This window comes from Cajanus cajan, chromosome 7 (assembly GCF_000230855.2).
Source record: "Cajanus cajan strain Asha chromosome 7, NIPB_CcT2T_4, whole genome shotgun sequence".
NCBI lineage: Eukaryota > Viridiplantae > Streptophyta > Magnoliopsida > Fabales > Fabaceae > Cajanus > Cajanus cajan.
This window is the reverse complement of record NC_138523.1, coordinates 47,054,059-47,115,006: the sequence shown is the minus strand read 5'-3', so window position 1 is coordinate 47,115,006 and position 60,948 is coordinate 47,054,059. Positions and strand designations below refer to the sequence as shown.

At 36.6% G+C, this 60,948-nt stretch overlaps 3 protein-coding genes across 3 annotated transcripts; all 3 read right to left on the bottom strand.

Annotated features, from left to right (window-relative positions):
• Window positions 1-5,478: 5,478 nt before the first annotated feature.
• On the bottom strand, window positions 5,479-5,865 carry LOC145950050 (uncharacterized). Its single transcript, XM_083060973.1, has one exon. The coding sequence runs from the start codon at window positions 5,863-5,865 to the stop codon at window positions 5,479-5,481; it is 387 nt and encodes a 128-aa protein (XP_082917099.1).
• A 255-nt stretch (window positions 5,866-6,120) lies between these two features.
• LOC145950049 (uncharacterized) lies at window positions 6,121-7,335 on the bottom strand. Its single transcript, XM_083060972.1, has 2 exons — window positions 6,985-7,335; window positions 6,121-6,903 (listed from the first exon to the last, which is right to left on the bottom strand). The coding sequence occupies exons 1-2, from the start codon at window positions 7,333-7,335 to the stop codon at window positions 6,121-6,123; spliced, it is 1,134 nt and encodes a 377-aa protein (XP_082917098.1).
• An 18,952-nt stretch (window positions 7,336-26,287) lies between these two features.
• On the bottom strand, window positions 26,288-33,868 carry LOC109815688 (protein NRT1/ PTR FAMILY 5.2). The gene is made up of 4 exons (XM_020380476.3): window positions 33,641-33,868; window positions 30,925-31,142; window positions 27,650-28,215; window positions 26,288-27,556 (listed from the first exon to the last, which is right to left on the bottom strand). The coding sequence occupies exons 1-4, from the start codon at window positions 33,753-33,755 to the stop codon at window positions 26,680-26,682; spliced, it is 1,776 nt and encodes a 591-aa protein (XP_020236065.1). The 5' UTR covers window positions 33,756-33,868; the 3' UTR covers window positions 26,288-26,679.
• Window positions 33,869-60,948: the final 27,080 nt, after the last annotated feature.

Sequence of the window (60,948 nt, the reverse complement as noted above, 5' to 3'; positions counted from 1 at the left end):
TTAGTCATTTTTCCGCTTTAAAACATTGTATATGAAGTATGTTTGTAGAAAAAAAAAATCAAATAAGATTATATTAGAGGATAATTAGAATTAATGTTTCCTAACTTACTCACTTTATATCTATATGATTTATCTATATTTTATATTTTTGTTATTTTTTTTACAAAGATTAATCTCTGTCAACATTGGGACAGATTCGAGTCTATAAATACGAATTTACTTGTCATCCCTAATCTTATTCATGTACAATAATTGTACCGACTCAAAAATATTTTATAAACAACAAAGATGAAACACATTTTCTGTTGCACTTAAATTTTATACTGTATATATTGAATTTTCTGTTGCACTTAGATTTTATACTATATATATTGAATTGTAGGCGCTTATTATTGGCATAATTGCCTTTGGTGCCTCTTAAATAACATAGTAATTACATTTGATGTTACTCTTTGAATTCTCATTTATTGTGTATTCAAATGGTGATTCATTAAAATAATAGTTGGTACTTGATATAGGGACGGATCGATACAACTATCAAATAGGTCAAATTTTTTTAATGTTGTTCCTGTGTTAGGACACACTCAAATTATCCTAGCTGAGTTGGGTCGGGTCTCGGTCTTCTCGTTCTGATCCGAGTAGTCTGAAGTGATGTGGGGGTGCCTGCAAAGACACTCCGACGCTCAAGTTAGTGCTCGGCGTAATAAATGCGGTAGTTGAAAGTTGGTTACATACCTCGTTGGAGCTCTATTTATAGATGTTCGTATTGGGCCGTGATTAAGGATTGGGCCCCAGAAAATTAGGGGGCTAATCCGATGCGTTATGATAATTAATCTCTCCGTAATCAACCTGGCAGAGGCGCTGAGCTTGGCCGACCACACCGACGCGTTTCACCCACCTGAGTGTGGTCGGTGGAGTCGGGTATTCAGACTAATTATATTACGGTTCGGGTATTCGGCATAGTCGGCTACCGTACGGGGTACGGGTTGTTCGGCCTAGTCAGCCACCATACGGTATACAACCCCCGCAGCGTCAAGGATAGGAAAGACGAAGACGGTATAAAGTGCATAGCCATGTGTTGTATGACGTTTGGGGCGCGCCCTTGACCATGTAAAATCATGCCGAGACCTTTGGTGGGGGACGGCTAAGTAATGATCTAAATATAAAGGCATACCGAGGCCTCGCATGCGTGATGCTTAGACCGAGGGCTCGGACGTAAGAAGCTGCGTCGAGGCCTCAAGCAATTGGAAATTATACCGAGGCCTTGGCAGAGTCAGGTCGAATCCTTGATGGATGGCGTCTAGGACGTAACCTAGGCCACGTGAAATCACGCCGAGGACTTTGAAGGAGTACGACTGGACCGAGGGCTCGGACGTAAGAAGCTGCGTCGAGGCCTCAAGCAATTGGAATTTACACCGAGGCCTTGGCAGAGTCAGGTCGAATCCTTGATGGATGGCGTCTAGGATGTGACCTAGGCCACGTGAAATCGCGCCGAGGACTTTGAAGGAGTACAACTAAGTCGTGACCCGTGAAGTATGAAGATGTGTCGAGGCCTCGCATGTGTGATGCTTGGACCGAGGGCTCGGACGTAAGAAGCTGCGTCAAGGCCTCAAGCAATTGGAATTTACACCGAGGCCTTGGCAGAGTCAGGTCGAATCCTTGATGGATGGCGTCTAGGATGTGACCTAGGCCACGTGAAATCGCGCCGAGGACTTTGAAGGAGTACAACTAAGTCGTGACCCGTGAAGTATGAAGATGTGCCGAGGCCTCGCATGTGTGATGCTTGGACCGAGGGCTCAGACGTAAGAAGCTGCGTCGAGGCCTCAAGCAATTGGAATTTACACCGAGGCCTTGGCAGGTGTGGCTTGCCACGTTGGCGCTGGCGGTTACATGCCCAACGGTTTCTAGATCTGGACCGTTGGATGGCCCAGATCGAAACGTCAGGGCCTCGAGACGTCTTTTCACCTTCCCCGTTTACCTCACCTATAAATAGGAGGAGGGTGCATGGGAATTTACTTGCTGTAAATTTCCCGAGCTCTCTCACAATCAGACTCAACCGAGTAAACCGAGTAAGATAAATTTTGTATTCGTTATTTTTTTAATAATAAATGGATAGGGGTTATTCCTCGGCTAGGAGTTGGACGTCCTCGGAGGCGTCGGACACTGATTCAGGTAGAGAGGGGTCGGGCTCGAGTGAGATATCTAGGTTGCCGTCGTTGCAGTGCGAAGTGGTATTCCCTTCCGACCATCCCGAGCCGGACGATAGCGGGGATGAAGTGGTCGAGGTATCGCCACCAATGAACTTGGGTGTGGCTTTAGCATGGGCTATTGAGGTCGATGACAGGGGTTTAAGCTTGGTCGGCCAGCCTGCCCGACATGTGGAAACCGTTCACGCCGAAGCCAGTGGGGATGACCTAGAAGTGGGCGGTGATGGTCGAGGCAAAGGGATAGTCGGTCCGAGTGCTCGACCAAGGGTAAAGATAGACTATGGTTTCGTGGAGATGTCAGGGTACGAGTGGGTCGACGGAGAGGTCGGCATATACTTTTCAAAGTTATTCGACCAAGGAATGTTGGATACGTTGTCTCCTTGGAGAAGTGTTTTGGGAGTGGGGAGGACGAATTTCCTTTGCTTGCCGAATCATGTGAAGATGATGGACCGAACACCGATTTCGTGTTCCTAGGGTCGAAGGCGGATGAAGATGACTACTTCTATGCCTATATATGTTGGTTCAAAGATCTCGACGTACAACTGTCGTTCGATGATTTTCCAGATGGGGGTGCTCCGAGTCCTAAACGTGGCATCGACCCAGCTGCACCCGAACACTTGGGCGGCTATGCAAGCATTTCGAAACCTCTGTCTATGCTTGGGCCTTACGCCTCGACCGTTGGCTTTCCTTTATTATTATACCTGTCGTCCGAGCAGACCGGTGAAGTGGGTGTCATTGGCTCAGGTACCAAAGCGTGGATTCCTTCGGGCTTTTACCTCCTCTTATAAAGGGTTTAAGAGTGGATTCTTTAAGGTCTGTTGGGGGCCGAACATGAGAAATTGTTTCTATGACCGAGAAGACTCGCCCCTATTCCCTTTCTACTGGACGAGGCGTCCGACACGTTACGAGGCGATGCCCAAATCAAAACTCCCTGCCGAGGACATAGAGATTGTGGAGATTCTCGACAAGTTGCCAAAGGGTTTGCCTGTCCGAAGCCTCCTGGACATTTTTGAGACGTCTCACTTTGAGATGGTCTTGCTAGGTATGTGTTTTAGGCCTCGGTAGTGTAGTAGTGTTTTGAATTGATGTTAAGATTTGTTTTGTTGCAGGTTTGATGGCCGGAGGCAAGCTTGACGTAACTGCTATGCTCGCCCAAAGGGCGAAAGAGGCGAAGGCTAGCGGGAAGGTACCGCCGGCAAGGTCGGCCTTGAAAGTGCAACGGGATAGGCCCGCCAACGTGGTCATTCCTTTGGCCGATGCCAAGAAAAAGGGGAGTACTTCTCGGGTAAGGGCGGCCGAGCAGAATATAGAGCCGGAGCGTCCGAGTTCCTCTACCAAGCGCCCTAAGCAACTATCACTAGAGCAGTCGGGCTGCGGGGCCTTCGCCATTCCAGCCGTTGTTGCCGGCTCAAATTTTCTTGCTCCAGGTGTTCAGACCGAGAACCTGGTCGGTCTGGACCTTGCTACCGGGGGCGGTCTACAGTATTTGGAGGGCATGTCTGCCGAGGCTGCCTACAAGCTGTTTTGTGAGCTTGACACTCGGACTTCTTTGGTTGCCAAGCACGTCATGAATCGACACGCTATTTCTGAGGAGAGGCTCCATGGTCAACTTAAAGAGGCCGAGACCACAGTGAAGGATGCGTTGGCTGCAAATGCCAAGTTGACGGAGTCGGCCGAAGAATTGAAGAAGACCGTCGATGCCTACCGAAGGGAGGCTGACGACCTCAAGCTGGCCCTTCAAAGGATGAAGACCGACGCCTCTGCCTCCGTCAGCGAGATTGCTCGGTTAAAGGAAGTTGCCGCTAAGTTCGAGGCCGAGGCCATCGAGCAGATCCTCAGCCAACATGATGCCGGATTCCAGCATGCTGTAAGACAAGCCTACCATTTCTGTGAGGTCCCGATTGACTTTCAGTTCGATGTCAACCGAGACTTCTTGGGAGGCAAGTTCATGAGCTATGTCGAGTTCCCCCAAGGGGCCCAGCACGACGAAGAGGCTCCTCGGCGAGGTATTTCTACTCGGGTGCCGACACCGCCCACCAGAGAGGAGGATCCAATCATCGACGTGGTTGGAGATGGCAATCCTGAGGATTCAGCAGCAGTGTAGGGAGTCGGCTTTGCCGGAAGTAGGGTAGGCTCGATTGATTTTTTTGTAACCGGATCGTTAGTGCCTTTTGTAACTTTGGTTATTGGTGCCGGAAGACAAATTATTTTGTTAGTAGCCACTCTGGTCGGCAATACTTTTATAATGAAGATTTTTTGCATGTTTAAAATAGCCTAGTACTATAGATATAACCGACTAAATGTATGATAGAAGGGGTGAATTTCAGGAATTTCGTTGATGATTGACCCGCGTTGTGTTCGTTTATACAAGTGTACGTTTTCGTGGGTGTTTGGTTTGAACGTTTTTGGCCTATATGCGCGAGTGGTCAGCATGCCCGTGTACGGCCTGAGCGTGTTCGACCTATATGCGTGAGTGGTCGGCGCGCTCGTGTTCGGCCTGAACTCGTGAGTGGGCGACTGGGACTTGGGTTATGCGTTTCAGCACCATGAGTGACGGGTTACTTACGAGTGATATGGATTGCTAGGCTTCGGCTTGCGTGCGTATCAGGCTTGCATGAACTGTTAAGAGATTGGCCAAGGATTGTTCGGCGTCTGTCCGCGCGTGCAAAGCGCTCGGCCTAGGTACGTCATTATCCGAGGAGGTTACTCAGAGTGATCGACCGAGAACAGCTCGACTTACGTGCGCATTGTGCATGGTACTCGGCCTAGGTGCATCCTTAGCCGAGGAGGGTACTCAGGAGGGAAACCTGAAGGGCTCGAGTACACGTCGGAGTGATCGACCGAGAACAGCTCAGCTTACGTGCGCGTTGTGCATGGTACTCGGCCTAGGTGCATCCTTAGCCGAGGAGTGTACTCGGGAGGGAAACCTGAAGGGCTCGAGTACACGTCGGAGTGATTGACCGAGAACAGCTCGGCTTACGTGCGCGTTGTGCATGGTACTCGGCCTAGGTGCATCCTTAGCCGAGGAGGGTACTCGGGAGGGAAACCTGAAGGGCTCGAGTACACGTTGGAGTGATCGATCGAGAACAGCTCGGCTTACGTGCGCGTTATCGTTCAACACTCAGTTTATGCGTGACCTAAACATTACAAAATAGCAAACAACATGAAGAAATTTGTTTTTATTAATGAAGTGCCTCGTTAAAAACCTTACCGACCCAAAACCCTCCTTAGGGAAAAAAGAGTCGGTCAAGGAAAAAAGTGCACTGATACATCAACTGTAGTACATCTTCAACTGTGACGAGTTCCAAGTCCTCGGAATCGGTTCTCCTGACAAGTACTCCAACTTGTATGCTCCGTTATTTAGATTATGTCCGACACGGTATGGTCCGTCCCAATTTGGGGCGAGCTTCCCTTGTCTCGGGTCCTTTCTAGCCTCGCCTGTAGCTCTCCAAACCAGGTCTCCTTCTCGAAATTCCCTAGGCTTTACCTTGCTGTCAAATCTTCTTTTGTAGCGTTGTTTGGTGGCCTCGGCCACTACCAGTGCTCTGTCACGTATCTCTTCTGCTACGTCTAGGCTCGTTCGGAGTTTGGCCTCGTTGCTTGCTTCATCGAAGTGGGCTCGACGAAATGATGGCTCTCCTATTTCAACCGGAATCATTGCGTCGGACCCATAGACCAAGCGAAATGGTGTTTCTTGCGTGGTTGATTGGGGTGTGCATCGGTATGCCCAGAGTACCTCGGGAAGCTGCTCGACCCATGCTCCTTTAGCTTCCCCTAGTCGTTTCTTCAATTCTGCAAGGATGACTTTGTTGGCTGACTCGGCCTGACCATTCGTCTGTGGGTGCTCGACCGATGTGACCTTGTGTTGTATCCCCAGGCCGACCAAAAATTTGTTGAGTTTTTGGTCGGTAAATTAAAGTCCGTTGTCGGTCACCAGGGTATGGGGGACGCCAAATCGGGTTATGATATTCCTCCAAAAGAATTTTTGGACCTGATGAGCTAAGATGCACGCCAAGGGCTCGGCCTCGATCCATTTTGTAAACAAATCCACGACTACGATGAGAAACTTGCATTGCCCCTTGGCAACCAGGAAGGGCCCGAGTATGTCGGCCCCCCATGTGGCGAACGACCATGCCGGGGGAATGCAATGCAATTGCTCGGCTGGTTGGTGTATCAAGTTACCGTGTTCCTGACAAGGTCGGCACCTCCTTACAAACGTTGAGCAATCAGTGTTCATGGTCGGCCAGTAGTAACCTGCTCGTAGGAGCTTTGACATGATTGTCCTCGCACCCGAGTGCATTCCGCAAATCCCCTCATGTACTTCTCTCTTCACGTAATCAGCCTCGGTTGGGTCTAAACACTTGAGAAGCGGCGTAGTGAAGCCGCGTTTGTACAACTGCCCTGCAATGACGACATATCTACTAGCCTGAATCCTCAAACGCTTGGCTTCGGTCGGGTCGGTAGGCGACGTACCAGTGTTAATGAATGCCTTGATTTCGTCTCGCCAGTCAGGCGGTACATTCTGTCCGGTGTTATCTGCCTCGACGTTTGCTATCACTTTCGCTTCGACACTTGGGTGGTCGATTTTCTGCTGAATGATGGTTCTCAGCTGACCTGGCCTCTTGGTCGCGGCCAACCTAGCCAACTGATCACCACGCGCGTTATTCTCGCGTGGTATGTGCTCGACCGACACCTCCTAAAAGTTTGCCTTCATTTTTTGGTAGGCATGGTAGTATTTCATCATCATGTGATCTTTAACTTGAAAGTTACCACCCACTTGCTCGGCTACAACCTTGGAATCGGTCAAACATTTGATTCTCGAAGCACCCATGTCCTCGGCCAGCCTCAGTTCGGCTAATAGGGCTTTGTACTCGGCTTGGTTGTTCGAGGCCTTGAATCGGAAATGCAGGGACTGTTCCAATGTAATACCCTTTGGACCTTCTAAGATCACTCCTGCTCCGCTCCCCTGGCAGTTTGAGGAACCGTCCACATGGAGGGTCCACCATTGTTCCTCAAAGTGGCCGTGTGGGTGTAGCTCGTTTATGAAGTCCGCCAGGCACTGCGCTTTAATCGGCCCTCTCGGCTTGTATGTGATGTCAAATTGTGAGAGCTCCACTAACCATGCCATTATTCTCCCGGCGAGTTCGGGCTTGCCCAAGACCTTAGAGATCGGGCAGTCGGTGTGTACTACTACCTGATGGCTCTGGAAGTAGTGTCGTAGGCGTCGGGAGGTGTGCACTAGTTCGAGCGCAACCTTCTCTATCAGTTGGTACCCGGGTCTCGGAGTCCTACAGGAGTTGGCTGACAAAGTATATGGGCGCTTGGGTGCCCTCCTTTTCTTGGGCCAAGACCGAGCTGATTGCCTCGTCAGATACGGCCAAGTATACCAAAATCGGGTTTGAGGGAACAGGTCTCGTCAGGATCGGTGGCGTCGCCAAGGTTTCCTTCAGCGCCATGAAGGCCTCTTCGCATGGTTCGTTCCTCGAGAAATCTGAGGCCTTCCGCAAGAGCTTTGTCATCGGGCTAATTTTGTTGCCTAGACGCAGAAGAAATCGGGATAAGGCAACTAATCTTCCTGAAAGACGTTGTAATTCCTTGAGGTTGCTTGGGCTTTGCATGTTTAAAACGGCCTGGCATTTATCTCGATTTGCTTTTATGCCTCTTGCTGATAGCATAAAGCCTAGGAATTTGCCTCCCTTGACCCCGAAAGTGCACTTCTCGGGGTTCAGCCTCATGTTGTGCTTGCGGAGTTCGCCAAAAATTTCATCTAGGTTTGTTATGTGCTTGACGAGAGAATTGGACTTTACCACCATATCATCCACATAAATCTCGATGTTTCGGCCAATTTGCCCCTGAAACACCTTGTCCATTAACCTCTGATAGGTCGCCCCGGCGTTCTTCAGTCTAAATGGCATGACTCGATAACAGAAGTTGGCGTTCTCAGTGATGAACGTCGTCTTCTCCTCGTCGGACGGGTGCATCCTTATCTGATTGTAGCTGGAATAGGCATCGAGGAAACTGAAGATGGAGTGCTCGAACGCTCCGTCGACAAGTCTGTTAATGCAAGGAAGCGGATAAGCGTCCTTGGGACATGCTTTATTGAGGTCAGTGTAGTTGGTACACGTTCTCCACTTTCCATTCAGCTTTTTCACCAGAACCACGTTGGCTAGCCAAGTCGTGTACGTGACTTCCCTTATGAACTTAGCCTGTAAAAACTTTTTCACCTCGGCATTCGCGGCCTTTCGCTTCTCATCCCTCATTTTTCTCTTCTTTTGCGCGACGGGTCGCGCGTCTCGGCATACGGCTAATCGGTGGCATAAGAATTTGGGATCTATTCCCGGCATGTCAGATGCCGTCCACGCAAAGAGGTCTCGGTTATCCCTGACTACACACTTGACTTGGCTTGAGTCGACTTCGCTCAACTGAGATCCCATGTTTGTGACTTGTTCGGGTGTTCTGCCTAACTGAAAAGGCTTAAGGTCTTCGGCCGGCTCGATTCTTTTTTCTTCACCCAGCCGAGGATCGAGGTCAATGTCTTCCGTCGTCTGCTGCCCTACTGCATGCACACCCTTTGTCTTTGGGGAGTCGGCCAGTGGTTGTACCTTAAGACTAGAGAGATAGCATTCTCGTGCTATTTTTTGATCGGCATGCACAATTATCACTTGTCCATCTCTCGACAGAAACTTCATGCACAGGTGGGGGGTCGAGACAATCGCCCCGAGGGCATTAATGGAGGGTCGACCCAATAGGATGTTGTACGACGTGTTCGCGTGCACCACAATGTATCGGATTTTAATCTCTCGGGAAGGCTTTTGATCGAATCCGAATCGGGTGTACAGGTCGATGCACCCTCTCGTCATCACTCTTTCGCCTAAGAAAATTACCAGTGGCTCGTGGTACAGTTCTAGGCTCTCCTCAGGAATTCTGAGATGTACAAATGTATTCCAGTACAAAATGTCGGCTGAGCTCCCCTGGTCGACCAATGTTTTCTTCACAATGCAGTTGAGCATTTCGACCGAGATCACCATAGGGTCATCCTGAACGAGGTCGACACCGCGGAAATCCTGGTCAGAAAAAGTTATAGGCGGCATCCTCGGCAATTTCGGTTGGTTCACGTTGTTAACTGATCGGATGGCGAGGAGGTGTCGCTTTCTGGCCGAAGAGGTGGATCCGCCTCCGGTGAAGCCTCTAGCTATTATGTTGATTATCTTCCTCGGTCGATCCTGGTCTTCTCGGGAACTTCGTGAGCGATCTCTCCTTTCGGTTGATCGGGACTTATGGCGTCGGTCTGTCGGCTGCGGCGCTTCTCGAGGGTGTTGATCCCTCCCTCGTGCTCGGTGGTCCTGCGTCGTTACAAAGTTTCCAAGGTGGCCTTGTTTGATAAGGTCCTCAAGTTTGTCCTTTAATGTCAAGCACTCTTCTGTCGAGTGCCCCCGATTTCGGTGAAATCCGCATGCCTTAGCCTTGTCGGCCCTAGGAGGCGTGTTCACCCTCTTGGGCATCATCAATATCTCAGATGCGAGAGCCTGCTCCAGTACCTTAGCTCTGCTCGCATTAAGGGGAGTATACGCTGTGTAGCGCGGTCCCCTCAGTGGTCTAGCATTCAAGGACTCGGCATTCGCCTTTTTCATTGGCTCTCGACCTGGCTCTTTTCGGCCGTAGCCCTCTTCGGCTCTGGCTTGGTTTCGGGTTTCTGCCAATTCCTCCATTTGCATGTATTTCTCAGCTCGCCATCGAGGTCATTCATATCAACAGGTGACTTTTTGCATAAACTGTTCACGAATGGTCCCGGTCTGAGGGTCGTGCTCAGTCGGTCCAATGCCACGGCAGGATTAAGATCGCCAATCTCCATTGCAATCTTGTTGAATCGATCCATGAAGTTTCTCAGGCTTTCCTTCTTTTCTTGACGGACCCCCTCCAAGGCTAACGAGGTCGTCTTGTACGGCTTACTCGTCGCGAACTGTAGGGCGAACTGGGACGACAATTTGCTGAACGAGTCAATGGAGGCACTCGGAAATCTCGTAAACCAATTCAAAGCTCTTCCTTTCAGCGACGTAGGGAATATTCAGCACAAAACCGAGTCGTCCTGAGTGGATAGGGTCGCTTGAGTTAAGAAGACGTCCAGGTGTTCCTCGGGGTCGGAGGACCCATCGTACTTCTCGATCGGCATACTTTTCCAGTGGTCCATCAGGGTTGCCTCCATTATTCTTTGGGAAAAAGGGTGCCTTAAGGAGTGAGTGGCGGTGTCGATCCTGTTAGCTATCAAAGAGGTGACCGGTGCTCGGGTTACATGGTCGGTTGGTGCATGATATGCTGACTCCTCTAGGAGGGTGGGAGTTGATGGCACGTATGTCTGGTTAAGGCTTCGAAGCTCGGCATTCTGCCGGCGTAGTTCGGCCAACTCCCTGGCGTCGGCTTCTCTCTGCCTTCGGATAGCGGCCATTTCCTCTCGCAATGCACGCAAGTCATTTTGGAGGTCGGGTCGGTCTTGGTTAGAGTTCGGCCGGACCTCTTGTATCACAGGTTCCTGTTCGGTTTGGGGCATTCCGTACGGATAACGTTCTTGGTTGGTCATAACGGGGTTGCTTTCGGAATTGGGGATCGGTTGGGTCGTCGTTGACTGTCCTTTCCGGGTTACTACCATGCCTCGGTCTCAATTGTAGAGTTATATGGGGCTGAAAATGTCTCTTCGACCCCACGGTGGGCGCCAAATGTTCCTGTGTTAGGACACACTCAAATTATCCTAGCTGAGTCGGGTCGGGTCTCGGTCTTCTCGTTCTGATCCGGGTAGTCTGAAGCGATGTGGGGGGTGCCTGCAAAGACACTCCGACGCTCAAGTTAGTGCTCGGCGTAATAAATGCGGTAGTTGAAAGTTGGTTACATACCTCGTTGGAGCTCTATTTATAGATGTTCGTATTGGGCCGTGATTAAGGATTGGGCCCCAAAAAATTAGGGGGCTAATTCGATGCGTTATGTTAATTAATCTCTCCGTAATCAACCTGGCAGAGGCGCTGAGCTTGGCCGACCACACCGACGCATTTCACCCGCCTGAGTATGGTCGGTGGAGTCGGGTATTCGGACTAATTATATTACAGTTCGGGTATTTGGCATAGTCGGCTACCGTACGGGGTTCGGGTTGTTCGGCCTAGTCAGCTACCATACTGTATAAATGTGATTATTTGAATATTATCTACTAAAAGGTAATAATTTAATAAATAATGCTTTTATAAAGTATTTAGTAATTTTATATGTACAATTAAAAGTGATTTTTATTTTCAATGATTAAAAGAATATATATATATATATATATATATATATATATATATATATATAATTTTTTAAAAAAATTGTTTTTAAAATTTCTACATATTAAAAATCTATAGTATTTTTTCAAGCTTTAAAGAACTCTTATATCACAAAAGAAAGATCAACCAGTATTCATGCAACCAATTTGAATTGAGTCTAGAGACTCACGTCGCTTAATTAAATGGTTGAAGTTTAAGTTTTATCTCAAAGAGATTATGCTTCACCCAGTTAGTTAAAGATGATATAAGTGGATACAATTGATACATAGAGGTTAATTTATTTAAAGAAAATTATATTCGCAGCTCTTATATTTTTTAATATTACAATTGATATTCCTTCCTAATTTAGATCTATAGTAAAATTTTTTAAAAATTGAACAAATGTTACGTTGACCTTCCTTTATCCCAAAGATGTGTGTGCACATAATTTTTAATGAATTTTCTCTCCCTAAAATGCCCTCATATTTTTCAATTGCACCACCCACCTCTCCCTCACCTCCTTAACCGGAGCATGGCCTCACGCGCTTCGTCCTCAGCAACCATTCCGTGTAGGTCTGCTTGTCGATGAGGGCGACACTCATCCATGTCTGGATGTTGCTCATCTAGAAGTGGAAAAGAGAGACGAGGTTGTGGGTAGCCATGGTGTGGTTAAGGTGGTGGAGAGCAAGTTAGAGAGGTAGAGCTGAATGGAGCAATAAAGATGAGGGCATTTTAGGTAGAAATGTTTTTATTAAAAGTTATATACAAGCCCATGATTATGTAATATAAGTTTATTATTGATTTTTTACAATAAATAAATTTATTATTGTTTTTTATAAGATTTGTAAAGAAAAAAATATTATTATAAATATTTTCTATATTTATATTTATATAATATTTCATCTTTTTTTTAATTCAAATTCAAAAATATAAGATTTAAGTAAATAACCTTTTAAAAAGTTAATAATTAAAGATAATATATCTAAATAAATATTTTTTATAACTAAATTATAAAACAGTCTATTTCAATATTTTATCAAATTAATAAATTGATAATAAACAATATACATATATTCATTATTTTCAAATATGTAAGCTAAATTTTTTTATTAATTGTTGTTTAAAATTAATATTAATAAAAAAAATTATTGTTTTTCTTATTAATGAACATAAATTTCAATTAATAATAATTATTAGGTTTTTTGCAAAAGAAATTTTTTAATAATAATTTATAATTAACATTAATATTAATTACTATAATATTTTTTATTTTTTTAAAACGGAGAATTTAATCAAATTAAATTTTTAAATAGTAAATTAATGATCAAATATTTTAATCTATAATTAATATTAATTAATATTGCTTCATTTTTATTTATAATTATAATTAATTTATTTGTAAGTGAAAATTTAAAAAAATTTAATCGCTTAATTAATAAAATCATTAATTCATAATATTAAACATAATTTTGAATTATCACACATTATAGTTTTCATGAAAAAAAATGTTTTTATTTTTTTGTATTTTATTATTTTATATGAACAATTTAATTAAATTTATCTCTTAATTATTAGTTAATATTATTATTTATATAATTATTAATTTACTAATTAAATACAATTTGAAGGTATTTGTTACTCAATGCAAATATACAAGGACAATAAAAATAATATTATAGATAAAAATGTGTGACAAATTGAGAATAGTGAAAAAAAATGAAAAAATTAGTACCTTCTATTTTTGACAAAAATTATTATGTGAGATGAAAATTAAACAAAGAGTGTAGGAAATAAGTTAGATAAAATCTATCCTTCAAAAAAAAAGTTAGATATATATATATATATATATATATATATATATATATATAGAGAGAGAGAGAGAGAGAGAGAGAGAGAAGGGGGGTTGAGAAGAAGAAAAAAAGGAAGAAAAAAGTAGTAGCTTTTATTTTTGACAAAAATTGTCATGTAAAATGAAAAATAAACAAAGAAAGTGAGAGATGAATTAGATAAAACGTAAATATGTAATATAAAATATAAAGGAGAAAAAAAAAAGGAAGAAGAGTAGTACATTTCATTTCTGACAAAGATTGTCATGTGATATGAAAATTAAATAAAGAGGATAAGAAATATATTAGATAAAACATAAATATATAATATAAAGGAGAAGAAAAAAGAAGAGAAAAAAGTAGTACCATAATGAAATAAAAATTAGACAATAGAGAAATCAAAGGAAGAAAAAAAAAGGAGAGAAAAAGGTAATACATTTGTATGACGATGATGATGAAATAAAAACTAGACAATAAAAAAATAAGAATTAGATTAAATAAAACGTGGAGAGATGTAATATATAAAAAGTAAAGGAAAAATAGAAATTTAGAGAGTTTAGCACATAGACAAATATGCTGACATAACACCATGTAAAATTAGTTTTATAATAATGTATTGACGTAATATGTAACTCAACTTTTATATATAAATAAAAGATAGATAGGTCTAAATTATGAAAAGGTATCGAATGCAATCTTTAAAAGAAATAATACAAGAAAGATAAATGTAATTTACTCATTTATTTATGGCCTGTATCTTTTCTAATTTTTAGATCAAACTTAGGGAATCAAGGAAAAAAATAGAATATTTTTATTTCAGCTATTATGATCTTAATTCAGAAGATTTCCCCTCAATAATCAAGGTCATACTGATACAGTAGGAATTGGTGCATCATTGAAAAATAAATGAAACATAAACAAAAATATTTAAGTTAAACTACAGTTTTAGTCCTTTTTATTTTTATCAACATATAATATTGGTCTCTCTATTTTAAAATGGACATTTAGTCCTTTTAATTTTAAAAATACAAAATTTTATTTTCATTAAATTAATATCTATTAATCTAAAAGTTTAACATTTTTTCATACTTAAATTTATTCTGACTTATTATATATATCACTAAATATCACATTACTTAAGTAATGATATATGTTATCAAACAATATCAAAATTTAATGATCAACAAATATCAAATAGATAATAGAGCCAAAATTTCATATTTTTAAAAATAAAATAACTAAATATTTCTATTTTAAAATAGAAAGATTAAAAATTATGGATTGACATATTAAAATAAAAGGATAAAAATATAATTTAATCAAGTATTTAATATAAAACATATAAAGTTGACCAATAGCCATGATTTTGTAAATCATTAACAAGTCTTTTTAGTGACAATTATCATTGTTAAAAATGAATTGAAGCAAATTTTAGTCTAGCTAGTCAGATGGAATAGATTTAGCTAGCCATCACGATCAAGATGTCAAAGGCTAGTTATGTACAGTGGCATGGATGTAGAGTCTTGAACCACACGAAGAGGAGCACTACATCACCAACCAGTGGCCCTTCGAAATTGAGGGACAGCTCCAATTATTAAACCATTGACCTGAACCTGAATAGATAATAGTAAACGAGCGAGGATGAGGAATTATTCTTGTAATAAGATTTCCAAAAGGATAACGATATATAGCTGTAAAGGCTTTTAACAAAGAAAATTTGGTGGGGAAACATGTGCACTATATTTATTCTCATCAACAAAATAGATAACCACAACGAGTGGGTATTTGATCCTTTCAACGTAAATATTAGTCCATCCTATATGCATGGTCCCCAAGATCAATAATATTCTGTTTTTAGGTATACCTTGTGGAAAACAGGTCCCCACCATTAGTTTTACCCTTTCTCTTTCCGACCTTATCTGATACAAGTAGTCAAGTACTAGGAATACATGCCTAAGCTAATGCATTCTCATCTACTATCTACATAATAAAAAGATATTCATTAATTGTTTTCATAAAAATAATAATTCACCTATAAGTATCATCTACATACTTTAAGGATTAAGAGGATGAATGGGATACCGATCCAATGGTTGATGGTGTGCCTTGAGTTTAATGCTGCTGTATGTTTCATAAACCTTGGCCATTTTGCACCTGTAAAATTCAAGAATGTAAGATTATAATTCCCCATCACGGAGAGGGTAAATGCGCTAGAGTTATTTATAATAATCTCATCTTGTATAATCATAATATTCTTTATATCATTTTCCTCCAAGTGAAAATTAAGCAGATAGAGCAGTGCATAAGTCATCAACCATAACATTATTCCACCCAACTGTAGTCTGTAAGGAATACAATTTAATATTTCAGAAAATAAAAAAAAATAAATAAATAAATAAAAAAAAAACATCACTTGTTTACAAAGCATGTTGGTCGGTATAACACTAAAGTCACATTTGAAAGAAGGATATATGTGTTGTGCACAAAGTGTGTGGGTATCCTCCAAAGTCCTACATCATGTAGTTTGAAGAAGGGAAGTGGTAGACTACTACTATAAATAAGGGGTGATAGCTTTGGGTCTACTTACCACAACAACATTGGTTCCAATGGGTGTATTGGGGACTTGGGTAGTTGTGTGTCATGAGAGGATTTCCAAGTTTTGCCAGAAAACTTGTGTATGAATGTTTCCAAGTTTTTCCAGAAAACTTGTGAATGAGAGGGTTTGCAATTTTGTCCTTGTAAAAATTGTAAGTGGAGAGAAATAAAATAATTTGCAGAGTGTGTTTGTGGATGTAGGCAAGAAGTGTCGAACCACGTTAATTTCTGAGTTTGTTTTTGTTTCTCTATTTTTGTGTGTGTGCTTCTGTTGTTTGAAGGCTTTTTTTCCCAACAGTGGTATCAGAGCCGATGGTTTCATCGGGTGACCGGTTCGATGGTGGAGCAGTGTACCAGGGAGGAAGAGAAGCAGTGTACCGAGGAGGTCATATGGAGAAGGGTTTCCAAGTTTCGCCAGAAAAACTTGTGAGAAGGAGGGTTTCCAAGTTTCGCCATAAAACTTGTGAGAAGGAAGGTTTCCAAGTTTTGCCATAAAACTTGTGAGGATGATGGTTTTCAAGTTTCGCCAGAAAAACTTATGAGGAGTGGTTTTCAAGTTTCGCCAGAAAAACTTGTGAGAAGGGGTTTCCAAGTTTTGCCAGAAAAACTTGTGAGGAGTGTTTTCAAGTTTCGCCAGAAAAACTTGTGAGAAGGATGGTTTTCAAGTTTCGCCAGAAAAACTTGTGAGAAGGGGTTTCCAAGTTTTGCCAGAAAAACTTGTGAGAAGGGATTTTCAAGTTTCGCCAGAAAAACTTGTGAAGAGATGGTTTTCAAGTTTCGCCATAAAATTTGTGAAGAGATGAGTCTCCAAGTTTCGCCAGAAAAACTTGTGAGAAGGGGTTTTCAAGTTTGCCAGAAAAACTTGTGAAGGAGGGTTTCCAAGCTTCGCCAGAAAACTTGTGAATGATGATGGATTAATGTGAGACTTTGGATGAAGGGAGGATATGTTGTGCCCAAAGTGTGTGGGTATCCTCCAAAGTCCCACATCGGGTAGTTGTGTTGTGCCCAAAGTGAGTGGGTATCCTCCAAAGTCCCACATCATGTAGTTTGAAGAAGGGAAGTGGTAGACTACTACTATAAATAAGGGGTGATAGTTTTGGGTCTACTTACCACAACAACATTGGTTCCAATGGGTGTATTGGGGACTTGGGTAGTTGTGTGTCATGAGAGGGTTTCCAAGTTTTGCCAGAAAACTTGTGTATGAAGGTTTCCAAGTTTTTCTAGAAAACTTGTGAATGAGAGGGTTTGCAATTTTGTCCTTGTAAAAATTGTAAATGGAGAGAAATAAAATAATTTGCAGAGTGTATTTGTGGATGTAGGCAAGAAGTACCGAACTACGTTAATTTCTGAGTTTGTTTTTGTTTCTCTATTTGTGTGTGTGTGCTTCCGCTGGTTGAAGACTTCTTTTCCCAATAATATGAAACCTTAGACTTATATGATCTCGGGAGAAATCCACGTACCTTCGAATAAAATGGAATAGTTTTGATAATAATCTTGAATTAGAATTTGTATAAAGCCAACAATCTGTGATGAAAGAGCCTCAAAGGATTATTCAGAAATTCGTATAACATTTCTAATTATCCGACCTTTGCTTTTTGCCTACCAGCATTGTATATTTGGTGCGTTTTTGGTTTCATGCACGTTGAATTATTTTAAAATACAAGCTAATGTAGTTTCAAATAAATTTTCCCATGGTTAGGTTGAAAATTTGATTATGGATTTAGAATTAGTATTGACTTAAAGCGATTTCTGATATTTTTTGTATTTGATCAAAAGTTTTATGTTGAGTTTTACTACCTTAATTTGCTTTTAATTCAAACATAAATCACTGTTGCTTCAAAATTAATTTAAACCAAAATCAAGTCACTGAATAAAACTCTGCAGGGAACAAGAGAGGTGAGAACAAAACGAAGCTATAACAATGATTGTTAGCAAGCTTAGCAAGTGAATTCCGAAAAATATATAATATAAACGTTTATTTGGGATCCTAATTTAAAATGTGTTTCTTGTTCACATTCTCTTATAAGTTATACGTACACTTGTACATCTCTTATCGTTTTATCTCGGAACTTGCTCTTTGTGTTCAGATTCTTGGAACCATTTCGAGCCCAAGCCCACAATTTTGCAACTAACAGCTGTCCCAAATTGCCACCACCTAAGTGCTTTTAACCACGTGGTCCATATTCCCTTCTTCTTTCTTCATCTTTTCCGTAGTGATTTTGATGACTCAAGCATGAAGCAACACTAACTAGGAACAGGAGCATGTGATCACACTATCATTTTCATATCTACTGTGGTTTAAAATTATTATTCTTTGTCATAAAATTCTACGTTTGTGTTTGTGGAAAGTGAAAATAATGAGCTTTTGTGAGTGGTTTAAATTATGGGAATGCAAAAATTTCTTACTCGGTGTTTCTGTCATCTATTTTTTAGTGTTTTATAGGTTAAAAACTTAAAATGAAATTTATTTGTCTAAGCATTTAATTTGGAATTGCTGCATGGTGACAGCGTGTTTTGAATCTGACATGGGGTCTATACGAGCAAATTATGCTACCTGGAGTACAACTTCTTATAGAACTTGGTACTCAATCTTTTTCTAAGAAACGAATTTTTTAATGTTCTGCACTTATCAATTCAGTAGACATGTACAGTATGTTACAATAGTTAAATGATTTAGCTTAATCTGTGTTTAGTTGTCAGCTTTATTAATTTTTATAGTCATGTTATGAATCACATATTTAAGAATTCTTGATCCATAATCTATATACTCTGTCCAGCAGTTAAAAGTCATGAAACATTTGCTCCATAACATATCTGACATGATGGAATCAACAGTTCTAAAGTTGACTCATGCGGCAATGGGAATTTTTTTATTTTATTTTTATGAAAAGAAACAAACAAAGAGAATTACATGTAATGCAAAATAAAATTTGGAGAACTTCTTCATTTAACAAATGATGAACTAATTATGGCTTCCTATTTGACCAATCCATTAGTAACAATATTGCTCTTTTTAGGAATATTTTTTCAATACACCAGTCAATCATGAATCAAGTATTTTTTAATATTGACTATAATATTTGCATGCTTATGTCAAGAAAAGTCATATTACCAGTGCTTACGAATGATAGAGATAACGGTTACACAATCTGACTTACAAAGGAGAAATTTAAATCCCTCTTTCCAACATAAATGCAACCCCGCCTCCAAAGCAAGAAGTTTTGCATATAAGGAGTCTCCTCCTTCAAACGAGTTCACAAATCCTCATTTCCATCTACCAACATCATCCCTCACCACTCCACCAATCCCTATCACTCGAGAATTCTCTAGCCAACTCCCATCAACAATTAACTTGATAAAAAATATAATCTGGTGGGCTCCATTTGTCATGTTGTTTCCAAAGAGACTTTGACATCAAATAGAGTGTATTATGTGATATATCTAATGCTATCTGTTTCACAACATAGTTCACAATCCACGATCGATTTGTCTCAAAGACCATATGGTTCTAAAAACACCAAATCAATCATGCCCCAACTGCTAACCTCGCTACATCTGAATGTTTAACCAAGTTCTTGAGTCATAATAGATAACTCATAACAGAGAAAAAAGAGGATGAAATATTTCTTATCTGCATCCAAATTTCTATCAAATGAGGATAGTCACGCACAACATATAGTATAGATTCCATCCCGTGTAAATTACTTTGCAGTCAAACCTCATTAACTTGAAGGGCATTATGCAAACCCTACCAAAGAAAGAAGTTCATCTTCTCTAGTATAGACAACTTCCAAAGACATTTTCATTATGATGTTTTCGTAATTTGTCCCTACATGCATAATGATTGGAATCTCGTTATTGTAGTATAGCTAAGGGATGTGTCACCCATCCAGTTAAACATGCCAATCCCTGTCGGATTCAAAGGTATATGCACCTGTAAAATGTGATTAGCCACCTCCTGAGGGAATTTCAAGAACCCTCGTACCAACATTCAACAACTTTGCTCTCAGAATCGCTTATGTAGGTAACTAGCTAACATAGTGGTCTCACTCCCAACCAATCTTCATACCAAAAAAAGGAGCTCCCTCAAGACAAGGAGCAAAGTCATCTTAAAGAAATGGTAATGCTTTAAGAATGCATGCCCAAACATAGGATTGCCCACATTGTTCTACCCTAGCCAACACCGAGTGACCTCTCAAATATTTATCCCACAGGACCTACGCCTAAGGCTTATGTGGTGAACTCAATAGCTCCTAGATCAACTTACCAAGAAGGGCTTTGTTCACCAATTATGATTCTCATATGTTTAATCCACCACGCACAAACGGTTGAGTGACCATAGACCATCCCACCAAAGACCAAAACTGGGAGTTATAATCTTTCACCCACAACATCGATCGACAGGCATTGTTAATAATGTTGCAGATACCTTGTGGAAACCACAAACATTGCATACCATAAACAAGAATTGAGGTTAAATGTGAACTTGATGAGATATAACTTACCAGCTTTGTTCAATAACCGTCCTTTCTAGACGGTTAATCTATCATTCACACAATCCACATGTTGAAAACCCTGCAACTTAGCCCTTCCATGAATCATTGGCATAGCTGAATACATTCCCCATTGTAATGCTTATCGTGCATATTTAAAATTTGTAGGAACCTCTATATTCTCATGCTTCCCACCCTCTTAGACATCATAAATTTAGACTTGTCACAATTTACCTTCATACCCAACGCAACATAGAAGTCCTCCAAGGTTGAAGCTACCAGTTGCACCTATTATTCCATGGCACGATAGAATAATAAAATATCATCCGCAAACAACAAATGAGACAAAGGTGGGCCTCCCCGTGATATTTGAATAGCTTTCCAAGACCCTTCTTTATTTAGCTCATGGATGTAAAGAACAAGTCTCTCAATGCGGAGCACAAAAAGATACGAGGAGGGAGGATCCCCTTGCCTAAGACCCTAAGAAGGTTAAAAGGTTTGTAACTTTCCTCCATTCCAAAGACAGCTCAGAGTTTTCAACTCCCCACATGATTAGTTGGATGATATGAGCAGGAAAACCAAATCTATATGTAGGGTAGCCTGAAGAAAATCCTAACTCACTTTTTCATATGCATTCTCAAGGTCAATTTTCAATGTCATAGTTCTTGTAGCAATTTTATCCTTTGATATAAAATGAAGATATCCTTGGTATGAAACTTCCTTGAAAAGGTCTAATGATATCATGGAGGTAAGGACACAATCATGTCACTATCACTTTCGATAGAACCTTATACGCCACATTACACAAATTGATAGGCAAAAGTCTTGAAGGTTAGACAGGTTGTCTATCTTTTAGATGAGCACGATTAACGTTTCAAAAAGATATCCATTTGAGAAGCCATGCAAATGTTTCTCACATTGTCCTCCAAAGTTTGTCACCCACAATGTGTTAGTATTGTTTATAATAGAAGGGTTGAAATCTGTCAGCCCAAGCGCCTTAAAGGATTTTATGCTGATAACAGCCTTTCTAACCTTTTCTTTAGATACCAGAGCCAAAAAAAGTAGTTATAGCCTCTTCTCCCAAAATCAGAGGAACACCAAGATGCATGTCCACAAAATCACCATGTGATTCCTACCTGAAAAGCTCCTAATAGAAGCAAAAAGCTTCGTTACTAAGGACATTCGAATATATATGCCACATGCCATCCAATATAAACAAGCCCTAAATCTTGTTTCTTCTTCTTCGAGCAAAGGTTTGAGCATGGAAATAGCTAATATTCCTATCACCAAACCTCACCCTCATTTCTCTAAACTATTGAAATAACAAAAATTCTTTTTGTAATAAAACCTCATCCAACTTAGCTTGGAGAGTACCTTCCAATTGAGAAAAGCTCTCAAACTCCTTTTTCTCGAGCTCCAGCTGAACCACTATAGTTTTTTTTGTTGTTGTAATATTGTCAAACACACAAGTTTTAAACTCTAGTGCATTAGTACTGACAGCTATCAATTCGTAAGTAAAGGTAGGGTGCTCCTAATCCAAGCTTCTTGATCCATGCATAAGGGGTTGAGAAGGTGGTCTATGAAGCTTGGAAATGGAATGGATGATCCCTTCACTTATCTTTCAAACCACCACACCACATAAGGATGGGGCAATGATCCAAATAAGCCCAACACAAAACCTTTGCAAAAGCTTCTAGAACGAGAGACTATCATGATGTGTCGCAAACCACTCTATCAAGCCTTTTAACCATCTACACCTAGTTGCTTTGATACTAGGTATATCTAAGACCTTTAGAGACAAGGTTTATCAAGGAACAATCATTCACAACCTAAACCAACTGGTATGACGTCGTTGAAATCTCCTAGTATATACTATCCAAGGCACCACTTGCTGGCTTCTAAGACTCTTGACATGATCCCACACCTCTATTCTCTTATTAAAGCTAGGACTTGCATACACAATTGTACACACTCACTCCTTACAACTTTGCTTGATTAAAATTATAGATGCTTGAGGGAAAGAAAAAGACTTATGTCGATATTTGACTTTCTTTCTCAACTAGGATCCATATGCCACCAGCATGGCCCTTGACCTCCACACTATGATGCAACTTTTAGTTCAAATTGCTCAAAAATAAGGCAACTAACAAGAACGGGCAATAGGTTTTCAACGCTATAAAAATAAAAGGTTTGTGCAACTTAACCAGCTCACAAACCTTTCTTTTTCCTTTCACATTCATTATGCCTCTAATGCTCCAAAAAATAATATTATGGTTATTTAACATGAAAAACCTGTTAGAGTGGTAACCAAAAACTCTCCTTGAGAGAGCATGTCATCATGAGTTATATCCGTAACCTCGAGATGCCCCTCACGATCATCCCAATTATCATCCTGCACCACACTCTAGACCTTTTCCATAGGATCCTCATCATAAGAGGTATATTGAGTACTCATAACATGCTTGATGGGGACAACAGACTTAAACTTTACAATTCAAGGAGAAATACTTCGAGTAGACCTTGACGTCGGATTAACCTCATCGACGTTAATCACGTCCAAATATATGCATGGATCGCCTATGTCAACATGACCCCGTTTCTTCTCTTTCCTCAGCGCCTCATGCACCCCTTTATTAATCCCAATCCTATTTTCCAACATAATCTAAACATTAGGCCTCACACGATTATTCATATTTTTGGATAATGTTAGGGACTCACCCGTAACAGCTAAGATATTTCCTCCCACGTCTATCTTACTAAAATATTTATCCTTCCCCAATCCATGCATGAATTATGTTGCAAATAATTTGCTTATATTCTATTTTTGTGATTTTTGTTTCACAATCAACCAATCCCCATGTGGTTGCAGCAAATTCACCAAGACATCTAGGATCTCATGATCACTCTTCTCCTTTGTCTTCTCATTAGCACTACCATCTCCGCTCAACATTGACGAACATTCACCTTTTGCCATTGACTCCCTACCCTGGGCACATTTTTCCATCACTGTAGGAGGACTCGTGCACACATAGGCAACATGGCCTACACGTGGTACAAAGTAAATGCAAGCCTTCATATTCTACTTTGTACCATATATTGTTGAGATTAAATCTGCATAACATCGATTTATGGAGGTCAATTTCAATATAAACTTTGGAAAACCTCCATCCAACCATATTAAGGGTGTTAAGATCCACCTTAATAGGTCTTCTTATCGTTAAGGCTAGAGTAAGAATAACGCTCTCGTCATAAAACATCATGCCTAACCCCGAAAAGCAGACCCAGACAAGGGTTTTATCCTCCTCCGTCGCCTTAGATGTCATAAACATTGGTGACCATTGTTTGAAAATCAAGTAATGATCAAAGAGCATCCACAAACCTCCTTACATTGCATGCTTCTTATTGGCATCAAGATCAAATTTCACCATGAAATAGCCATGTGATATATCCATTATCTCAAAAACCCCTGTAATTTCCAAAGCTAGCGTTTGTAGTCTACTACGCATAGTAATGAAACCAATATTTTTCCCCAACAACTTCACTAACAGACATTGTTTCCATGGTTTGCACAGGTTCACAAAGGTTGATTCAACAATAGTGAACTTAAAAAGGAGACGATCATCACCCTCATACTCCAAGGACATAACACACTCTTTAAGGAGATCACATACAAGGACATAATACACTCTTTAAGGAGATCGCATACTGGAGATGATACCGAGGGTCTCCCACAACCTTTTCTTTGAATATTTCACCTGATCGACCAATGTCTCCTCCTACATCTAGAGGCTTCGGCAGCTTCCCAGTATTTCTTGACATAGAGAAAATTCCAACACTCATTCTTTCTAAGAGAAATATAAAATTGGTAACTTTGTTGTACAAATTTAAATGGAATAATTTATTTTATTTTAATTTTATAAATTAAAAATGATGTGAATTCTAAAATTTCACTTAATTATTATTTTCATTTAAGATATTATATATAATTGTTTGGATTGACTATTGCATTTATGATATAGATAATAGATGTATGTTTGGATTAATTTATTTTCAAGTTTTTTTTTATTTTCTTAGAAACTAGTAGAAAAATTATTTTTAAAACATCTCATAAATATGCGTAAATTTAGAAAGTACACTACAAGAATGTTTCGATTTATAGAGTAGGCCAAAAGTCGACTCTAAATCATAAAAACCGATGTAATATTGTCGGTTATTAGTCGATTTTTGGCCACGCTAAATAAGTCGACACAATTTTTTTTGTGTCGGCTAAGCCGTCACTAACAAATTTATTTATTTTAATTTTCTATTGTCGGTTAAGCCGACACTATGTTGACACAAAATTTATTTTATTTTTTTCTTTATCTTCTTTTTCCAGCTTATCATTTATTCGTTCGTATTTTTAACATTCCTGGGACTCAATCCGTGAACCTTGAGATCTTAAGTGAACTTGATAACCAAGTGTACTATAACACATTATGCGTATATAACATTGAAAAAATTATCTTTATCTCTGTCAAAGCACGTATACTATCGAAAAAGCTGACGTTATTTTAAGATGTAACGTCGACTTTTTCGACATTAAATTTAAATTAAGTTTAGTGTCAGAAAAGTTAACGCTATTCTTTAAATATAGTGTCGGCTTTTTCGACACTAATTTAATTCAAAATTTAAATTAAATTAGTGTCAGAAAAGCCGACGCTATATTTAAAGAATAGCGTCGGATAAACTTAAAATAAATCTAAATTAAATATTTTAAGTTTAGCGTTAGAAAAACCAACACTAAACTTAAAATATTTAATTTAAATTTATTTTAAGTTTAGCGTTGGAAAAGCCGACGCTACATCTTAAAATAGATTCGACTTTTCCGACACTATTTACGTCAGTTATTAACCGATGCTTATTTTTCGCCGCTTATTCACCATTTTCTTGTAGTGGGTAGGATATGGGTCTATAAATTAGTACTTAATTTTCCGATCTTTCTAATTTATTGTATTAAATTGGAAAAGGGAACTTTAGTTGAGGAATTATTTTTGTTATGCATTGACTTTAGGAATCATTTGATTTAAGAAAATATTTTTATTTTTAATTTTAGTTACAAAAAGGATATCATTTTTTATTTTGTTGTTTATTTATTTTCCAAATTTTGTATAGAAAATTGTCAAAAATAACTATGACTAAATTATATTTTTAGCCCTTTATCTTTTTTTTATATTTATTTTAGTTATTTATTTGTTAAAATGTTCATTTTAATATTATATCTTTTATATTTAGATTAATTTGATCTTTTTAAAACAATAATAATTTTTAATTTTGTGACATAATTTTGAATTAATTTTCAACAGTTTTAAGACGTGAAACTTATAATAATATATTCAACTATATAAAAACTATAACATTCAATTAACATTTGAATCTATAAGGATTATAAACATAATCAAAATTGTTTGAAAAATATGTCTTATTTTAATTTATGCAATTTTTATTATGTCTATAATTTTTTTTATTTAAGATTTAGTTACATTCAATAATTTTTTATATAAGTGAATTTAATGAAATGAATTTCAAGTCTTGAATGAGTCAAAAAAAATATATAAAATCATGCCTTAAAATTAAAAATTATTATTATTTTAAAAGGACCAAATTGATTCAAATTTAAGAAATAAAAGACAAAATGAATTTTTAAAAAAATAAAAGACTAAAATGAATCTAACAAATAAGATAAAAGACCAAAAATATAATTTAGGGAAAAAAATTATTATATCTTATTTTTATTATTTCCTATATACATACTTTTGAAAATAGAAAATAAAAGAAAAACAAAAATAATTTTCCCGTAACCTTTATAAGAAACCAAAACAGCAATAGTATTGGAAGAGTGAAAATGAAAATCTAACCTGATAGATTTTGTCTTCAACCCTTTATTTTACAATTTCTTGACTAAAGAAAAGCTTCAATGGCCATTAAAAGATCTATAAAGAAAAACATCAAAACATATTACATTCCTTTTTCCAATCTTGTTTTATCAAGATGCATGTGACATTTCTCGAAGGTTACACAGGATAATGAAAAATGATCACATGCTAAAACGACCCCCAATAACTATAACTTGATTTGGTTCTCTTCTGAAGTAGCTTCCAATGACCAAAACCATTCCAAAGTTAACACGCACACACATTTAGTTCTTTGGCCATCCAAATTTGTACATACAACAGTTTTGAAACTTAAGGATCTTAATCTTCTCCCGTCAGATATCATATCATATCCATCCAATAAACTAGTCTTTGGGATTGACAACGCTAGACACAGTCTTTTCCTTCAGTTCTTTTGCAAGCAAGTCTATGGAATTTGAAACTTCAACCCTATATACATAGAACCTAGTAACAAACGCGAAGAAGATGAGGTTGAGGAAGTTTAGCACTGCGAAAAATGCATAGTAGTAATCAAGATGAGACTCGTTCAGGTTGTTCAAAATCCACCCCTTGTGACCATGTTCCTTGGTGACGTGTGACACAGTTGAGAGAAGGAAGGAACTGATGAAATTACCAATGCCTAAGGTAGTTGTGGAGTATGAAGTTCCAATGCTCTTCATGTGTTCAGGGGCTTGATCATAGAAAAACTCAATTTTTGCTACCTCTAAGAATGCATCAGCTGTTCCCATAAGTATAAACTGAGGAAGCAAAATGAATATGCTCAATGGAACCTGCCCTCCACTTTCAACCACCCCATGTTCTCTTGCAACCTTAAGTCTATAGCTTTCAGTCCCAGATGCAATGATCATAATCAATGTGTGGATTACAAGGCCAATTCCCATCCTCTGAAGAAGGGTAATGCCTCTAGGGTTCTTGGTAAACCTTTGCATGATCTTCACAAAGAAACGGTCATAGAGCACAACACACACAAGCAAGGACACAGTAACAAATGCAGCTAAACTTGCTGGGGGAATTTTGAAGCTTCCAATGTGTCTGTCAAGAGTTGTACCTTGCTTTACAAAAAGGGTATTTATCTGAGCCATCATTGTACTAGGAACAAATGTAGCAATCAAGATTGGAATCATCCTTAGCATTTGTTTTGTCTCCTCTACTTGAGTAACAGTGCACAGCATCCATGGACTAGTATTTGAATCTGTTTTGACACATGCCTTATCAAGGAACCTGCATGCACATATATGTGTGATTTTTATTAAGGACATGACAATTGCATTGTGAAACTAAGCTGAGGAGAAGGTAGAGGTTAGAGTTTTGTACCTCAATGTTGGAGTGGAATCAATTCTGTAACTTCCTTTCTTTGCATACTCTTCCTTGTCAAGCTCATATAGCTCTTTAGAGTCACTAGGAATAGGAACTTTGGATTTCCTCAAAGCAGCAACAATGACCCTAGCCATTCTAGTGAAGGTACTCCCTGCAGGCACTTTGTGTCTATAGAAGGGCGTGCCTGCCAAGAATATCATGATTGACACTAAAAGTCCAAGAGTTGGAAGAGCATAGCCAAGAGTCCATCCCACATTGTCTTGGATATACACTAGCACACTGTTTGCAAATAGGGTCCCAAAGAAGATGCTGAACATCCACCAATTGAAGAAGGAGAGCTTGTGTAACTTCTCTTTGGGGTGAAAATCATCAAACTGGTCAGCTCCTATGGTGGAGATGTTTGGCTTGGTTCCTCCAGTTCCCACTGCTAGAGTGTAAAGTGCACCATAAAACACAACTAACTGTAGTGTGGAGGCTTTCTCACATTTTGTCACATCCTTTTCAAAGCATTGAGGTGGCTTCAGGCTAGGAAGGGACACTGCCAGTGTAAGCAGAGACATACCCTGCCATGACCAATGCCAACACAGATTAAACAATCAAGCAACAATACAAAACTAACATGGCAGTTTAAACAGTATGCGTAACCATCAATTTATTGCCCAAAACGTTATCCTACTTATTAACATTTCATAACGTCATTAGTTTAATACTATAATCTACCATATCCTACCCCATAAAAAAGGATATTGAAAGTTCAAGAAACAGTAATTGAACCAGTCATGACAGGATTGACTTTGACTCAGATAACTCTATAATACACACGTGCCTACCACCTACAACCCCCTTCTTCCCTCCCAAAAAAGTAATGTTACAAAAAACTTATCAAAATTAATTAGTTATGTTATTATATAGATTTTTATATACTCACAAAAATTTATCTGAACATATCATAAGATTTATTGAGTACCTTAAAAATACTAAGATTAAAATGAAAATTATTTCATCATTACTTAGTATTACAATTATAAATATATACAAAAGGTATTACAGAAACAGGTGTCTGATTTTCACCTTATATTCTATTATCCATCTTTTATTGCACAAATACTAATTAGACAAATTTGTTTTTGCTACTATACAAGTTGTTAGTTGTCTTTATTGTGTGCTCACCCTCTAGCCCCACAAGCGCAGAGTGTCCCAGTCCGAGACTTGAACTTGATATATAGTTTTGGACTTAGTGTTGTTTACTTGTGTTATGACTAGAGAGGTACAATAACATGATGGCCTATATTGTGATTTGTGGACCTTAAAAAGCACACTTTGGAAGGATGCACACAAAACCATGAAAAGCAAGCTCCACTAGCGTCACAAGTATGAAAAGAATGCCACATGCTTTGAACCAAACTAGACAGTAGATAGTGACCCGGACACTTTCCTACTACCTTTGATGTCTTTTTCTTGGACAACACTGTCATAAGGTCAAATTTTAATATTTTTCCAATATTCATAACAACAGGTCCTATCTAAATCCTATTATGGATTAACTTTAGAAAATTTATAATGAAAAATCAATCTGTAACTTTTCTTGTATACAACTACAAAGTTTACATAATATATTAATCATATTTAATATATTACAAACTTTTACGTGTGTTCTATACTAAACAAACTACAAAGTTTAGAGTTTGAGTCGTCTATCAATTATATTTAATAGGTTTTAACTTCTTAATATATCAAATTAGCAATCAATAAATGTTTTACAACTCATTAAATATCACAGTCACAAAAACAGTGTACTAATTAATTAACCATTCATCCTCAAAAGTCAAGTTCCGAATCACTGGTTGAGCTGCAAGATTCTTTTGTTTGTCTCGTATTACTAATCAATCAAACGCGGGAATTAGTGTATTATTGGTTCACCGATAGCTACTGTCCACTTATCATACTAAAAATATTGTAATAAAAAAAGGCCAAAAAGTCTTTGCACCAAAAGTTGAAGGTTCTAGCCTATTAGCTTCAGTTGATTGGTTGATTCATGACAGATTTTTATGTAGAGTAATCAGCTACTGACATGCAATATATGATATCAAAATACTAAATCATTCAATTAATCTCTTGTACAGAAAATTCATAATACTCTCTGTATAAGTTTTTTTTTCTTATTAATTTACACAAGAGATTCATGTATAACAGAGAAAAATCTTTATTAAAAAAAGTTTATAGACACCTGTATCGTATTATGCATATCTTAGTGTAAGAAATATCTTGTATTTATCAATATATCATTGTATTATTTAATAAAATTGACATATCATATTAATATTAGTATAATTAAAAGTGTTAAATAATACATTAATATAGGATTAAATAGCTGTGTAGAAAAATTTAGGATAATAATGCATCAAAATTAAAGCCATGATAATTAGTATATACTATATACCCTAGCAGTCAAATTCATAGAATCAGACTTACGGTCAAACTATGCGGGCTTAATATATTGAGATAATATATATATATATATATATATATATATATATATATATATATATATATATATATAATATATATATATATGTGTATATCTATATATATATATATATATGATCATTTTAATATTCAGAAGTAGGGTACATTACACCAAGGATCTTGGGTGAGAAGTTTCTAACATGTGGGAGTGGAGTGTTGAAATGTAGTGACAATGCTACCGAGGCAGACAGAGTGTCGTTTGACTTAAATAAATCATTTTATAATTAATATTTAAAAACTTACACTCATCTTGTTCTGCTTCACAATCACGCTAACTTGAAAATAAATTCATATAACACTATAATAGTCAATTCTTTCTTTAACCATTAATAGTTAAATTAATATAATAATAAATGTGAGCTTTATGGATCTTAATAATCAGAGGAAATTAACTTCAAACCTGTACATGTCCCACCTAACAGCCCCTCGTTGCATTTTCAACCTTTCCCCATGTGAGATTAGGAGGGATGAATATTGAATACTCACAAATTAATTAGGTTTATCTAGATATTCTGTATGTTTTCAGTTGTTACCGGGACTAAATTATGTAGCATGTGATTAAAAAAGGATTAAGCTAACAATAATTATTATGATGAGTCAAACTATTTGAATAATGTGTGAACATGTTATTAGATTATTATAAAAAGAGTGACTGAATTCGTATTAAAGTCTTTGTGGGGGCAAAAAGAAAAGGAAAAAATGGTAAGAAAGTTATAGCAGTAGCATAATGAGAGAGAGTTAACTACCGAGAGATAAATAGTGGAGGCTATGACAAAAGTCCAATAGCGGCCAAGGAAAGCGTCAGCAACGTAGGCGCCTACTATGGGTGTCATCCAAATGGTGCCAACCCAATTGGTGACATTGTTTGCAGAGGTCACTGTGCCTTGGTGAAGCTTTGTTGTAAGATACAGGATCAAATTTGATGATATCCCGTAATAAGCCATTCTTTCGAATACCTCGTACACTGCATCAACGTGTAATTCAAAGCTCAATAAGGTTTCTACATGTTTCAGATTATACGAGTCAAACTGTTAAAACTTTAATCAAAAAGTGTTGATTTAATCATCTAGCCACTGTTTGTTGTCTTTATTTTGGTCAATTAAGCTACGCGTACTTAGAAAAACAGGAGGTCCGTAGCCTCGTGGCATGTCAAGCTAATTAAATCATATAATTGTAAGGATCAGTATCAGTGACAACTGACAACTGACAAATGAATCAACATAATTGACTAAAAGCGTGTTAAGTTTGTCGAAAGGTTTTTTTTCAATGCTTTTTTTGTTTGTTTGTAATTAATAGTTGTTAGAACATAAGACCTTAATCACTTCACTTTAACATCAATTTTATAATTTCCTAAGCTAGTAGCAGCTATTAGGCAAGTATTGGGGTCAGAAAAATCATTTGTCTACACTCATTTATATAATTTTTTTATATCAAGATCTTATCCTGAGTTTTATTTTTAGTGCCGATACAAGACAAATTATACAATTTAATTATCATAAATTAGATATATGATATGATGTGAACATTTTAAAACTGTGAAGAAAAAAATAATGTTATCGTACATAATTGTTTACCATATCTACAAGGTTTCGCAATATATAATTGTGTGTAGCATTAATTGGAAGTTTAAGAAGGGCAAGTAATTAAATGCAAGTGCAATTTTTACACGGAAAATGCAAGTTGAGTAACACTAACACTACCTAAACCCGATACTGATCCTAGTTTCATAGAGTTGCAACTTGCAACGCAACACCGCTAAGTTTGAAACACGTGATTTGTTACAAGCTAGTTTACTGAAAACTCATTTAGGATATATTCTGAATAAATATCACGTATTATGTATTCCAGCTAACATACTATATTAGGTTCTCGAAAGTAATAAAAAGGCTTTTGTTCGGTTCTGTTTAGAAGGGATAAAAAAATTGTTTAACTAGTCTTGATTTTTTAACAAAAAGGAAGTATATTGTGTCTCAAAAGGATAGGAATGAGAAGCATGGGTCTGGTCCTACAACTTTAGACATGGAAAAATTGGAATTTGTGGTTCCACGTCTAATTAATCAATATCTTGCACGATTCATAAACACGCCTAATATATGTATCATCTATTATCTCTTATGGTTTCTCATTCTCTCACATCACGAGCCTACCAATGGAGAACCAGTCCGAGAGGGGCATATCCAGCTTCCATGCATTTGGTGACCCATTGAGATGCGGAAAAAGAGCAAATAAAACACGCCATGGACAAGGACATCTTACAAACATTTTCCATTGCCTTGGCTTCTCAAAAATTTCATCCATCATTTGAAAAACATTACTTATTTTTAGGGACCAAAACCCTAATAAGATATTGCTTTTGATGATCCAATTATATATTAATTCTATGAGTTTAATTTTTTTATGTATTATACTATCAATCGATTGGAAGTTATTATTAGTTTAAATATTTTAAGATAATTATTATAGTAGTAAAAAAAATACTATACATGAATTTTTACAATTGGATATCAGTATGAAATCGTATATCATGTATTTATTCTCACTTTAATCAATATGACGCGGAACATAATGTTTATTACGAAAAGGTTAAGGATGTGCGAATATTTTTATTAATTTTATCTATTCAAATTAATTAAGCACACAGCATGTATACAATTACGTGAGTGGATAACACCACGGTAATATAACTTTTTTAATTATTTATTATAAAAATTAATAAATTTACGGCATAAACTTATGATTGAATGATATTTTACACATATATAACCTATTTTTTACATAGGTAAGAATACAAGGGTGATTTAATGATTAAAAAATGTTAGGATTAATTTAATTATGAGAAAGAAATGAGATAGTAATAAATAAATAAATAAATAAATAAAAAGTGTGTGACCAACTCTTTTGTTTTTTTTTTCTGTCATACGAACGAAACCATAGATATTTATGTAAGGAGTGAAGGTGTAGGTACAACATCATTTCTCTGCCCAGCTAAGCAAAGCCCCAATTTGTACCATAAAAATAGGAAATCTCTCCTGAGTTAGTTAAATGCTGAGTGTTGGACAAAGGTGAAAAATGGAAGGAGAAATCAACCAGATGTTGCAGTTGCAGAGAACAGCAAAATATGGTTTAATTGAAGTAGAAAGTTTTGAAAATGAAAGAACAGTCACAAATCAAAAAGAGGTGTGTTGATAAGAGTTAAAATTTTGTTTAGAGTAGCCAGAATGGCTTAATATTCACAAAGTGGTTGAACAAAACAAAGGAATTTATGCATTAAAGAAATAATAAATGTTGAATGAGTGACAGTTTGGGAGACAAGACGAAGAAATTGAAAAGTGTATGTATGAAGTGAGATAAGGAAGTGGCAGTGGCAGTGGCAATTGTTATGAAGGTTCCACGTTTGAGAGAATAACTTTATATGTCTTTAATAATGAAAATGACGAGATATGTAAAAGAGAGGAAAGTTACCAACAACAAAGGAGCAAGCTTTCCAACCACCACTTTTGGATCTAAGAATAGGTTTCCCTTTAATGTTCACAGTTCCATCTTGTGTGTACTCCTCCATGCCCTCTTCCATAGTCATGTTTTACTTTTCTTACTCTATGGAAACGAAGAGTACTTAAGAAGATAGATTTAGTGTGTGGAAGACCAGAAATGAAAGAACTCAATCTGCTACTATGCTTTCATCTGATGAAACTAAACACAATTTATAGACCTCAGACTCTCTGTTATGTGGATACACTTCTACTCCGCATGGGTCCCTGCTCATCACCATTACGTCATTATCTTCTTTTTTTTTATTTTATATTAATAATACTAATAAATGTTTTCAAATAAATTAAGTAAAAATAAATGTCTTACTATAAAAGGTTTTGTTACCAACCCCTGCATCTTCCTGTGTTTCGAAATTGAATAATAAAGGTTGATTGACCAATTTGGGATATTTTTAAAAATTATTTACGTAAATAGAGTTGTTTTGAAATTATTTACATCTTTGGAGTATTTTATAACGATGTTGCTATGACTTATAACGACACTAGTGACACGTGTAATTTTTTTTAACAAGTCATGAACGCTATATTATTAAAGTCGTTGTAACCGATAGCGCTTCAAATAAAGTCGTTATAGCCTATAGCGACACAATTTAAATTTATTTTATTAAAAAACTTATTTGAAAACTGATAAAATAAATGTGGAGAAAAATAGATGTTGAGAAGGAAAAAATAGGAAAAATATTAAAAGATAAAAATAAATGAACCAAAAAAAGTATAAAAAAACGAGAGAAAAAAAAGAAGGATAAAGAAAAAATATTTTAACAAAATTGATAAGATAATTATTGAAAAAATTTTAAAAAAATGAGGTCGCTATGGGTCATAGCGTCACACTGTCACTATGAGTCATAGTACTTCTATTATGCATTAAAAAAATATATAAATGTAATTTTAAAAATATATATAATAAAAAAGAACAAATTATGTGAAGAAAAACTTTGTATAAATAACGGAAATAATAAAAAGAAGTTAAATAAATAAACATTGTTAAAAAATGATAATTTAAATATTAAAAAATAAAAACTATAAAAAAAACAACGGGCCATAGCGATTTAAAGACGCTATGGGCCATAACGACTATGTGTAAAATTAAATTTTAATTTTTAAAATATATTAAAATTAAAAAGAAAAAATAATGTGAAAAAAAATTTGTATAAATAACGAAAATAATAAAAGAATAAAGTATATAAAAAAATTGAGATAAAACAGATAAAAAGAAAAGAAGTAGAAAATCAAAAATTTTAACAAAAATGTAAACTGATGGAAAAAAATTGTTAAAAAATATATTTAAAATATATAGATTAAAATGAATTATTTAAATGAAGGAATAAAGTGAAAAAAGAAATGGAAAAAACAGAAGTATAAAATTATAATTTTTAAAAAACTCATAATATAAAATAAAATTAAAAAAAAAAAAAAAAAAAAAAAAAGTCGTTGTGGTCTATAGCGATATTGTGTTGTTATAAGCCGATAGCGCCTCGTGTGGTGGTTGAAAAATTAATGCATGCGTGCCACGTGTTTATTTACCGCGGATGTATTTAATGGTAAGTTAACACGTGACATTTTAACAGGAAAAAAAAAATTACCCCTATATATAAGCCATTTACCTGACGTTGCTGGTCCCCCCTCCTCCCCCACAAATCAGGTTTGTAATTTTTTTTTCCAGTGTTTAATTTTATTATAATTTATATTATTTATTTAATTTTTATGTAGTTTTTATATATTTTAAATATTTCAGGTTATTGTTGTTTTTTTTTTATATCTTCATATGAGGTATTTTCTGTTTTAGGTATTTCCATATTTTTTTTGTAATTTATTTAGTTTTTTTTTTTTTTCTGTAATGAATGTAAGGTCGCTATAAGCTATATCATTTTAAATAATTTATTTAAAAATAATTTTATTTAAATTTTAAATTTTGTAATTTGATTCTGTGTAATTTATTTAGTTATAATTATATTTTTTTTCTGTAATGATTATAAAGTCGCTATAGGCTATAACATTTTAAGTAATTTATTTTAAAAATCATTTTTTTTTATTTTAAATTTTGTAATTTGATTATGTGTAATTTATTTAGTTATATTTTTTTCTGTAATGATTGTAAAATTATTATAGGCTATATTATTTTAATTTATTTATTTAATAAATAATTTTATTTAAATTCTTAATTTTTTAATTTGATTCTGTATAATTTAGTTATATTTATATAATTTTTAAAATTTTCTGAAATGATTGTAAACTCGCTATAGACTATATCATCTTAATTAATTAATTTAATAAATAATTGTATTTAAATTATAAATTTTTTAATTTGATTATTTGTAATTTAGGGGGTGTATTAGTTTAGGATTTCGTAGGATTTTAAAAGACTTTTTTTTAGTAAAAAAGTCCATTGGTATTCAATCAGAATTTTATGTCACTTAAAAACAATCCAGTGGTATTCAATCTGGATTTTCAAGATTTTTTAAAGAGTCCATTAAAATCTATTGGTATTCATTTGAGATTTTTTACAACTTAAAAACAATCTATTGGTATTAAAAAATATAAGGATTGTTGTGTGAGAGGGATTTTGAAGGACTTTCTAGTGTTATCTATAAATACCAAATTTATAAAAGAATCTCATCCAAACCCATAGGATTTTGAAAGATTGTTTGAAGTGACTTTTCAAGAATTTTCAAGTGAGTTTTTCATCTTTTTTTTTATGTTTTTGTCTTCTCCATTTTTTCTCTGCTAATAATACTACACTATTGTTCATTGCTCATATATAATATTGTAATACTGTTCTCATCCCATTTCCCTATTTTGTGAAACTCCAATATGTAAATGATAGTGTCATTGACTTGTTCTATTTTTCTGTTCATTCTCTTTAATTGACTTGCTTTATTTTTTTTTATGTAGTTGAATTTGTTCCTTTATATAACACAAAAAAATACTTGAAATTTCAACTTATAAGTGATAATTTTTTTTATGACACACGTCAAGAAAAGAAAAAGGTAAAAGATGAAATTGATATCATAATCTCTACAATATATATATATATATATATATATATATATAAAAGATGAATTTGTTTGGATTTCTGTGAGTAAAATGAGATGAAAATAGATCTTAGTTAGGAGAAGAACCCTCTCAGCATAAAAATTGCGATATCTCTCATTCCCTTAAGTTTGTTACTCTTATCCCTTCCTTTTATGACTCAACAATTATTTTATTTTTTTACTATGAATTTTTTTTAATTTTTATATTGTGAAATTAGGACTTTTTTATATTTTAAAAAAATAAAATTAACATAAGACATTGCATTATCTAATTTTTTAGGGTTTAGGATTTATGCTTTCATTAGCTTATTTTTAAAAAAAAATATTGTTAAAATATTTGTTAGAATAATTTACATTTATAAATATCGTTAAAAATATATAACTAAAATAATATATATATATATATATATATATATATATATTTTTTCTCTATATCTAAATTCTTATTCTTTTAATAATAATTATTATTATAATTATAATTATTATTATACTAATATTATATATATTGCATATGTAATTAGGTAAATATTTTTTGGTGATCGTGGATTTCCTAATCGACGCCAATTTTTAGCTCCATTTCAAGGTGCAAGATATCATCTACAAGATTTTGCAGGTCAGGGTAATGACCCTGAAAATGAAAAAGAATTGTTCAATCTTCGTCATGCGTCTTTAAGGAATATGATCGAGAGAATATTTTGTATTTTTAAATCAAGGGTTCACAATTTTTAAGTTAGCACCTCCATTTTTATTTTAAGACACAAGTAGAATTTGTGTTAGTATGTGCAGCACTACATAACTTTCTACGTAAAGAATGTCGTTCCGATGAATTTCCAATTGAAGCGGTGGATGAACTTTCATCTTCAATGTTACCAGTTAATGAAGATGATACTTTTGAGCCTATTATCCAAACCCATGAGCAAGAACGAAAAAACGTTAATGCTTAGAGGACTAGTATAGCTATGGATATGTGAGTGAATGTTATTTAAGAGGATAGAATATTATAGAGAATTATTATTATTATTATTATTTATCTAGACATTTTTTTTATTACTTTTGTCTTTGACTATTTTTAAATTTGAATGTATGAATTTTTTTTGAAATCTTATCAAATGTAAAAAATCCACAAAAATTCTACAAAATCCGCAAAATCTCACAGAATCTATTAAAATCCTGATTTAAAAGTCTTGCAGAATCCATTAAAATCCTGATTTTAAATCTTGTAGAATCCTGCAAAATCTTAAAAGTCATGAAAATCCTGCAAAATCTTTTAAAATCCGCAGGATTTTTTTTAACTAAAAAAGTCATTTAAAATCTTAATCCAATACACCTCCCTTAGTTATATTTATATTTTATTTTAGGTTTGTTAGTGTTATATTAGATATTAAAAAATGGTAAATAATTTAATGAAAATAAATTATATAATTTGTCCAAATTAAATTTAATTAATTAAAATCATTTATAACAAAATTGGTAATAAAGTTGGTGTGGGCTATATCATGTTAATTAATTAATTTTAGAAATAATTGTATTTAACTTCTAAATTTATTAATTTGAATCTGTGTAATTTATTTATATTTTTTATTTCTTTTAAGGTTGTTAGTGTTATATTACATTTTTTTATATTAGTTTATTTATATTTTATAATGTTTTAAAAATAGTGTTATCATAATATTTAAATGATAATTATTAATATTTTATAATGTTTTAAAATTAGTGTTAAAAAATTATATTTCCTAAAAAAATGGAAAATAATTATATTTTAGGTTATTGAGTTGTTAAAATTAATTAAAATTATGAAATAATGTTTTGTTATATTTTGTTATAGATGGCATCATCTTCTACAAGTATGTGTGTGACATGTGGACCTATTAAGGATGATTTATTGACATTGCAAAATATACATGTTTGGAATAGAGAAAATGATAGGAGATTAATAGCACGACGTGCTGCTCCAACGCGCACTGGAATTGAGGGAGTTTCACACCAAATAGTTTCGTTATTAGAGCAAGCGGGATTTAGATGAATTGCTCGTTTAGGTTATATCAAAGTTAGTCCTGGTTTGTTAACAGTTTTGGTAGAACGATGGAGACTAGAAACACACACATTTCACATGTCATTCGGAGAATGCACAATTACTCTTGAAGATGTTGGTATGCTTGTTGGTCTTCCAGTTGACGGTGAACCAGTATTAACTCGAGGAAGTGCTAATATATTGGGATTAGGTACTAAAATAACTTTACTTTAAGTTAATTTTAAATTTATACTAATTGTTTTTTATAATATTAATAATCACTAATAATTTGTTTTATTTTATGCAGCTCACGATTTGTTAGGAGTTGTTCCACCTCCGTCTGAAATTAAAGGACATGGCGTTAAGTTATCTTGGTTGGCAACAAACTTTAATGACATTGCAGATGACATAATTGATCTACATCAGTTGCTTCCTTATGCTAGAGCTTGGATATTACGTTTTCTAAGAGGACTTCTTGTTCCGGATAGATCTTCCTACTTTGTCTCATTAAGGTGGTTGGTGTTTTTACGTGACTATAATGACACTTCTTGTATGTCACTAGCTATGTGTAACATTTCTTGTAGTAATTCTATTTTGCAATTAGTCTTTTTAAAAAATCTATTTTGCATTAACAACATTAAATAGGTCAATATATAAATATAATTTTAAACAAGTCAACAATTATATTTTTAAATACACGTGCAAGTTGTTGTTTAATTTATATGATAAGTCTTTTTTAATTTGTACAACAAAAAATAGTTTTCTCTAATATTATTAAAATTTAGAGTTTAAAATTAAAAATAAAAAACTAATTAGTGAACAACTCATGGCAATGTACACTAACGTATACTTGCGCACAAACTATAATGAATAAGATAATCTTATTAAAAAAAACTTTTAAAATATTTTTTATATCACATTTAAAGTATTCTAGATTATCAACCATGAAGATAAAGGAAAAAAATAGTCAAAATATAGCTACTAGAGTTTTTATTTTTGATATATTAATTTTGTACAGATAAAGAATGTCAAACGTTTAAGTGTAATAGAAGTGAAAAAAATATTGATAATTTGAATTTTTATTACAAATTTTTTTATTTAATTATATTGTTAATAATATATATATATATATATATATTATTATTATTATGTCATAGATAAATATATTGGTCTAACAAACTTTTTTATAAGTCTAAATCCAACCTTTCTAAATAAATAGCCTTTTTTTTTTAAGTATAAGCCTAGCATTCTATTAAATAAGTCTCTATTTAAGACATAGTCTATTCTCATCCCTACTATTGAGGGAGGGAGCCCAATGTTTTGTTGTTTTCTCTTCCTTGAGTGTTGAGACTAAAAACTTGATTGATGTAGTTAAGGTGATCAGGGATTTTCTTGAGGTGTTTCTAGATGAAGTTTTGGGGTTACTGCATAATAGAGAAGTGGAGTTTAGTGTTGAGTTGGTTCTAGCTAGGTACAAGGCCACTGACAATAGCTCCTTATCAGATGGCTCCAATTGAGTTAAAGAAGCAAGTTGAGAAGTTCTTGGAAAAATAGATGGTCAAGCCAAGTGTATCTTTGTAGGGTGCACTAGTCTTGTCGCTAAAAAAGAAGTATAATTGTTTTCAATTGTGTGTTGATCACAAGTAGTTGAATAAGTTGGCTATCAAGATTAGATATCCACTACCTAGGATAAATGACTTGACGAATCAGTTGAATGGAGCTTTTGTGTTTTCCAAGATTTATCTAGAATCTAGATACCACTACATAAGAATAAAGAAGGATGACATATCCAAGATCATTTTCAAGATTAGGTATGGTCATTATGAATATGTTGTGATATCATTTGGTATGACAAATGTCTCAATTGTGTTCATGGAGTATATGAATCGGATCTTCACATCCTTTCTATATAAGTTTGATGTTGTGTTTATAAATGAAATTCTAGTTTATTCAAGATCTCTGGTGGAGAATTTGAGGTTAGTGTTGTAACATAGTAAATTATTTTAGAAGGCTCAAAAGTCCAGTATGAGTGATTCAGCAGTCCAGAACGGGTCGTTCCCAAACTGGAACGAGCCGTTCCAAACTACTGAATTTACCTATAAAATGTAGTTGAGAACGGGGCATTTCAAACCCTAGAACGGGTCGTTCTGGATGGAGAATGGGTCGTTCTGGAGGGAGTACTGGTTATTCTGGATGGAGAACGGGTCGTTCTGGATAAGTCCCAGAACGGGCCGTTCTGAATGTGATTTTTATGCATGATGAAGGGGTGCAGAACGGGCCGTTCTGGATTCGGAACAGGTCGTTCTGGCTACTCTTGAACTTCTATAAATAGAGTTAGGTGGTTGAGGAGAAGAATAGGTTTTTAGAGAGAAGTTTTAGAGAGAAGGATTCTGGACTAAGAAGCTTGTTTTGGGTGGATTGAAGTTTCGGGTTGAGCTTCGAAAAGGGAATTCCGCTTCTTGGCTATTCTGAGTCAATCTTCAGGTAAGGGAAGCTAGATTGTAAAGTTTTTGGTTGTATGTGAGTTGGGAACTCCTTTGAGTACTTAGGTTGATTAGTATGAGTTTTGTTATGTGATGAAAATATTGTGGGTTGCTAATATATGATTAAATATTTATTAATGATGTTCTTGGAGATGCATGTGGTAGTTAAGTTGTGAAGTTGTTTACAAGTTGTGTTGATCTATGATATTGTCGAAGTTAGTTGAAATTAAGTTGATAAAGTTGCTATATGTTATGTGTGGACATGTATATGTTGTGAAGTGGATGATGGTAATATTGTTAAGTTGTTAGAGAAGAGTTGTATGTTGCTATAAAGTTGTATGTTGTGCCATGTATTGAAAATGTAACATTGTAAAAAAAAAAAAAAAAAAAAAAAAAAAAAAAAGGCTGATTCAGTAGCCCAGAACGGGCCATTCCCAAACTGGAACGGGCCGTTCCACACTACTGAATTGAACTACATATTGTAGTTGAGAACGGGCCGTTCCGGCAAGGAGAACGGGCCGTTCTAGGAAGGAGAACGGGCCGTTCCGGAGGGAGAAAGGGCCGTTCCGGAGGGAGAATGGGCCGTTCCGGAGGGAGAACGGGCTGTTCCTGAGGGAGAACGGGCCGTTCTGGATGAGTCCCGGAACGGGCCGTTCTGTTTTCAGAACGGGCCGTTCTGGGCGTGGATTTTGTGCGTGATCTGGGAGTTCAGAACGGGCCGTTCCGGTATCGGTACGGGCCGTTCTGGCCACTCCGGATTGCCTATAAATAGGGGTGAAGGGGGGCCGTGAGGAGTTATGGTTCTAGAGAGAAGTTTTAGAGAGAAGGTCTCTGGGTCAGTGAGCTCCTTTCTCTCCCAAATTTCTCTGTTTAACTCCTTTTCTCCTCTAGATCAATAACTCCTTCTGTCTTTTCTTGAATTTCAGATTAGAAAGCTTGTTTTGGGAGGACTGAAGTTTCGAGTTGAGCCTCGAGGGGAAATTATACTTTTGATTCAGTCTTTGGCTATCTGAGCCAATCTTCAGGTAAGGGAAGCTAGATTGTTTGCATGTGGCTGAATTTGTTAGTTTGGATGAGAATTTTGAACTCTCTGAATAGTTTTAGGCCTGGCGCAGGTTGAGCGTATCAGGCGTGGAAGAGCTTAGAGCTCTTGGGTTGGTGTTAGGCCAGGCGCGAGTTGACGGCACTGTGCTTGAATATATTTATGAATGAATTGATGCTTATGCATGTTTAAAGTTGAAGTTTTAGATCATGTATGTATGATATATGATGTATGGTGAGGTGTGATTCATATGTATGCTTTGTGATGATATATATGAATGTTTGAATATGATACGTTCATATGGTATGTATTGATCATAATGGTAGGTAGACCATTTATGATGTATGATGCATTATTGCATGTGATGTCTTATGACATGTGTATGGTTGTTGATCATGATGGTGGGCAGACCATTATGATGTATGATGCATGATTGCATGTGATGCCTATGGCATGAGTCTAGCCTAGGACTTGAGGAGAGGAAAAATATTTCGAACTGGAAGAGCTCACATAGAGTCTCTTGAGAGTGGTGCTTGGATAGGCCACTAATATATGAGAGTGGTGCTCTGGGAGGCCACTGGATTTGGGAGAGTGGTGCTCAGATAGGCCACTGGGTTGGGTGAGTCTCCTCTAAGTCCTTAGCTAGTGTTGGAGCGGGGTATGAGGTCGAGGGTTATTCCCTTAACCAAGTACTCGGGAAGGTGCGTGGATCCTTGCGGATAGTCGGTGGGCGAACTCCACAATTGACTTGGTTAATGCATGCCAAGGTCGTGGTAAGCCCGTACCCAGCTGTGCTATACCTGACGGTGGATCTGGACTTCCAAGTGTGTAAGTGACATCATCCGAGTAAACCCGAGTGAGGATTATATATCCTGTTTAGCTGTGACCGAGCGGGCGCATTGGGCGTGAAAACGGTTGGGATGGTTTCGGTAAGATGGAATGTCATTTATACAGCTCTATTGTTATGGAGATCTCCTAGGTGTATGCGTGACGACGCATTAGATGATTGATATGTATGCCTATCTGTCATGAGTTGCATTCATTGCATGATTATTAATATGATGAAGTGTGGTGTTTGACTTCATGTTTGGTGAATGAATGATTGATTGAGATGAAAGGTTCCTTAGGGACAGGATTTGGGATGCATGTGTAGTATAGAATTTTTATTCTGTGCTTGTATTATTGATCTTTGAATTCTAGCTTACCCTTCTGTTTTCCATGTGGTGGAACTGCGATGATCATACTTGGTATGGGAGCAGGTCAGGGATAGCTTGGGAGTAGAGATGATCGTTGTGAGACGAGGAGCTGAGTCTCGTGTTTTGAGTTACCATTCTGGGTAACATTTTTTTTGTCAGTGCTTGACCGGCACTAAGGAATATTTTGGGATGACTGTACATATATGGTGCTATATTTTATATACAGAAACTTAATTATTTCGATCTTTATATTTATGCCTGTATGTATGTGTTATCCAGTTTAATATTCTCTTAGTTAACTAGTTGTAGTGCGATTCCACTAAGTGTAGAGACCGTGGCGGGTCGTTACACTTTTATGGTATCAGAGCCGGTCGAGTCTTTTAGGATACTATGTGGGGAGTGATCCTTCTAGGTTTCTGTTGTGTCATATCTCTGATATGTGTTAGCCTTTGGTGAATTGTGGGGGTATTATGTTACTAATAGGATGTTTGAATTCTTGTAGTATGGTGAGACCCCAGTATGACCAGATTGCTAGGGCCATGGAGATGATAGCCATGGCGATGCAGCAGCAGAGTGCTCACTTTGCTCATATGGAGGCAGGTAGAGCTGCGGCTGAGGCAGCTAGAGCTGCGGCTGATGCAGCTAGACCGGTGGTCTCTCAGGAGGGGAGAGATTTAGCAGAGTTCAGGGGATGTCAGCCTCCTCAGTTCAGAGGGGATTCAGATCCTGATGTGGCGGATCAGTGGTTGAGGGATATGGAGAAGATTTTTAGTGTTTTAGGATCTTCTGATTAGAGAAAGTTGGCTTATGCAGTTTACATGCTGGGGGGCGAGGCTGAGTACTGGTGGAGAGGCACCAGGCAGATGTTAGAGAGCAGGGGTGTGCCTGTTGACTGGGATTGCTTCAGGAGGGTCTTTTTGGAGAAATATTTCCCGGATAGCGTTAGATACGCTAAGGAGGCAGAGTTCATGAGATTACATCAGGGGAGCTTGTCTGTTTCTGAGTATGCTATGAGGTTTGAGCATCTAGCTCGTTTCTACTCTCAGGCCATATCCGAGGCTTGGAGATGTAGAAAGTTTGCGGAGGGACTGAGGCACGAGCTGAAGAGGGTTATAGTCCCCATGTCCATAGTAGAGTTTCCTGCCTTGGTTGAGAAGGCAAAGACTGTTGAGAGTTTGGAGAGTGGTGGTAGCAGCGGTAAGGCTGCTAGAGTTCAGGAGGGATCATCTGGGTCCAGGAGGGGAGACCAGCAGAGGGGACCTTATGACAGACCTGTACAGTCTCAGAGAGGAGCTATTAGTAGGGGACCTCGACCTGTTACTCCTCAGGGCGGAGCACAGTCGATGCGGTGTTATCGATGTGGAGGAGCACATATGGTGAGAGATTGTTCCCTTCCGGGGAATGTTTGCTTCAGATGTGGTAGGCCAGGCCACATCTCTAGAGATTGTCAGACACCGGCGACTTCATCTGGGAGTGCCCCGAGGCCACCCAGACCTACAGCTGCGGGGAGAGTGTTTGCATTGTCAGGTGCAGAGGCTTCTACTTCATCAGACTTAGTGAAGGGAAAGGGGAAGGCAGCAGGTGAGGATGTTTTATTTTTATTCGATTCTGGAGCCACGCATTCTTTTATTTCTGTTGATTGTGTGAAGAGATTGGGTTTGTCAGTATCTTCCTTGCATGTTGATTTGTTTGTGTCTACTCCGGCTTCAGTTTCTGTGGTGACGTCGGAGATGTGTGTGAGATGCCCGATAGAGGTGTCTGGTAGGAGGTTCCGAGTGAACCTGATTGTGTTGCCCATGGTGGATATCGACATAATCTTAGGGATGGATTGGTTATCTGCCCATCACATCCTTATAGATTGTGCTCGGAGAGAGTTGATGTTTCCTCAGTTGGAGGATGAGGTGTTGGTATCAGCGGGTCAGGCTGAGCAGTTGATGAGGGATGGAGCTGAGTGCTTCATGTTGTTTGCAACTTTGAGTATTGAGACAGAGAGAGCTATCGCTGGGATCGAGATTGTCAGTGAATTTCCTGAGGTGTTTCCAGATGATGTGCCAGGATTGCCACCCAGGCGTGATGTTGAGTTTAGCATTGATCTGGTACCAGGTGCAGGACCGGTATCAGTGGCTCCTTATAGGATGGCTCCAGCTGAGTTGGTAGAGCTGAAGACACAAATTGAGGATTTGTTGGAGAAACAGATGGTGAGGCCCAGTGTTTCTCCTTGGGGTGCTCCGGTACTGTTAGTGAAGAAGAAAGATGGTGGGGCCCGTTTGTGTGTTGATTATCGGCAGCTGAATAAATTAACGATAAAGAATAAATATCCCCTTCCAAGGATTGATGATTTGATGGATCAGCTGAGGGGAGCTTCAGTATTTTCAAAGATTGATTTGAGATCCGGATACCACCAGATTAGGGTGAAGGAGAGTGACATACCGAAGACTGCCTTTAGGACTAGGTATGGTCACTATGAGTATGTGGTGATGCCTTTTGGTGTCACTAATGCTCCAGCAGTGTTCATGGATTACATGAACAGGATCTTTAGACCGTTCTTGGACAGATTTGTGGTGGTCTTCATTGATGATATTTTGGTGTATTCTAGATCATTGGAGGATCACCGTGAGCATTTGAGGTCGGTTTTGGAGGTGTTAAGAGAGAGACAGTTGTATGCCAAACTGTCCAAATGTGAGTTTTGGTTGTCCGAGGTGAGATTTTTGGGGCATGTGATATCGGCAGAGGGGATTGCAGTAGATCCAGCCAAGGTGGAGGCTGTGATTCAGTGGGAGCGTCCGATGACTGCTACAGAGATTAGGAGTTTTCTTGGGTTGGCGGGTTACTATCGGAGGTTCATTGAGGGTTTTTCTCGAATAGTAATGCCTTTGACTCAACTGACTCGAAAAGATCAACCTTTTGTTTGGACGGACGCTTGTGAGCAGAGTTTTCAGGAACTAAAGAGACGGTTAACCACTTCTCCAGTTTTGGTGTTACCTAACACTGGTGAGCATTTTGATGTGTTCTGTGATGCTTCTCACCAGGGGTTAGGTTGTGTGTTGATGCAGGGAGGGAGAGTAGTGGCATATGCTTCGAGGCAACTGAAGACCCATGAGAGAAATTATCCTACTCATGATTTGGAGCTTGCAGCTGTGGTATTTGCCTTGAAGTCGTGGAGGCACTATCTGTATGGTGCGAGATTCAGTGTATACAGTGATTACAAGAGTTTGAAATATCTGTTTGATCAGAAAGAGTTGAATATGAGGCAGAGGAGGTGGATGGAATTTCTAAAGGACTTCGATTTCCAGTTGATGTATCATCCTGGAAAGGCGAATGTGGTAGCTGATGCATTGAGTAGGAAATCCATTCACATGTCGGCTATGATGATTAGGGAGTTGGAGTTGATTGAACAGTTCCGAGATTTGAGACTAGAGGTGGAGGTTGTTCAGGATCACATTAGCTGTGGTATGATCACCATAACTAATGAGTTCTTGAAGCAGGTGGGAACTAAACAGTTACAGGATCCAGAGTTGTTAAGGACTTTGGGATTACTTGGTACTGAGAGGGCAGCTGGTTTTGAGCTTGGTACTGATGGGATTCTAAGATTCAGAGGTCGAATTTGTCTGCCTTGTGATTCAGAGTTGAGGAGAGTTGTTCTAGAGGAGGGACACATGAGTCGTCTTAGCATACATCCTGGTATGACTAAGATGTATCAAGACATCAAGAAAAGTTTTTGGTGGCCTGGTATGAAGAAGGAGATAGCAGAGTTTGTAGCCGCTTGTTTGACTTGTCAGAAGGCGAAGATTGAGCATCAGAGGCCCGGAGGGGTTTTACAGTTGATGGAGATTCCTGAGTGGAAGTGGGATAGTGTCACTATGGACTTTGTGGTTGGATTGCCTAGGACAACTAGGAACAATGACTCTATCTGGGTGATTGTTGATAGGTTGACAAAGTGTGCTCATTTTCTTCCTGTCAACAAGAGGTGGTCCTTGGAGAGGCTTGCACAGTTATATATCCGAGAGATAGTACGGCTGCATGGAGTGCCTTCCAGTATTATTTCTGACAGAGATCCAAGGTTTACTTCAAGGTTTTGGCAGACTCTACATCAGGCGTTGGGAACGAGATTGAGGTTGAGTTCCGCCTATCATCCACAGACAGATGGTCAGTCGGAAAGGACAATTCAGTCACTAGAGGATCTTCTGAGAGCTTGTGTGTTGGACCATCTGGGTAGCTGGGAGGAGGTGTTGCCATTGGTAGAGTTTACCTATAATAATAGTTATCATGCGAGTATTGGCATGGCACCTTTTGAGGCTCTATATGGCAGGAGATGTAGGACTCCATTATGTTGGTATCAGGAGGGTGAGTCAGTAGTGGTTGGTCCAGAGTTAGTTCTTCAGACTACTGAGATGGTGAGACAGATTCAGGAGAGGTTGAGAGCTACTCAGAATCGACAAAAGTCTTATGCTGATAAGAGGAGGAGACCTCTAGAGTTTGAGGAGGGAGAGCATGTGTTTCTCAGGGTGACACCCACTACTGGAGTGGGAAGGGCTGTAAGGGCCAAGAAACTCACACCGAAGTTCATTGGTCCTTATCAGATCCTTCGTCGTGTAGGTCCAGTAGCTTATCAGTTGGCGTTACCTCCGATTCTGTCCAACCTGCATGATGTGTTTCACGTTTCACAGTTGAGGAAGTACATCAGAGACCCGAGTCACGTGATAGAGATGGATGAGGTGCAAGTTAGAGAAAACTTGACTTACGAGAAGAGACCGATAGTTGTAATTGATCACAAGTTGAAAGAGCTTCGAGGCAAGTCTATTAGCTTAGTGAAGATTCTTTGGGATGCAGCTACTAGTGAGGCAACCTGGGAAGAAGAGAGTCGGTTCAAGGAACAGTATCCATTTCTCTTTTCAGGTAAGCCTATTTTCGGGGACGAAAATTCTTATTTGTTGGGGAGTATTGTAACATTGTAAAAAAAAAAAAAAAAAAAAAAAAAAAAAAAAAAGGCTGATTCAGTAGCCCAGAACGGGCCGTTCCCAAACTGGAACGGGCCGTTCCACACTACTGAATTGAACTACATATTGTAGTTGAGAACGGGCCGTTCCGGCAAGGAGAACGGGCCGTTCTAGGAAGGAGAACGGGCCGTTCCGGAGGGAGAAAGGGCCGTTCCGGAGGGAGAATGGGCCGTTCCGGAGGGAGAACGGGCTGTTCCTGAGGGAGAACGGGCCGTTCTGGATGAGTCCCGGAACGGGCCGTTCTGTTTTCAGAACGGGCCGTTCTGGGCGTGGATTTTGTGCGTGATCTGGGAGTTCAGAACGGGCCGTTCCGGTATCGGTACGGGCCGTTCTGGCCACTCCGGATTGCCTATAAATAGGGGTGAAGGGGGGCCGTGAGGAGTTATGGTTCTAGAGAGAAGTTTTAGAGAGAAGGTCTCTGGGTCAGTGAGCTCCTTTCTCTCCCAAATTTCTCTGTTTAACTCCTTTTCTCCTCTAGATCAATAACTCCTTCTGTCTTTTCTTGAATTTCAGATTAGAAAGCTTGTTTTGGGAGGACTGAAGTTTCGAGTTGAGCCTCGAGGGGAAATTATACTTTTGATTCAGTCTTTGGCTATCTGAGCCAATCTTCAGGTAAGGGAAGCTAGATTGTTTGCATGTGGCTGAATTTGTTAGTTTGGATGAGAATTTTGAACTCTCTGAATAGTTTTAGGCCTGGCGCAGGTTGAGCGTATCAGGCGTGGAAGAGCTTAGAGCTCTTGGGTTGGTGTTAGGCCAGGCGCGAGTTGACGGCACTGTGCTTGAATATATTTATGAATGAATTGATGCTTATGCATGTTTAAAGTTGAAGTTTTAGATCATGTATGTATGATATATGATGTATGGTGAGGTGTGATTCATATGTATGCTTTGTGATGATATATATGAATGTTTGAATATGATACGTTCATATGGTATGTATTGATCATAATGGTAGGTAGACCATTTATGATGTATGATGCATTATTGCATGTGATGTCTTATGACATGTGTATGGTTGTTGATCATGATGGTGGGCAGACCATTATGATGTATGATGCATGATTGCATGTGATGCCTATGGCATGAGTCTAGCCTAGGACTTGAGGAGAGGAAAAATATTTCGAACTGGAAGAGCTCACATAGAGTCTCTTGAGAGTGGTGCTTGGATAGGCCACTAATATATGAGAGTGGTGCTCTGGGAGGCCACTGGATTTGGGAGAGTGGTGCTCAGATAGGCCACTGGGTTGGGTGAGTCTCCTCTAAGTCCTTAGCTAGTGTTGGAGCGGGGTATGAGGTCGAGGGTTATTCCCTTAACCAAGTACTCGGGAAGGTGCGTGGATCCTTGCGGATAGTCGGTGGGCGAACTCCACAATTGACTTGGTTAATGCATGCCAAGGTCGTGGTAAGCCCGTACCCAGCTGTGCTATACCTGACGGTGGATCTGGACTTCCAAGTGTGTAAGTGACATCATCCGAGTAAACCCGAGTGAGGATTATATATCCTGTTTAGCTGTGACCGAGCGGGCGCATTGGGCGTGAAAACGGTTGGGATGGTTTCGGTAGGATGGAATGTCATTTATACAGCTCTATTGTTATGGAGATCTCCTAGGTGTATGCGTGACGACGCATTAGATGATTGATATGTATGCCTATCTGTCATGAGTTGCATTCATTGCATGATTATTAATATGATGAAGTGTGGTGTTTGACTTCATGTTTGGTGAATGAATGATTGATTGAGATGAAAGGTTCCTTAGGGACAGGATTTGGGATGCATGTGTAGTATAGAATTTTTATTCTGTGCTTGTATTATTGATCTTTGAATTCTAGCTTACCCTTCTGTTTTCCATGTGGTGGAACTGCGATGATCATACTTGGTATGGGAGCAGGTCAGGGATAGCTTGGGAGTAGAGATGATCGTTGTGAGACGAGGAGCTGAGTCTCGTGTTTTGAGTTACCATTCTGGGTAACATTTTTTTTGTCAGTGCTTGACCGGCACTAAGGAATATTTTGGGATGACTGTACATATATGGTGCTATATTTTATATACAGAAACTTAATTATTTCGATCTTTATATTTATGCCTGTATGTATGTGTTATCCAGTTTAATATTCTCTTAGTTAACTAGTTGTAGTGCGATTCCACTAAGTGTAGAGACCGTGGCGGGTCGTTACAGAAAAGATATTATTTTATGATGATTGAGTTGATTGTGCTGTTTAAAGTTGAAATGAGATGTTGTGTGGTTAAAATGTGTTGTTAAATAACGTTGATGAATTTTTGTGCTAATATACCATGTTGTTAAAATTATTAAAGTTGCATAGTTTTATAATTGAATAAGAAGTTGTCAATCTGGTATATAATGTTTATTGTTGTATTGTTGTAAGTTGTCTAAAGTCGTTAAGATGCCTATTATTGTAAAACTGTGATGATGAGTTGTTGATCACTAGGACTAGGGGAGATGTTTTCGAAGTTGCTCATCCCATTGTGTGGATTGAGATAGTTGTGGTGCTCTAAGAGCCCAATTTGTTGAAAAACCCTCCTTGGAAAGTTGTCCCTTGAAGTGGATGTTGTGTTGTTCTCCTCTAGGACTTAGTTGATCCCGTGTGTGGGCAAGGTCAAGGCACACGTGTACAAAGCGACCACGGTATAGGGGCCAGGCCGAGCTATACTGATTACAAGTGGCCAGATGTTTATTGTTGTAAAGTTGTTATGGTGTCTATTGTTGTAAAGTTGAAAAGTTGGGGACATATGGTGAAAATATATATCCTATGTTGAGATACATAGTACTAAGGAGATAAGCTGAAAGTTGTTTTAAAGTTGAATCCCTTAGTACTGTGTGGGCGACATGGAAGTAGTCGATTCATGTCATGGTTGAATGACCAATTTGAGTAAGGTATCTAGTTAGAGATGTAGTCTTTGACTAGGTACTGAAGGGTGCGTGGTACTTGGAGGACAGTGGGTGGGCTAACTCCATATGTGGATTGGTGATGCTAGCCAAGGCCGTGGTAGGCTCATACCCAAACCCTTCTTTCCTGGCAGTAGTACTGGACCTCCGAGTCTAAATGGCACACCTGAGAAATCGCCTATTGTTTTCTATACCTGGTTCTCTTCAGAGTTCCCAACGTTGTTCTATACCTGACCTGGTTGATATAGGTCAAACGTTGAATTCAGTAGGGTTTATGCCACCTAGACTGCTCAACCTCAGTTGTTGGAGATCTCCGAGTTGAAATGCGTGACAACGCATAAGTTGTTGATGAGTTGATTTGTTGTTGATAGAAGTTGTATCTATGTTGTTATGTTGTTAAGCTGTGATTGTGTTGTGTGTTGATCCTGTTGAGGATGATGATAATGTTGTTCTGTTGTAAGCTGTTTTAAATTTGTGTTGTTGAAAGATGTGTAATATATGTGTTGTTTATCTTTTATGTTGGATGTGAAGATGATTATATAGTTGTGTTTCTTATTTGATATTTATGAGCTGTTTATTGTCTCTAGCTTACCCTTGCGTGTTTCCATGTGGTTTGGACTGCAATGATCATACGTTGGTATGGGAGCAGGGCAGGGATAGGCTGGGAGATAGCCACTAGAGGCCATAGGAGGTGCCTGGAGAGGGATATTTTTTTGTAGGCTACCTTATAGTAGCATAATTTGTTGTATATAATTGGTTGTCATTGGTTGCTCGATTAGCAACTTGTGTTGTAAATATTTTATTATACTATTTTAGTATATATATTTTAGTAGTGTGTAATGTTGTTCGTAGTGTGACGGTCATGGCGGGTCGTTACACTTTTGTTGGAGGTGTTGAGAAAAAATAGTTGTATGCTAAATTGTCTAAGTATGATTTTTTGCTCAATGATTTCTACTCAGGGGATTTCCATGGATCCTACTAAGGTGGAATTTGTGTTGCAATGGGAGCATCCTCGAACAATTACAGATATCAGTAGTTTTATTAGGTTGGCAAGTTATTATAGGAGATTCATAGAGGATTTCTCCAAAATAGTAATGTTTATAACTCAACTTACAAGGAAGGATCAAACTTTTATATGGACGAATGCGTGTGAGGAAAGTTTTCTAAAGTTAAAGAAAAAGTTGACTATTTCTCTGGTATTGGTATTACCTGACCCTGGTGAATCTTTTGATGTTTTTTTGTGATACTTCTCATCGGGAATTAGTGATAATTGTCAAATATGCATTCATATTTAATTCATTATAGGCAATTATTAATCTACATTATGCTTTTAAATCTTATTTTTTTCCACAAAATACTTGGTCAATAAATGATTTCAATTTTAGTTTAATTTTTTAATTATTAGGTATTTTTATGTTTTTCTTTATTGAAGTAGAACACGAGAGAAAATAATTGGAAAAACTACAAGTTTCAAAGGAAAAACATTGCTCTAAGCTATAGTAAAATTTTCTTAGAGCCACCAAAAAATCATTTTGAGTGAGCCAAGTCAGAGAGCAACATTGGAAAACTACATAATTCGCTTAGAATGAGTAATAGAGGCGCTCTAAACAACTGAAATTCACTCAAAGCTATCATAAATTCACTTTGAATGAGTCAAGTCAAAGAACAACACTGTAAGGTTATGTCAGCTTGCCCAGAGTGCACATCATAGGTGCTTAAAGCGAGAAGAATTAACTCAAAACTTCCACAAATTCACTTTAAGAGAGTAAAGACAAAAGACATCCCTAGACAAATTCACTTATTCGCTCAGAGCGAGCAACATGGGGGCTTTGGGCGACTAGACCTAACCCAAAAGTCCATTAGAAACTTTTATAAAATTAGGGTTTCTAAAGGTTTCATAAGTTTCTATTGTAAGATAGTTTCTTTAGTACAATTTTAGGAGAGATTAGAGAGGTTTTTGTAGGGGTGGGTATACGGACCGGTCCAGCCCATTTAAGGCCCGGTCTGTAAAACTCGCGTTTTATACGGGCCAGATAAGTCCGGTCTGTAAAATAAATAGACTTATTTTTTAAGTCCGTATCTAACTCGCCAAAATCCGCGGATAACGGACCGGTCCGTGGCCCTAAATAATAGTTCAAAAAAATAAATTTTTAAAAAATAAAAATACATAAAATTTAAAGAAAAGAAAAATTTATTTATAAGCTAAATTTTGTCATACTAAAATTTATCAATAGTTAAAATAGTTTAAAATACTAAATATTAAAATATTAAAATAAAAATAATTACAAATACTTAAATAATAGTACAAAACTTTCAATAATAAAAGCATCAAAATGTCATAAAAATAATTCAAATGACAAATACATACCAACTAAACATAATTTTAATGTCATAATAATTTAAAAAATTAAATACACAACTTAATATTAAAATTATAATATTTAAAAATATTAGTTAGTGAAGTCCGCGGACTAGCCCACGGATTAAATCCGCCAAGTCCGCGGACTTCACGGGCCGAGCTCAAAAATTAGACATAGTCATACGGATTTAAAAAAAATGGATTAAAATATTAAAATAAAAATAATTACAAATACTTAAATAATAGTACAAAACTTTCAATAATAAAAGCATCAAAATGTCATAAAAATAATTCAAATGACAAATACATACCAACTAAACATAATTTTAATGTCATAATAATTTAAAAAATTAAATACACAACTTAATATTAAAATCATAATATTTAAAAATATTAGTTAGTGAAGTCCGCGGACTAGCCCGCGGATTAAATCCGCCAAGTCCGCGAACTTCACGAGCCGAGCTCAAAAATTAGACATAGTCATACGGATTTAAAAAAAATGGGTCCGTTATCCGCGAAATTCGCGGGCTTACGGACTGATTCGTGGACCCGGGTCCATCTACCCACCCCTAGGTTTTTGTGAGATCAATTCAAGAATCATAGAAGGCTCAAAAAATAATCTAGAGTTGTAATCCTTAGTAATGAACATCTAAGTTCCCTGTTGTTGGGGATTGAGGTAGCTATTGAAACTCTGTAATTTCTTATTATTTTTCATTCAATAAAAGTATTATTCAGTTAATTATTTTTCTTCTATTCTTAATGTTTGTTTTGGATTGATTACTAAATACATGATTTATTAGAATTAATTGAGGTTGGAAAACCCTTTTGAAACTATGATTTAGAGTAAATACTAATGATATTTATTACCAAGGAATTGAGATTTTTTTATGTAAAGTTATGTAGTTTATGTAGATTATATATGTATACAAGGTGTGTGTGTATGAAACTCCATAAGGGGATTCAAGTTTTCAGTATTATGTTTTCTATCTTAATTATACATGTATAAATTGCATGAATGACCAGATAATTGTTGCATGAGAAACCTATGATAATTGACTATCATTTAGTATTTTTGCTATGTAGTACTATGCTATACTAAATGTAGTGATTTGCTAGATCATTACAAAAAATAGTAAAAAAAAGTTCAAGAATATTAAAACAATTTTTTTTGCAAGAATTAAAACAAGACAAAATAATATTTACATGGACTTAAAACATATTCAAGTCTACATTTTACTAGCATACTTCTATTTGTTAAAATTTGTTGAGAATTATAAAAGTATATAAGTATTTTAGCTAGAAATGAGTATTTAAAAAATAATTACAATTTCTAATAAATTTTAGTTAAAAATATATATTTTAAGGTTTAATTTCACTTCTGATCTCTCAAATATTATAATTTTGTAATTTTAATCTCTTAAATTTTAATTAAACGAATTAGATTCCCAAGTATATTAAATTGTAGTGTCACATTGATAAAAAAAAAAAGTTATTTAATAAAAAATTGACATCAAAATCAAACCTACACAAATAAGATACTTAAAAGACATAATTCGCTTTATTAAAATTTGAGTGACAAAAATCATACAAATATAATACTCAACTCAATAGACTAAAAATACATTTAAGTCAAAAATAAATTAAAAAATTAAAAAATAACAATATTAAAAATATTAAAAGTTACTATTAATTTATAATATATTAAAACATAAAAAAATGTAAAAGATAAATGTATAATTACCTTATTCATAAAAATTAATAAATATATTTTTAATCACCATCTTTAACAAATTATTTCTTTTAACCAACGCGTTCTTCATTAACGAATCAAAAAATTTATTTAAAGACCAATTCCATTCGAACTAATTCGATATTAATTTTTATTTTAATGTAGTGGAAAGAGATTATGTGCCTAAAAGTTAACTGGGTGACTAATTAAATTTTCTCCAAAAAAAAAAAAATCTGGTAAGATTTCGTTATAACTTTTTATTCAAAGTGCTACTTTTGTAAAAAGGTCATGAAGCTTTAGACTTTGAGCATGCAGATTCTTTTTTTTTTTTTCTTTTTTTCTGTTGACTGTATTTATCGTTCCCCTGTTTTTCTTCGAACCTATGATGAACATGAAACACTTTTGATGGTTTAAAATTCATCCAAGAGAATCTGCCATTCAAAATAGAAAATTCTGGTATTACAAGTCCACAAAATCTGCAAATCAAAATAGAAACTTTTGTCATTAGAAGTCCACAAAAAATCAACTATAATAAATTAAAATAAGTACGATATTTCTTATATCATACGAATAATTTTAAAATTTATGTAAAACTTAAAATGTATAAATTAAAACATAAAATGTTCAATATTATATGAAAAATATGTATAGATGAATTAGGCAAAACTGTTTAAAATTATATTTAAAAATAGTACATAAATAATTCTTAAAACCTAAATTTAAAAAAATACAATGAATAATTTGTTAAAAAAATATAGTAATAGATTAAAGCCAAGTCATTATTGAAATAATGCAACTTAAATATATAATAAAGGTAGATTCTAGATAGTGGGGGGGAATCACGAAATTTCATCCAACCGAATCCTTGTCTTAGTGTTCCACGAGTTGTGGCAATGAGAGTTGAGTCCAACCCATCTGGTGGTTGAAACTCGTTTAGAAATTTAACCATATGTTTTTTGTTTTGAAGTTTATTTATAAGAAAAAATTGTATAGAATAATTTCTTAGGATGATATCACTAAGTTATAGACTGAAAATTATTATATAATCAAACATTATATATAATAAAATATTTTTAAAACATCTTCATAATCAATTTTTATCAATTAAATAATTATTGAATTTTTATAAAGTTAAATATTTTAAATATATTCACTACATGAAATTAAATGATGTTAATGAAATAAGTAAACAAGTAAATAATATAGCTTAATAAAACTTTGATATTCTATGATATTTGTAACTTTCTCATTTTAATTTGCAATTTGTAGTTAACGTTTTGGTTTTTTTTTGGATTATTTATTATTTTTTTAATATATATTGACACTGTTGAATTCTGTATAATTAATTTTTTTAATCTTCTTAAAAATATTGAATAACAAATATAGAAGCTTTTAAGTATTTTGTCTTTTGCATTAACTATTAAATTTAATTAATATATATATATATATATATAAATATAATACAATGTTTTAAATTATTTTTATTAATTAAATAAGTTTATATTTTAAAATTTTAAATGTTTATATATTTTTATATTTTTGTCATCATTTAAATAAAATTATATTTATTAAAATATTTTAAATAATCTTTTTCCTTTCATCAATATATTTATTGTATATAATAATTTATAATTAAATAATAAGTTACTATTTTACATTATTAATTTAATGGATATTAATTACTCTTGTACTAATTAACTTGGAAGAGCGTACTTGTTTTTTTATATGAGTAGGAAGTAGGGCTGAGCAGAAAATTTCGGTCCGACCGAATCCGAAGAGTCCGCAGGTCAGTTTTTTAATTCGGACGGTTTTTCGCGATTTTTTCGATTTTTCGGGTTATTAAAGTCGGTTTATAATGGGTTTTGTCGGTCGGGTTCGGATTAAAAAATTTGAACCCGTGGGTATCCATACCCGACCGACCCTTTTAAAAGGTAGCACAGTGAGAGAAAACCTAAATACCCTAAGCGCAGCAGGCGAAACCCTCTCTTCATGTATACAAAGGTCCTGAAACTGCAATGGTTCCATTGTGTCTCACCCTTCTCCACTTCCCTTGGTACCAGTTTGGTCCGGAGGCATCTCCTTCACTTCTTGATGATCCTCCTTTGAAACCAGCTTGCTGAAGCACGTCCTCAGGCTTGATGACCCCAGAAAGCTTGTTAGCGCTGGTTTTCGCTGCCAAGTCCTCATTCTTCACCAGCTTGAGGATCTCTAGATTGTGCTTGGCGATGGAGATTTGTGGTTGAAGTAGGTCGCGTCCTCCAACTGAAGCTCGTTACGAAGGCAAGGCTGTTTTTTTTTTTTTTTTCAAATCCGACTAACCCGATCCAATTAACCCGAGACCCGAAAATTCGAACCCGACGAACCCGAAATACTGTTCACGGTCGAAAATGAGTTTTTTTTTTTTGGATCGGTTTGGATTGGGTTTAATATTTTCAACCCGAATCCGTCCGAACCCGGCCCGTGCTCAGGCCTAGTAGGAAGGCAACGGTGTATATAATAAGGTTGAATAAGGTTGCCCTAGCACTATGGTAAGTGGGAAGTATGGAGAAAGTAAGGGAAAGAGGATGGAAGTGAAGAATGAGAAGATATTTAGTAAAGAGAATTTAGAGAGTAAATTATAATAATTAAAGTGGAACCTGACAAAATAAACTTTCCCTCTCATGTGGGAAGAAGTGCGTGAAAATTTAAAAAAAAAATGTCACATTTAAAGTTTTATATAAAAATATTAAATATGTTAAAATTTATTTAGTTTTTTATTTAATTTAATATAAATAATCTGAAAATATATTTTTTCACTCAATTTTTTATATAATTCCACTTTATAAAAATTATAAATTCTACTTTATTTCTTATCTATTTTCTATTAAATTAATTATTACTTATTTTCTCTAATACTCTTTTATTCTTCCTCCTCTTTCAAATAAAGCCTAAAAGTTGTATTAGGTAATATTGATAGAGTAATATTAGTTTTATCATTGATATCAGTAATTAATGTGTTTTTTAATATAATTTATTTTATATAATATTAGGGTTCATATTCTTCACAAATAAAAGATGTAAGTTATTATTATTATTTGTGTTAAAATCAGTATTAATATATTAGTGTTTAGTTTATTCATTTTAACTATTTTAATTTGACTTGAAAAAATTGGAATATTTATTTTATTTTTATTTCTTATTTTAAAATCTATTTTAATTTTTTGAATATTTTTCAAGAATCCATGTCGACTCAATTTTGATCTCGTTAAGTCAATTCAAATTGAGCAATTTTTTAATATTAATATTTAATGGGCAGTTGTGATAATCTTAATGAAGAAACTGACGGCTAGAATTTTCCAAAAGTTTGAAGCAATATGCAAAGTGGAAATCAAATCATTCTGCTTGAAAATCAATTGAAAACTAGAAAAATAAAAAATGAGTTTTTCTCGTGCATACTATTTTGCGTACAGAAAAGATGCAAAATATATGGTCCACGCACCTAGGTCAACATATACATACATAAAGACTTATCTCAATGATGATAGATATACAGGCTAGCTTATAGATTCCCTACAAGGAACCGTAGAATCCAGAATACTGTGTGTTTTATTTAATGGACCAAAATGCTTCTAATTACTTTTCAAGTATCACATCCCCTTTAGAGATCCCAGGCAGCAAAGACTTAATACAAGCTGCTTCCTGGATTCAATGTGTGTTTTTTTTGTTTTTTTGAAGATTTAATATGTCGTTAGGATTTACTCAAGGCCATCAATTTTAGAGTCTATTATAAATGTGTAGTTATAAGTCGAAATATATGGGTTATCTCATCGGTAGGAGTAAAGAAAAAAAAAATTCATGAGGAGTGCATTATAAAAAATTAATTTATTTGTAAAAAAAAATTAAACTATTTTTATAAAAGATTAAAAAATAAATGTGTAACGACTCAGTTGGTCACTACACACGGTACAGCACACTGGAAACACCAGACAGATAGAACAGGTATATAAATATAGGATCTAGAATATATAAATATACAAAGTCTCAATCTGACCAGAGTTAGAGTGTACAGAAAGAATACATCATCAACTGCTACACCAAGTAACTCAACAACAAAAGAAAGCAAAACAACCCAAAAGGGTTAGCTCCAAATGCCAGCTACAGCCCAACTACCAGCCACCGACCTATCCCTGCTCTGCTCCCATACATAATATGATCATCGCAGTCCAAACATCATGGAGACAACAAAGGGTAAGCTAGTGTAAAGAATTCAACATACATATAAAAATATATGAATAGAAACATCTACAGCTATCAACACACCCGCACAGATTATACTACACCACAGCAACTCAGTAATATCAGCACCGCTCAGCGGCTATAACAGCACCACCATAATGGTTAACAGCATCGACATAGCGGCTATAACAGCACCACAATAGTGGCTAACAGCACCGACAAGCGGTTATAACAGCACCACAATAGTGGCTAACAGCACCAACAAGCGGCTATAATAGCATACAGCTCAGCAAAATAAACAGCACAGCAAAATATTTCTCAGCACAGCACAACATATCAACATACAGCTCGATTAAGTAGCATTCAACACAGCTTACTACACACACCTCAGCTCATCATTCTAGAGTACAGTAGAATTATAAAATACAGCAATTAATTTCATCAATTACAGCCAGCTCAGCACAGCATTAACCTCTATTCAGCACAGCATAATTATCAATTTCAGCAGAGTTTAACGAACAAAAGCATATTAATACCACATTTTTCTACGCGCTCGGCGCACCCAAGGTTGCGCCCAGCGCAGCTCAACCCGAGAGCATCAAGGGGCCAACACGCCCAGCGCCAGACTGCTCGCGCCCAGCGGGGCCCCTCACGCGCCTGGCGCAATTGAGAATTGCGCCCAGCGCTTGCCAGGCAGAGACTCCATGGAGCCCCACGCGCCCAGCGTGCCTGAACCCGCGCCCAGCGCGGGGAAGGCAGAGACCTCCCTTAGGTCTCACGCTCAGCGCAATTTGAATTGCGCCCAGCGCCTTCCAGGCAGAGACTCCCAAGGAGTCTCGCGCCTAGCGCGACTAGGGTCGCGCCCAGCGCTGAACCACCACTCAAATATTGCCTGCGCGCTTACCGCAATCCTTTCCCCGCCCGGCGTGGACCAACCAGAGGCTCACCTTCTCAAGCTCGCCCGGCGCACACATCTTTGCGCCCAGCGGGCTTGTCAAAAAGGAGCCCCCAGGTGGTCTCGCGCCCGGCGCGAAGAACCGCGCTCAGCGCGAGACTCGCCAGCAACTTATCCAAGTTCAAAAACTTCACAAATCCTGCAAAATAACCAGAAAATCCAACATGCAATCCGGCCAACAGTTCACATTTTCATCATAGATCAATAAAAATCAATCATTTACCACATGCAACCACAGAACAAGAATTTCCCAAAATTTTCTCAAAAGCCCCAAAAACCCGAAACCCTCAATCTCATC

Excerpts from the sequence above, each read along its gene's own strand:
- LOC145950049 (XM_083060972.1), bottom strand. The coding sequence starts at position 7,335 with ATGGCATGGTTAGTGGAGCTCTCACAATTTGACATCACATACAAGCCG. Across the intron at positions 6,904-6,984 it reads CCAAGGTTGTAGCCGAGCAA|GAGGTGTCGGTCGAGCACAT; the intron begins GTGGGTGGTAAC and ends GCAAACTTTTAG.
- LOC109815688 (XM_020380476.3), bottom strand. The coding sequence starts at position 33,755 with ATGACTATGGAAGAGGGCATGGAGGAGTACACACAAGATGGAACTGTG. Across the intron at positions 31,143-33,640 it reads AGCTTGCTCCTTTGTTGTTG|TGTACGAGGTATTCGAAAGA; the intron begins GTAACTTTCCTC and ends ACGTTGATGCAG. Across the intron at positions 27,557-27,649 it reads GATTCCACTCCAACATTGAG|GTTCCTTGATAAGGCATGTG; the intron begins GTACAAAACTCT and ends ATGTGCATGCAG.
- LOC145950050 (XM_083060973.1), bottom strand. The coding sequence starts at position 5,865 with ATGATTCCGGTTGAAATAGGAGAGCCATCATTTCGTCGAGCCCACTTC.